Below are 72089 nucleotides of genomic sequence, written 5' to 3' on the forward strand. Positions count from 1 at the left end.
GTTTTGTTCCGCTATTCAATAAACACCTTTCTAGGGCAAGATCATAAATTACAGAAATATGAGGAGACCGTCAAATAGGGGCCGTGGCCTGGGTCGTGGTGCTGCTGGTAGAGCTCCTGTTGCAAGGAGAGGACGTGGTCGATCTGTGCCAGCTACACGCACAAGTGAAACACCTTCCACAAGTGTGAGTAGGTGACAGAACTTGCAGCAGTATTTGGTAGGGCATAATGCGCCTCTAGACGTGATGAGGCCTGAAGAAGTACAGGCGATAGTAGATTGGGTTGCTGACAGTGCCTCCAGTTCCTTCACATTGTCTCCCACCCAGTCTACTGCAGAAAGGTCAGAGTTGGCACCTGCAGCCAATGTCCAACCGTCTTTCACCTCACCCCCTTGGAAATCAGGCAAGCAGTCTGAGCCCCAATCCATACAGCAGTCTCTTGTACTTTTTGAGGACTCTGTCAGCAGGGTTTCCCAGGGCCATCCACCTAGCCCTGCCCCAGAAGTTGAAGAGATTGAGTGCAGCGATGCCCAACCACTTATTTCTCAAGATGAGTACATGCAAGGACCATCGCAGCACGTCTCCGATGATGACGAAACGCAGGTGCCAACTGCTGCAGCGTTCAGCATTGTGGAGACCGACAAGGAGGGCAGGGGTGAAGACTGGGTGGAAGATGATGTGGAGGACGATGAGGTCCTCGACCCCACATGGAATGAACGTCATGCAGGTGACCTTAGTAGTTTGGAGGAAGAGGCAGTGGTCGCACAGAGCCACCAGCACAGCAGAAGAGGGAGCAGGGTGCAGAAGCGGAGCGGCCGTGCCCTAGACACTACGCCCGCTACTGCCCAACGCAGCAAGGGAACGAGCACACCAAAGTCAGCTCAAAGGAGTTCTCTAGCGTGGAAGTTCTTTAGAAAATGTGCTGATGACAGGACACGAGTGGTTTGCACCCTGTGCAATCAGAGCCTGAAGCGAGGCATAAACCTTCTCAACCTGAGCACAACCTGCATGATCAGGCATCTAAGTGCAAAGCACGAGCTGCAGTGGAGTAGACACCTTCAAAACCAAGAAACGTCTCTGGCTCATCCTGCTTCCTCTTCTGCTGCAGTCTCGGCCGCTCCAGCCACATCTGTAGTGATACCGGCACCTGCCACCCCGCAAACAGAGGATCTGTCAGCAACACCACCACCTGGGTCACCAACAACCATCTCCACAATGTCCCGTGGAAGCGTTCAGCTTTCCATCTCCCAAACACTTGAGAGGAAGAGGAAGTACCCCCCTACCCACCCGCGATCCCTGGCCCTGAATGCCAGCATTTCAAAATTCTTGGCATTTGAAATGCTGTCATTCCGTCTGGTGGAGACGCACAGTTTTAAAAACCTTATGTCGGTGGCTGTCCCACAGTACGTCGTGCCCAGCCGCCACTACTTTTCCAGGCAAGCCATCCCTTCCCTGCACAACCAAGTGGGGGAAAAAATCAGGTGTGCACTGCGCAACTCCATCTCTGGCAAGGTCCACCTAACTACCGATATGTGGACCAGTAAGCACGGTCAGGGGCGTTATATCTCCCTAACGGCACACTGGGTAAATGCAGTGGCGGATGGGCCTGAGGCGGATAGCAATTTGGCGCATGTCCTTCCACCACCGAGGATTGCAGGGCGCTTCAGTTTGCCTCCTGTTCCTAACTCCTCCTACTCCGCTTCCTCATCCTCTACCGCCTCCTCATCCGGACAGCGTAACACCTTCACCACCAACTTCAGCACGGCCAGGGGTAAACGACAGCAGGCAGTTTTAAAACTTGCCTGTTTGGGGGACAAACCACACACCGCGCAGGAGTTGTGGAGGAGCATGGAACAGCAGACAAATGAGTGGTTGCTGCCAGCGAGCCTCAAGCCCGGCCTGGTGGTGTGCGATAACGGGCGAAATCTCATAGCAGCTCTGGGCCTAGCCGGTTTGACGCACATCCCTTGCCTGGCGCATGTGCTGAATTTGGTGGTGCAGAGGTTCCTTAAAAACTACCCCGATATGTCAGAGCTGCTGCAGAAAGTGCGGGCCGTCTGTGCACACTTTCGGCGTTCTCACCCTGCTGCTGCTCGCCTGTCAGCGCTGCAGCGTAACTTCGGCCTTCCCGCTCACCGCCTCATATGTGACGTGCCCACAAGGTGAAACTCCACCTTGCACATGCTGCAAAGACTGTGCGAGCAGCAGCAGGCCATAGTGGAGTTTCAGCTGCAGCACTCACGCGTGAGTCGCTCTGCGGAACAGCACCACTTCACCACCAATAACTGGGCCTCCATGCGAGACCTGTGTGCCTTGTTGCGCTGTCTTGAGTACTCCACCAACATGGCCAGTGCCGATGACGCCGTTCTCAGCTTAACTATCCCACTTCTATGCCTCCTTGAAAAAACAATTCGGGCGATGATGGAAGAGGATTTGGCACAGGATGAGGAGGAGGAGGAGGAGGAGGATGAAGAGGTAACATTTCCAAGGCTTTCAGGGCAGTCATTCGCAAGGGGCTCCGAGGGTGGGTTCCTGCACACACAAACGCCAGGGACACAATTGTCCAGCAGGGGCACAGTTCTGGAGGATGAGGAGGATGAGGAGGAGGAGCTGGAGGAGGAGATGGAAGCATGTTCACAGCAGGGTGGCACCCAGGCCAGCTCATGGCCATTACTGGTGCGTGGCTGGGGGGATACAGAGGACACGGACGATACACCTCCCACAGAGGACAGCCTTTCGTTGCCTCTGGGCAGCCTGGCACACATGAGCGATTACATGCTGCAGTGTCTCCACAACGACCGCCGTGTTGCCCACATTCTAACTTGTGCTGATTACTGGGTGGCCACGCTGCTGGATCCCCGTTACAAGGACAACGTACCGTCCTTAATTCACTCACTGGAGCGCAATCGCAAGATGCGCGAGTACAAGCGCACGCTGGTAGACGCCATGCTGCTGGCATTCCCACCTGACAGCGGGGCCACAGTGGAAGCAGAGGAGGAGGAGGAGGAGGAAGAGGTCGCCAACGCAACCAGGGCACCGCCAGCACCTCAGAAGGCAGGGTTAGCATGGCCGAAATGTGGAAAAGCTTTGTCAGCACGCCACAACAAACAGCAGCACCAGCAGCTCATATGGAACGTCTTAGCAGGAGGCAGCATTTCACCAACATGGTGGAGCAGTATGTGTGCACACGCCTAGACGTACTGAATGAGGGGTCTGCCCCCTTCAACTTCTGGGTCTCCAAGTTGGGCACATGGCCTGAGCTTGCCCTTTACGCCTTGGAGGTGCTGGCGTGCCCTGCAGCCAGTGTATTATCTGAACGGGTATTTAGCACTGCTGGGGGGCGTTATCACAGACAAGCGCAGCCGCCTGTCCAGAGACAATGTGGACAAGATCACGTTCATTAAAATGAACGAGGCATGGATCCCACGGGACTTTTCCGTACCTTGTGCAGAATAGCGATGGATACCGACCTTACCCAGCCATTGTTCCATTTTTGCTCTTTCTCACTCTTTTGGGGTGCACCCTCATTTAAAATTTGTGAAAAGAAGCAGTGTTGGCTACCTCGTCCTCCTCAGGGCCAGATTAACGTAGGGGCTATTGGAGCTGCAGCTCCAGGCCCCTACCTTTATATAGGCCCCGGGTTGGCCATATTCACTGTTACCGCTCTTCTGTCACTTGTAAACACAGAAGTCTGGCTTCTATGCTCGCTTCCCCAGGCAGCTCCCTCAGAACCTCCCCACACAGCACGAAGGCCGGACAAGGATGGACAGTTGCCGATGCATGGATGTGTTTATGGGCTTCAGAGACAGCATCCCATGTGGAATTAGGCATGCATGGCTGCACCCTTCCTCCTCTGGCCCTTAAGGCCCTTCAAAATCCTCAGCACCAAGCCCATGATGCTCTTAATCCGGCCCTGGTACTCCTCCACCGCTGCTTCCACCTACACCGCCCATAGGTGTGCGCAGCCTATTGCATTAGGGTGTGCACCCCAAAGTTTAAATACACATGCACGTGTTTGCCTACATGTACATGGCCCCGATACATTACTCTCCCTGCTGGCAAAGTGAAATAGAGCAGAGCAGGTCCGAGGGAGATCTTTCCCATCTCCTCACTGGCAAACAGAGCAATAATGCTATGTGCCCTAGGTGATTAGGGTGTGCCCAGGTACACCCGGAACACCCTGTGCGCACGCCTATGACACCGCCACATCCACCACCACCTCAACCTCCCTCCTACTCCATATGGGCCTCGTCCTTCAGAGATGAAGAACATTGTTTTATTTTTCTGTTTTTTTTTGTTGTTTTAAGTTATTTCCCTATCCACATTTGTTTGCAGAGCACTTGCCATGCTCTTAACTACGTTTTGCTGCCATTTGCAGCAGTCTAGCCCTTTCCATTGGTGTTTTAGAGCCATTTTAGTGCCTGAAAGTTCGGGTCCCCATTGACTTCAATGGGGTTCGGTGTCCGGGAAAAGTTCGGCAAAAGTCCGGGACACGGACCCGGACTTTTTTTTAAAGTTTGGCCGAACCCGCCGAACACGGACATCCAGGTGTCCGCTCAACTCTAGTTAAGATCCAAGACAGTTTGCAAATGGTTTTTTGCTTGCACAGAGCTCTTCAGGTATTTCATTCCAATAACAGTTCATTTACAGTAAGCAAATTATCTTCATAACAGCACACCTAATCATTCCGGAAGAGAAACCTTCCTTGGAAAACAAAATTAAATTAAGTGCCATCCTATTTGGGTCAATATTTACATTTAATAACGTTTAGTGCCCTGTACTGCAAATCCACACCTTATTCTGCAATGCAGGTAGGAATACAGGTTATCCCAGTGTTCTTGCTAATAGTAAATGCTAAGTAGGGATGCCTGCCTACAATATTCACACAAACAATCTCATGGATGTGATAAAAAAATATTGTAAACAGGAAAAAATAATCAAAATTAGGTGTGGAGTCACCTCATCCCAAATAGGGATGATCGAACTTTTGAAAAGTTCGGTTCGACCACAACACCCGAACTTCCCGAAAGTTCGGCCCGGATTTCAGAACCCCATTGAAATCAATGGGACCCGAACTTCGGTAATCAAAAAACACAATTTTGAAGCCCTAAAACCCAACAAATGCCCCTAAAAAGTGCCTAGGGTTCTGGGTCATGCCCCAGGGACTATTAATCACACAAAAAAAGTTCTTAAAAATTGTCGTTTTTGATAGAGAGCCAATTATTGAAAAAATTATTGAAAAAAAAAATATAGATTTCTTTGGATTTAGTATCTGGGGGGTCTAAAAATGTACCTGTGAAGTTTCAGCTCTGTAGCATGTCCAGAACCAGAAAAAAAAGATTGTTTGCATTAGAATTGCAGTAGAGCAGGATAGTGGCTTCGCTATTTTCACACCCGGCCGTTTTTGTTGCAGGCGTTTATAGGGCTTTTTTGTGGATGTCTTTGGAGGCAGGCATGACATCTGAACTTCTGTATAGGGGTATATATACACACACACATATATGTATTTTACACATACACACATATAGGTGTGAATGTAGCGGAGCACTATGCCTGCGCTAATGAAATTATTTGCAGGCATAGGGCTCCGCTCCTATCACACCTATATGTGTGTATGTGTATAAATACATATATGTGTGTGTGTATATATACCCCTATACAGAAGTTCAGATGTTATGCCTGCCTCCAAAGATGCCCAAAAAATGCCCAAAAAAAAACCACCTGCAACAACACACCTGGGTCTCCCGTCCCAGCCGGCACATCCGGATGGAGTCCCGATCATAGCCGGAAGCGGCTCCAATCAGGTCTCCGATGATGTAACCCGGAGGCAGCATCCATGACGTCACATCAGGGTTACTCTGCTGCTAAAGGCGGCAGATTCAAAAAGTGACAGTATTCAAAAATTCAGTTTTCTGCGTTTTGCATACATGGAAGTGCAGTGGAGGGGTTTGGGGTCTTTTAGACCCTCGATCCCTCCATAAAGAGTACCTGTCACTGCATTTTACTGTCACAAGGGATGTTTACATTGCTTGTGACAGCAATAAAAGTGATCAGATTTTTTTTTTTTTTTTTTAAAACCTGTGATAAAGTTAAAAAAAAAAAAAATAAATAAATAGAAAAAAATAATAATTTTAGCCGCCCCACGTCGCTGTTAGCTCGCGCATGAAAGAAAACGTATATGGAAGTCGAGCCGCGAATGAAATCGCTGTTCAAACCACACATGTGAGGTATCGCCACGATCGCCAGAGCGTGAGCAATAATTTAAAAAAAAAGAGCTACACTCTAACTCTAAACTGGTAACCGTTAAAATTTTTTAAAGCCTTGCCTATTGAGATTTCTATTAACCGTAATTTGTCCCCATCCCACGGGTGTGCGCAATTTTAAACCATAACATGTTGGGTATCTATTTACTCTGTGTGACATCATCTTTCACAACATAGAAAAAAATGGGCTAACTTTACTGTATAGTTTTTTTTAAATGCAGTGAAATGTGATTTTTCGAAAAAAAATTAAAAAAAATGGCGTTTTAAAGACCGCTGCGCAAATACCGCGTGACAAAAAATATTGCAATGACCGCCATTTTATTCTCCAGAGTCTTTGCTAAAAAATATATATATATATAATGTTTGGGGGTTCTAAGTAGTTTTCTAGGAAAGAAATATTGATTTTAACTTTAACAAAAAGTGTCTGAAATAGGCCTGGGGCTTAAGTGGTTAAAAAAAAAATAACAAACGCATTATACTTACCTGCTCTGTGCAGTGTTTTTGCACAGAGCAACCCTGATCTTCCCTTTTTTGGGACCCCCCCCCCACTGGTGCTCCTTACCCCTCTCTCCTGGCAAGTGCTCCGAGGGCAAACAGCTTGCTGTGTGGGCACCCGAGCAGAGCAGTGGCCATTCAGACACAGAGCCGTGGCTCACCCTACCCCTCTCCCTTCTTATTGGCTCACTGGCTATGTTAACAATGGCTCCTGCTGCTGTCTCAGCCAATATGCTAGGAAAGTCTCAGGAGAGCCTAGGCTCTCATGCGCATTGCTGGATCACGATAGGGCTCAGGTAGCTATTAGGGGGGAGCTTCACACAGAAGGTTTTTTTTTTAGCTTTATGCATATAATGCATATAGGTAAAAACCTTAAGCTTTTAGAACCACTTTAACATATTGATATATATATATATACTGTATATATATATATATACATACCCCTCATTACCAAAAGTATTGGGATGCCTGCCTTTAACCACCTAGGCGGTAATCCCGAGCGTGACTCGGGGTGGATTTTTCATTGCAGGATCGGTAACCCCGTGTCACGCTCGGGGTGGATGTGCAGAGAGCGCAGCGGTGTTCTCTTACCTTCTCCTGGCGATCCAGCGATGATCTCTCATTGCTGAGATCGCCAGCCGAGAGTCCCGCCGCTCCTCCGTCCTCCGTCGGTGTGATCACTTCCTAGTTCCGTTCCCTGCAGCAGCAATGCTGCATGGGAGCGGAACTAGGGAGGGAAATTCAAAAAAAAAAAAAACCTTGCACAAAACACATTTATATATATATATATATATATATATATATATATATATATATATATATATATATATATATATATATATATATATATATATATATACATATATATATATACACACACTTCCGGTATGGCTGAAGATGGTAATGCACACAGAACTGTTTTGGGACCTTTGAAGTACTTTTATCAATCACCATTGTTTTCCTGTTTTTTGATAGGATCGGGATGTACCGACAGGTCCGGTTTGAGCTAGTGTATGCCTGTTCTCCCTTTCCATTCCAGGTGGACTCGGGCGCAAAGCAGAGGTAGGATGTTTCTGATAAACATCCGGTCCTCTCCCAGCAATGGGAATCAGTTGCGCCGTACCCGATGGCTGCATTACCATCTTCAGCCATACCGGAAGTGGCGCACTTGCATAGCGCCCGCGCCGGAAGTGACGTCGGGACGCTTCTGGCGTCGCACTTCCGGCGGGACCTCTTCCTGCTCATAAGCCCACGAGGCAGAGACGCCGATGGCTGCGGTACTCGGTACCGCGGACACAGGCGTCCAGTACCTCTACACAGTGCTGATTCCATGGCAAGGTAGGCTCTTTTATCTGAATGGAGCCCTCAATTATGGGCTTATATACTTTACCTCCAAGCAGATTGTTATTTGTTTGGTGGGCTATAATCATTTATTATTATCCTTATTTTTTGTCCTCTTTTTTGTGCTCTCTTTCCCTTCTATCATGGAAACACTACAGAGTTGTTCTGGGCTTTTATTTTATCAATCCCCTGCCTCCAACATCGTATCGTTGCTGAGTACCCCATGGTGACAACATAGAGGTTACTCATTGGCATATACTATCGGATGTATTCATCCCCTTGGGAAACTTGGAAGAGGTTCGGTCCACCTACCCTCATAAAGGAGTTCTTTGGAGCCCTATTTGAGGATCTATTGGAGAGGGCTATTTGCATCCTGGCCTCACTGGATAACTAGGGATATCTCGAATCCTATCCATGTTAACTCCATTGTGAACTAGGTGAGCAAGTTGACCAATAATGTACAGTTGTTTTGTATTCCACCCAATAGGAGTTTGATATGTTATGTATCAACTATGCTTCAATGGTATAACATGAAGGTTATTTATGAATGTTTATGTCTTTTTTCTTCTCCTTTCTGTATATGTCTAATGTTAGAGGCCCTGTCTAGCCTCTAACAATTGGTTCCTGAAGAAGCCGATTACTTTTTTCTGGCGAAACGCGTCGAACCATCATCAAGAAAAAACCTTCAATGTTTCAACATGGTTGAGTTGTCTATGGACTAATTCTATGTCTTCATGTTTAAACTATGTTGCTAGCTACCATATGTGAAGTAATCATGCTGATCTCTGTTTTTACCAATATATTTCAATAAATTTATATATTTTTACTCCCTTGTTTGCTCACCTATTACTATACCAGCCCTTTAAAGTCCACCTTTTGGGAATTCCAATGGGTTTTTCTTGGTCCCCACCCTATGGATACACCATAATCCCATTCAATACCTCTCTCTCTGATATATATATATATATATATATATACACACACACACACACATATATCTATATATAATAAATAATGCATGAATTATAATCGAATCAATAATATAATTTTATTATATATATTAAATAATAAAATAATATTATTGATTAGATTATAATTCATGCGTTTGTGTTTCAAATTTATCACATCTGGGATGTCTACTAGAGTCTTGTTTTGGTCAGGTTTAAGTCAGTAATTACTAAGAATTGTAGGCCTATAATACATAACGCCAAATTTCCATGAAAACAATTGTACCACTTTTGGTATGTAATTCCTGACATAATCATACCGCCAGGGAGGTTAACACTCCCGTTGACTTTAATGGACTATAATGCACCACTTTACATTACACAGCCCCCCTGCATACTACACAGCCCCCTGCATATCACACAGCCCCCCCCCTACATATTACACAGCCCCCCTACATATTACGCAGCTCCCCCTACACACACCCCCTGCATATTACACAGCCCCCCTGCATATTATGCAGCCCCCCTATACACGCCTCCTGCATATTACGCAGCCCCCACACCCCGCAGCTCTGCCCTTTTCTACCTTGTGCCATGCAGAGAGGGAGACAGAGAAGGGCAGGGCAGGGAGCAGGAAGTTGAATGAGTACATTTTTCATATTAACAAGCTGGTGATTGGTTGCTAGGACCACCTAGCAACCAATCAATGTAAAAGTTAACTCCAGAAGCTCCCACTGTCTTATCAGCACTGTTGTGTGTCTCCCCAGTGTTCTCATTCAGCTTCCTGCTCCCTGCTCTGCTCTTACTTATAATGCCCGCAGGCCGGGTGCACGTGAACTCATCATGTGCACTGATGGGCCAGACATTTAGCGGTGGCGGGCCAGGTGCCCCCTGCCCTAGATGGACCTAAATTCGTCTTGTCGAGTCCTCTGCACGCTTCTCTACTCCTCCCCAGTGCTCTCCCAGGCCCAAGTGACGTCACCCTTCGTTCGGTTACGTCACATGGGCCCGGGAGAGCACAGGGAGGAGTAGAGAAGCGTGTGGACGACTTGACGAGAAGAGCAGTGTGGAGCGTCCACGGAAAGCCGGGGGAACTGTAGCAACATGACATCGAATTGAGCGTGTATGCCAGGAGTCCCTCTTTGTACACCACCATTGCCTTAGGAGAGACTGGATTATTAACCACAAGCCTTAAATAATTGGGATCTGGTAAGAAGCCCCTTTATACATAGGTGTGGGAATCATCACTCCTCTTGGTTTGTCACAGAGGTTCTCCTTTGGATTGATTTCTGCCTTATATGCCCTTTATAACATACTTTCTGGTAAGAAGCAAACCTGTGAGGTGGTGGGAAACTGTCACATCCCAGTTGAATCACTGCTGTTTTTCTTCAACACCAGTTCACCATTTATTCACGTGAAAAAAGTGGGTTATATTGCGCTCAGCACTTAAAACACAACAAAAGGTGCTTGTGTGCATAAATATATAAATATATAAATAAATAAATAAATATTCCTTATGTGAAAAAGTCCTTTGTAAAATGAATATATATCAATAGTCCTTAAAGTGCCCAGTGCAATACGGATCTCTCAGCAATGGCTGAATAACACTCTATCTTCAAGTGAGGGACCTCCACCATAAAAGACTTTCTCCACCCAGTGCTCGGGGTAAATACTTCTTACCAAAGCTGGTGGACCCCTTAATTACAGGGGGTCTAAAGCAGCATAAATGGTCCACAAATGCCTCCAAGCTTTCTTTCAGGTCCCTTTAAATGTGGCTCAGCTCGCATAAGGAACTCCAGGTATCTCAAGGGTGTTACAGGGAAAACCAATTTGTTATTCACCATTTATTCACGTCTAAACATTCAACACCATTGGATTTTGAGTTGGATATTTTTGGGACTCACTGCACCATTCACATTTGGACTTTGATTTTGTTTTCTTTGTGAATTTTGCACCATTCCCTTAAGACCCCGTTCACACTGGGGCGACCTGTCAGGCGAACTGGTCGCCTGACAGGTCGCCGTAGGTTCGCCTGCCATAGAGTAGCTGTGGACCCGTTCTAATAGGAGCGACACAAGTCGATCCGACTTAGAAAAAGGGTCCGGAGCTTCTTTGGGGCGACCTGGAGCGACCTACATTGACTTCAATGATATGAAGTCCGTGCCGGCCGCTCCGAGATCGCGGTGCGAGCTGCGCACCGCGACTTCACAGGTCGCCCCGGCCGGGTCGCCCCAGTGTGAACGGGGTCTCAGGGAAATATTTAATTCACTTCTATTTTATTTATGTTTTTTCAGCCATCAGTATATATATAAAGGTATGTTTTTTGTCACATGCACCTGTTTATGATGGAACACTTTTAGCGCACCGGACTTTTTTCATGAATACAAAAATATTAGCCCAGGGAGTGCCAAACATAAGCACCAAGATAATATCCTAATAGAAGGTGCTAAGAGATTGTGCATGGAAAAAGGTGCATACCATAGAAGTAGGAAAGAAAGAAAAGAGTGTACTAGAAAAGTGAAAATAGAGAAATAAAGACACCCCCACATGCGTAAGGGAAAGAAAGAGAGAGGTAGGGGACGTGGTGAGGATCAGGTAAAAAATTAGTCTATTACAGTGCTTGGTGGGAGTGAATAAATAGGTAAAAGGAATAAAGGAATAAAAATAATTGAAACATTTCCAAAACATAAGTAAAGTATTAGTGAGAGTGAGGATCAATCCAATCCAAGCTAGATGCCCCAATGCGTGTGAGTGAGTCCACGCCAACCAGTGGCGTATTTAGATTTTGTGCTGCCCTAGGCCTGACTAAACTTGTGCACCCCCTAATTTTAATATGACCCACCCCTTCCTGTAACGGCCACACCCCTTCCTGTTTAAGACCACAACCACAGTCTATCAGTGCAGCCTCATCAGTTCCCATAAGTTCAGCCTCATTAGTGCCCATCAGTGAAGCGTCATCAGTGCCCATCAGTGCAGCATATCAGTGCTGCCTTATCAATGCAGCCTCATTAGTGCAGTTTATCAGAACCCACCATGGCCACCTCATCAGTGACCATCAGAGCAGCATATCAGTGCCCATCAGTACAGCCTATTAGCACCCATCAGTGCAGCATATGAGTGCCCATCAGTGCCTGGGGGCAGAGGAGAGTAGGCGGAGCAGTTGGCTGCAGTGCCACACTTATTAGCATTGGCGGCCGTCGGGCCAGTTGTATTAAGTGTGGTCGGCGGCCTGCGGCCTGTCCGAATGTCCTGACCGGCCGTTATTATCATACTGGTAGGTAGCAGTGTGACCGCTTTATGGGGGTACCAGACTGATTTGCCTCCTGCACCCTGCCCTCCGGCCCAATTCACCACATAAGACTGGCACTATACAAAAAGTGTAGTGCAAGCCAGCAGGGACTCTTTTCGTGACGGGAGGAGGCTGGGTTTTTTTTCGTGCAGGGTGCAGCTTTTTGCTGCCCCCCCTGCAAAGTGCCGCCCTAGGCCTGGGCCTTGTTGGCCTAGGCCAAGATACAGCACTGATGCCAACGCCATGCAGGTGTCAGTATATAGGGACGGGAGCTGCTCCTCCCACATCCAGTCATCAAGACCGAAAGTGGGTGGGAGCAAGACGCCACTGTCGTAGATGGAAATGAAAGGCAGCCCTGGCACCATGACGCCAGGAACGGCGCCACGCTCCATGCACCATGCACACCCAGCATGGCCCCGATGGAGGGCGTGACACCCCGCCCCCAGCCCGGATGCATCAGCAGAGACAGGCGAGCGGGAAAGGCGGCAGGCCAGCCATCTCAGCCCCGGATCAGGAGACCCAGACCATCTCATAAATATTTACACTACACATTGGATGGTGGGAAAGCCTGATGGTACATAAAATGGTATAAAAATACAAGAAGTATAATAGGGTAAATGGTACTAAATAATGGTAAATAAATGAAAATCTGAGATGTGGCAGAACGAGGAAAAACAGGCGACTTCCACCCTAATATGTAAAAATAAACTATGTTCTGCCACCTGAAATGTCTAGCTGTCTCCATCCCTAAATATATGCAAAAACAAAAACCAAAGTATGGGACTTTAAATGAGATCATCTATACATATAAAGTTTTATTTAATGGATACATATATGAAAACAATAAAAACAATTGAAAACAATAAAACATGGTTACAAACAAATTATCTTGGTGATTGTGTTTGGCACTCCCTGGGCTAATATTTTTGTATTATTCATACTTTTTACATACATACATATTAATTTTCATATTGAGTTTTTTATCATCCTAATGATCATATATTATTATATTTATACTTTTAGATCTTATTGGCTCCAGTGTGCCTCCATCTTTCTTCTTTGGAGTGTTGCCTTTACATTCTTGATTCCTACCTTAATTGTGACTTCTTCCTCTCCGTTTCCCCTTTTTGTGTTGGATGTTGGCCATGCCTCAGCCCCGGGTCAGGCGTTCCCCGGATCACCTCTTTTCTCTCCTCCTAGTTCTGGATCGGTTTTGGAATTTGACGTAAGGTAGTGGTTTTTCCACACACCTTTTTTAGATTCTAATTTTTTTCTATAATATATATTTCAATACAATCTATATTCCCAATTTCAGATATTAATTTTATTCAAGCTCCTGATGAATGGACAGAGGTCCATGAAACGCGTCGAGCCTACAATAACTGTTTTTACCCAATTTTGTTATATTTAGAGACAGTGAGTCTACAGAGACATGATGTCATATTGAATTTGCTATACCCCTTGGAGATCCTTGTTGTATTTACTTATATTCAATATGTATTATATAATTTGCTATGTCATCTCTCTGTTTGTGTCCATGTTTTATTGCTTTCATATACGTATCCATTTAATAAAACTTTATATGTCTATTTGATCTCATTTAAAGTCCCATACTTTAGTTTTTGTTTTTGCATATATTTTGGGATGGAGACAGCCAGACATTTCAGGTGGCAGAACATAGTTTTGTTTTTTTTTGCCTCTGTGCATGTTGGGATACTGTATAAAAGCCAGGATCACATGTGCTCGAGGTCTTTCATTGGGGAGTGGAGTCCCGGAGGGAGGGGACGCTGCCTCCTCCTCCGTAGAGATGCCATGCAGTCTCAGGGGGTCATCCTGAGGGCCTGAAGAGTAGCAGAGGTGCAGAGAAGCTGACTGAGAGGGGAGACACTGGAGGATCTGTCTCTGAAGTACAGTGAATACAGAAACTCGTGCCAAGGGGCCTGACCTGAGGGGGACCACCCCTGCTTCTAGGATAGTCAGTGGACGGGTGTCAGCGGGAAGAGGATGCTAGTGAGAGTGTCCTGAAGATAGTTTATCATCTATCAAGTCATCTTGTTTTAGAGGAAAGAGAGCAAGAGACTTAATCTTATCCACACTAGTGGCAGTGTGGATTAACAGCCTGGCTGTTCCATATCTTTCCAAGCAGAGGTTTGAAGATAGAAGTCCTCGAACAATATGAATAGTTCAATTGGAATATCCCACTATTCCCTTCTCCTATCCCAAATTATCAATAAACAACATAGTTACATAGTTACATAGTTAGTGAGGTTGAAAAAAGACATCAGTCCATCCAGTTCAGCCTATGATGTGTGTGTGTGTTTGCTTTTAACCGTACATTGTATACCCCTGTATGTTGTGGTCTTTAAGGTGTCCATCCAATAGTTTTTTGAAACTATCAATGCTCCCCGCTCTTACAGTGAAGAACCCCTTACGCACTTTAAGGTTAAACCGCCTTTCCTCAAGTTTTAGTGAGTGGCCACGTGTCTTATTGTATCTCCTTTCTCTGAATAGTTTGTTCCTTATGCTAGGGTCACCAGTACAGTATTTGTACATTGATATCATATCCCCCCTCAATCGTCTCTTCTCCAGAGAGAATAGGTTCAGTGCTTGTAGTCTTTCCTCATAGCTGATGTCCTCCATTCCCCTAATTATTTTTGTTGCCCTTCTCTGGACTCTCTCCAGTTCCAGCACATCCTTCCTGAGGACCGGTGCCCAGAACTGGACAGCATACTCCAGATGTGGCCGGACCAGAGTCTTGTAGAGTGGGACAACAAAGCAAACAACACCCCTAGACTGTTCATTCATGTGACGAGCCATTGGGAACAAGGAGGGATTCAGAGACTTGTTCAAGTAAATATGTGTTGGTAACCAGGGGAGCCCGCAAAGACAATATCCAGCAGATTTTGCGGGGGCAGTGCTACATTTGTGAACACTGTGTGGCTCTAGGCAGGGCCACACAGGGTGTAAGCATGGATTAGTACCCCTTTAACGGAAACCCTACCCCTGGGCCTGTATTATTGGTTGGGCTTGTTTATTTTCTTGACCTGAGTCGAAAGCATGGGAAGAGACATTGATGGGAAGAGATAGCCTACAAGACATCACTCTGTAGGTTATAGTTCAAGTGGAAGTATGTTCTTCGGGGCTGACCCAGTATAGGCCCCCTTCAGAACAACCCATCCAAGGGAACCTACAACTGAGGAGTATGGAAATGCTGGTTGGCATCCAGGTGCTACATTTGCATTCAGACTGTACAGTTATATTTTTATTGTACTTTTATACTTTTATCGGGTGGGAGGAGAATACGTACTTATGTACGGAATATAAAGTGAGCAATGTTCCAGTTAAAGTACAACTGCAGGCAATTTTTTTTCATTTTGGATAGAATGGGTAAGTAAGTAAGGGTTATAATCCCTGCCAGATTTTTTTTCTACCTTCTGCCTCCCATTGCAGAGATTTCCCTTCACTTATGGCACTTTTCCACTGCAAGTACCGGCTCGTACCGGGTCGGCTCTACTCGGCCCTGCTTGGCCCGGTTTGCTTTTCCACTGCTGGTACCGCATGGTATAGTGTCGGAGCGGTTCGGTACGGTACGGTATAGGTTTGCTTTTCCACTAAAGTAGTACTAAGTTAAGTGGGTGGGATAACAACGGGGTGGGTGGGATTCTCTGACCAATCAGTGGCTAGTAGTGACTGCATGCAAAGGATTGTGGGATATGGTACCAGTTTGGTACCTGTTGGAACCACAATCGAGTAGGTAATGTTTTTTCAGAGCCGTACCGTACCGTTCGGTTCGATGCAGTGGAAAAGCAAACCTATACCGTACCGTACCGAACCGTTCCGACACTATACCATGCGGTACCAGCAGTGGAAAAGCACAAAAGCGTGCCGAACCGGTACGGTTCCATGCAGTGGAAAAGAGCCTTTTCTGTCCCATTGGCCAAACAGGAAGTGAGAGGAAATCCCAGCAAACTAAGGGAATCCCCTGGGGATCCCATTGTCCCCATTGGAAGATTTCCCCTCTATTACTTTTCTAAGAACCCACAATGTGGGATGTTCTTTACTTTCACTTTCAATGACAATGGTAAACAGGAACAATAGCGAGGGTAAATCACCTTAATGGGGGGGAACGAACAGAAATAAAAACAGGCTGAGGTTTTAATCCACTCCCACTCTATCCAAAACTAATACAAAAGTTTTGCCTTTAGTTCTACTTTAAAGTGATTGTAAAGTCTTGTTTTTTTTTTTAAATAACAAATATGTTATACTTACTTCCTCTGTGCAGTTCGTTTTGCACAGAGCAGCCCAGATCCTCCTCTTCTCAGGTCCCTCTTTGCTGCATCTGGCCCCTCCCTCCTGTCAAGTGCCCCCACAGCAAGCAGCTTGCTATGGGGGCACCCGAGCCGAGCTGCAGCTCCCTGTGTCCATTCAGACATGGAGCTACAGTTCGTCCCCGCCCCCTCTATATCCTGGTTGGCTAACTGACTTTGACAGCCATGGGAGCCATTGGCACAATAGCTGTGTCTCAGCCAATCAGGAGAGAGAGTCCCGAATGCCTGAGGGACATGTGGACATGGCTGGACAGAGACGGGGCTCTGGTAAGTATTAGGGGTGCTGGGGAGGCTGCTGCACACCAAAGGCTTTTTATCTTAATGCATAGAATGAACCTTCTGCTTTTACAACTCTTTTAAGGCTGATCGTGTGGACATTCCTTGATTTCTGGGGTTGGTCCTCCCATTGATTGCATGTTAGTAACTAAGATGGCGGAGTTCCAATATAATTCAGGTGTTTGGTACCCCCATCTCATTCCTGTTGAGGGAGGATGGTGGGAGGGATCCTCGGCCAGCATACCCATTAAGAAACGTAGAAACATCGAAAAGTGACAGAAGAAAAAGACTGAGTAGTCCATCAAGTCTGCCCATTCCACCCCAGAGTAGTCCATCAAGTCTGCCCATTCCACCCCAGAGTAGTCCATCAAGTCTGCCCATTCCACCCCAGAGTAGTCCATCAAGTCTGCCCATTCCACCCCAGAGTAGTCCATCAAGTCTGCCCATTCCACCCCAGAGTAGTCCATCAAGTCTGCCCCATTTGCCCAGAGGTCTTACTAACTCTGCTGGAAGTTTATTCCAAGCATCAACTTCTCTTTTAGTAAAATATTACTTTCTAAGATTAGTTTTGAACTTTCCTCCAGTTAGTTTGAAGTCATGCCCCCGTGTTCTTGATTTTGGGTTCATATTAAAAAAAAACTGCCCTCCTGAATCTTATTTACCCCCATTGATGTATTTAAAGGTCTCAACCATGTCTCCCCTTTCCCTTCTTTCCTCCAGACTGTACAACTTTAGGTTCCTAAAATCGCTCTTGATAAGTTTTATCCCCCAGACCTTTACCTATTTTTGTTACCCATCTCTGGACTCGTTATATTTTATCAAAATATTTCTGTAAGGGAAGTCTCCAGAACTGGACACAGTATTCTATGTGAGGTCTCACTAAAGATCTACTGTATAGAGGGGAATCAAAACCTGCTTCCTCCTGCTGGTTATCCCTTTAGTGATATAAAGGTCTAGATAGAGGAATCAGGAGGTCCTTCCTCCTGCTGGTGACCCCTTTAATGATATAAATATCTTTATAGAGGAATCAGGACCTCCTTCCTCCAGCTGGTGACCCCTCTAGTGATATAAAGATCTATATAGATGAATCAGGACCTCCTTCCTCCAGCTGGTGACCCCTCTAGTAATATAAAGATCTATACATAGGAACCAGGACCTCCTTCCTCCTGCTGGTGACCCCATTTGTGATATAAAGATCTATATAGATGAATCAGGACCTCCTTCCTCCTGCTGGTGACCCCTCTAGTGATATGAAGATCTATATAGAGGAATCAGGACCTCCTTCCTCCTGCTGGTGACCCCTCTAGTGATATGAAGATCTATATAGAGGAATCAGGACCTCCTTTCTCCTGCTGGTGACCCCTCTAGTGATATGAAGATCTATATAGAGGAATCAGGACCTCCTTCCTCCTGCTGGTGACCCCTCTGGTGATATAAAGATCTATATAGAGGAATCAGGACCTCCTTCCTCCTGCTGGTGACCCCTCTAGTGATATGAAGATCTATATAGAGGAATCAGGGCCTCCTTCTTCCTGCTGGTGACCCCTCTAGTGATATAAAGATCTATATAGAGGAATCAGGACCTCCTTCCTCCTGCTGGTGACCCCATTTGTGATATAAAGATCTATATAGATGAATCAGGACCTCCTTCCTCCTGCTGGTGACCCCTCTAGTGATATAAAGATCTATATAGAGGAATCATGACCTCCTTCCTCCTGCTGGTGACCCCTCTAGTGATATGAAGATCTATATAGAGGAATCAGGGCCTCCTTCCTCCTGCTGGTGACCCCTCTAGTGATGCATCCTAGAATTATACTCACTTTTCCCACTGCCTGGGCACAGTTTGCTCATTTTGCAATCATTTGAAATGAGTACCCCCAAATCTTTTTCTTCTGTAGTGCTGGCCAACACTGCCCCCAATGATGTACTCTCTCAGGGTATTCTTTTTCCCTAGGTGCAATATTTTACATTTAGAAACATTGAACTGCAGTCTCCACTGCTTTGACCAATCTCCCAGCAATGTCAAACCATGTTCCATGTTACAGATACCTCCAGGGATATCAACCCTATTACATTCCTTTGTGTCATCAGCAAAAAGACAAACCTTACCCAACAAAACTTTACTTATATCACTCACATATAGATTAAATAGGACAGGACCAAGTACAGAGCCTTGTGGTAAACCACCAACAGTTAAGTCCTAGCTTGTAAATATATTTTTATTAGATCATTATGTCATTATGTGGAATTATATCAAATGCCTTGTTGAAATCAAGATATGCCATGTCTACAGCACCACCCTGGTCCAAATCATTGGTAATAAAGTCAAACAATTTAATCAGATTCGTCTGACATGGTTTGCCCTCAGTAAAGTCATGCTGTTTTGGGTCCAGCAAGTTGTGTATTTTTAAGTGATCAATGATCCTTCTTTTCAGGAGCGATTCCATTAACTTGACTACAACTGATGTTAAACTCATTGTCTTGTAATTGCCAGCTTCTACCTTGCTGCCCTTCTTGTGGATAGTTGACATATTACGGAAGTTGGTCTTGAGTGTCACATTAATATTTACTTTTGGATAGGTACAATATTAGCTGTCAGCCAGTCGTGGGGAACTTCCCCTGTTAGAAGTGATTGATTAACCACTTGCCGACGGCCGCATGACTATATACGGCGGCAATCAGCCCCTCACAGGCAAAGTGACGTATAGGTACGTCACTAGCCCGTGAGGGCCCCCCCCTCCCGGCGCATGTGAGCGGTTGACCCGATGTCCGCCGCTCACTCGCGATCGTCGGTTACACCGGAAGAAAGGCAGGCGGCTAATGTAAACAAAGCCGCCTGTCATTCTCCCCTGTGTAACAGCAGAGATCATACGGTCCTGCTATGTAGGACCGTAGATCTCTGCTGGTAGATCACTAGCCACATCCAATCACAGTAAGACGCACGCCCCTAGGGACACACTTAACCCCTCCTTCTCAAATAAAGTTAACCCCTTCCCTGCCAGTGTCATTTTTACAGTAACAGAGCATATGTATAGCACTGATTACTGTAGTAATGTCACTGGTAACCCCAAAAGTGTAAAAAATGTCAGTCAGGGGTCCGATCTGTCCGCCGCAATGTCGCAGTCCCGCAAAAAAAAAAATCGCAGATCGACGCCATTACTCGTTATAAAAAAAACAATAAAAATGACAAAAATCTTTCCCTAAGTTAGTAAACGCAATAACTTTTGCGCAAACCAATCAAAATACGCTTTTTGCAGTTTTTTTTACCAAACATATGTAGCAGAAATCAAATTGGCCTAAAATGTTAAAGTTTGATTTTTACATTTTTTTGGGGGGGAATTTCATATAAAAAAAATTTGAAAAATATTGTTATTTTTGCAAAATTGTCGCTCTTTTTTTGTTTATAGCGCATGATCAAAAAATCGCACAGGTGATCAAATACCACCAAAAGAAAGCTCTGTTTGTGGGAAAAAAAGGACGTCAAATTCGTTTGGGTACAGCGTCGCAGGACCCGTAAAATCTTCCGGGGCTTAAGTGGTTAAAAAGATCTGTTAATCATCCAACAAAAATATCTCAAAGTTCTCTTAGAACTCTGGGATGAATACCATCAGGGCCCATTGCTTTATTAAGTGTTAACTCTGCCAGTTTCTCTGCTCCCTCTGTCTCCAGAAATCCCAAAAATGAACCATCATTAGTAGAACCAATATGATTCCCCAACTTGTTATTGTTAGTGAAATTTATTTCTAAGAAGAATGAACAGAAGTCATCGTTTAAATGGTTTGGTACATCCAGGTCTCCCTCAGCATATGGGGTGTGCCCAGTTTTAATTTTAGGGATTCCATTTTTTAGTGATCCCATTATCCTCTTCATGTCACAACCTCTCTGGAGCCCCTCAACCCGTCTGGTTGAGAACTTTGGGTGAAAACCTCTTTCTAGACCCTGGCAGGGCAACGCTCTGCCATAACTGATAATGTATTTGGCCTCCTTTAATCCTGAAAACATTTTATTGAAATTAAAATTAGAGTTGTTTCCATACAGGAGTTAGCCATGTATCAATTACAATGTGGAAAGAGAAACAAAAAAGAAAAAAGAAAATAACAGGTCGTATCTGTAGGCACATTGAAGACCTACATCATTCAGTGTACAATTTACAAAAGTTCTGTTAATCATCCAACAACAGTATCTCAAAGTTCTCTTAGAACTCTGGGATGAATAACATCAGGGCCCATTGCTTTATTAACCACTTAAGCCCCGGAGGATTTTCCTGCTAAAAGACCAGGGGGTATTTTGCGATTCGGCACTGCGTGACTTTAACGGACAATTGCGCGGTCGTGTGACGCTGTACCTAAACGAATTTGACGTCCTTTTTTTCCCACAAACAGAGCTTTCTTTTGGTGGTATTTGATCACCTGTGCGATTTTTTGATCACGCGCTATAAACAAAAAAAGAGCGACAATTTTGCAAAAATAGCAATATTTTTCACATTTTTTTATATGAAATTAACCAAAAAAAAAATGTAAAAATCAAAATTTTTTAACATTTTCGGCCAATTTGTTTTATGCTACCTATGTTTGGTAAAAAAAAAAAAATCGCAAAAAGCGTATTTTTATTGGTTTGCGCAAAAGTTATCGCGTTTACGAACAAAGGGAAAGATTTTTGTCATTTTTGTTGTTTTTTTTTTTTTAACGCGTAATGGCGGCGATCTGCGATTTTTTTTGCGGTACTGCGACATTGCGGCGGACAGATCCGACCCTTGACTGACATTTTTGACACTTTTGGGGTTACCAGTGACATTTCTACAGTAATCAGTGCTATACATATGCACTGTTACTGTAAAAATACACTGGTAGTGAAGGGGTTAACTTTATTTGGGAGGGAGGGGCTGTGTGTGTCCCTAGGGGCGTGCTTTCTACTGTGATTGGCTGTGGCTTGAGCTGTAAGGACACTGATCAACGGATCTACATAGTAGATCCGTGTGATCAGTGTCTTTACACCGAGGAGAATGACAGGTGGCTTGTTTACACAAGCTGCCTGACATTCTCCCTCTCCCCCGACGATCGCCGAGTGACCGGCGGACATCGGGTCCGCTGGTCACACGCGCGGGGGGGTCCGTGACCGCGCGGGAGCGGAAGCGCGCCTCCGCGGGCGCGCGCTCGCTCCCCAGACCCTCCCAGGCTAGTGACGTTAACCGGCAAGCGGTTAAGTGTTAAGTCTGCCAGTTTCTCTGCTCCCTCTGTCTCCAGAAATCCTAAAAATGAACCATCATTAGTAGAACCAATATGATTCCCCAACTTGTTATTGTTAGTGAAATTAATTTCTGAGAAGACTGAACAGAAGTCATCGTTTAAATGGTTTGCTACATCCAATGTACAATTTACAGCAGGATTTTAAAGCTTGCAGTTTGATACGGTTATCATTGCAAACATATTAAAACAAATAAGAGTAAGTGAGTAATCCGGCATCTAACGTTTGATGCATCGTAATGTGACTGACACTTCTGGCTAGTCTGATGAAGATTTCTTGGCCAGCTGCCTCTGAAGAAAAGCTGGGCTTTACAGAAATGATCTTGCATGCCCTGATAGCACGGAGACCCATCTGGGCAATCTGATGAAAGCTCTTTGGCCCGCTGCTTTTGAGGTAGTGCTACCCTTTAACCACTTCTGGACCGGAAGGATTTGCCTCCTTAACCACTTTACCACCGGAGGATTTTGCTGTTTTACGTCTGGGCCACTTTTTGCGATTCGGCACTGTGCGACTTTAACTGACAATTGCGCGGTCGTGCGACGCTGTACCCAAACGAAAATTACGTCCTTTTTTTCTCCACAAACAGAGCTTTCTTTTGGTGGTATTTGATCACCTGTGCGATTTTTACTTTTTGCGCTATAAACAAAAAAAGAGCGACAATTTTGAAAAAATAACAATATTTTTCACATTTTTTTACATGAAATTCCCCCCACAAAAAAAATGTAAAAATCTTAAATTTTTTATCATTTTAGGCCAATTTGTTTTCTGCTACATATTTTTGGTAAAAAAAATCACAATAAGCGTATTTTGATTGGTTTGAGCAAAAGTTATTGCATTTACTAACTAAGGGAAAGATTTCTGTCGTTTTTTTTGTTTTTTTATTTTTTAACGAGTAATGGCGGCAATCTGCAATTTTTTTTGCGTGACTGCGACATTGCGGCAGAAGGATCGGACCCTTGACTGACATTTTTGGGGGTACCAGTGACATTACTACAGTAATCAGTGCTATAAATATGCACTGTTACTGTAAAAATGACACTGGCAGGGAAGGGGTTAATTTTATTGGCGAGGGAGGGGTTAATGTATGCCTGGTGCTTACTGACGTGTGTGGGGGGAGGGGACTGAGTGACACAGGGACAGATCGCAGGTTGAGCTATGCTGAACCCTGCAATTTGTCCCTGTCTGTCACTTAGGAGATCCGCCCACTCTGTTTACACAAGCAGGCGGATCTCCAGACTCGATTCCCCGACGATCGGGGAAGAGCGGCGGTGATCAACGCCGCTCCTCCCCTGGCCCGACTCCCGCTGTGACTGAATACAACGGGAGCGAGCCTCCGGCGGCACGCGCGCCGCCGAGAAGGGGGAGTGTCTGGCGATGTAGGTCTACGTCGCTAGACGATATCGAGCCACTTTGCCGCAGTAGAGCTCTAGTGAGCAGCGGTAAAGTGGTTAATGACCAGGCCATTTTTTGTCATTCGGCACTGTGATACTTTAACGGACAATTGTGCTGTCGTGCGACGCTGTACCAAAATAAAACTGATGTCCTTTTTTCCCACAAACAGAGCTTTCTTTTGGTGGTATTTGATCACCTGTGCGATTTTTATTTCTTGCGATATAAACAAAAAAAGAGCGACAATTCTGAAAAAAAACAAAAAAAACCCAATATTTTTCACATTTTGCTATATAACATTCAAAAAAAAAAATCTAATTTTTTCATCCTTTTAGGCCAGTTTGTATTCTGCTACATATTTTTTGTAAAAAGAATCGCAATAAGCGTATTTTGATTGGTTTGCGCAAAAATTATCGCATCTACAAACTAGGGGAAAGATTTATCATTTTTATTTTATTTTTTACTAGTAATGGCGGCGATCTGTGATCTTTAGTGGGACTGCGACATTGCGGCGGACAGATTGGACCCCTAACTGACATTTTTGACACTTTTGGGAGAAGAGATCCACTTTCAGCTGCTGGAGGAATATTTCTGTAAATGTTGTTCATCACGAATCCCCCTCCCTGTGTGCTCGATCCCCCTACAAGAGGACCTGTGGTGCCCCCTATTAGTGGCCCTGCGTACCTGTGCAGCACACATCCCTGACTGGCTGTAAGGGTGATGGGAGAAGCTCTATTCCTGAACAGGTGGCCACCAATACACCTCCAGGCAGCCGCCGGGGGCTCCCGGTCGCTACTCCTGTGAGCCAGAAGTTATCCCAATATCATTCCTGCTGCTCCCTGTCAACCGCAAGTCTTCTGGGCGCCATCCCCACCCACACATCCATCTGGAGAGGGCAGCCTGCAGTAGAGTCATAGGAAGTAGACAAGGAGCCATCTTGGAAGGGGGCAGCCGTCCCAACAACAATGCCAGCATTTTGCAAGGTAAACAAAACATAGCGCCATACTAACCAAATACTGTAGTGTGTGGGGCCACAACTAATCAGGGAGGAGAGACTTGATCAGTCCCAACAAACAACAAAGCAGAACTGTTTTATCTGTATCCAGGGTAGGGTTGCCACCTCATTCCTTTATTCCAGGACACATATTTATTACACCGGTTCTGAGGCTGATATAATGCAAGGTACATAAATACATGGATGAGCGAGTTTAGGGTGGAGAAGCCTGACTAGCATGCATTGACCTCAACCTAATAAAACACCTTTGGGATGAATTAGAGTGAAGACTGCGAGCCAGGCCTTCTCATCCAACATCAGTGCCTGCCCTCACAAATGCGCTTCTGGAAGAATGGGGAAACATTCCCATAGACACACTCCTAAACCTTGTGGACAGCCTTCCCAGAAGAGTTGAAGCTGTTATAGCTGCAAAGGGTGAGCCAACTCAATATTGGACCCTACAGACTAAGACTGGGATGCCATTAAAGTTCATGTGAGTGCAAAGGCAGGTGTCCCAATACTTTTGACTATATAGTGTAGTTATATACAGGTTAAAAAAAAAAAAAAAAAGAGTACAATGGACCATTTGTACATTGCTTCCTCACCACAGACAGATAGGGCGATGGTAAACATTAAAGAGATTATGCAGATTACAGACAACATATGACAGATGTGATATGTTATAAAGGAACGTTGGAGGTTTATTATTGCACAGGATATCAACCCTAGAGGAAATATGATATCACAACTTTTTCTTTTGTCTGTAGATCTATCGTGGGCACATAGCATGACGGCCCCCATCCACGGGCATTGTCACTCCAGTGATAAAAGATGCTGCATCCGATGCCAGGAAAGCGATTGTCCGGGCCACTTCCTCCACTTTGCCAGGCCGCCCTAGGGCATGCGATTCCTTTGTGCGCTTCAGGAACTGGAAGGAGAGAGATAGAACTGAGAGATCAATGCCACAATGAAAAAAAAAGAAGACAATTAGAGATCAATGGCAAGACACAAGGAGAGAAAGAGCGGAGTAATCAATGCCAAGGCATGGGGGAAGAAGAAACGGAGAAATCAAGGCAAAGACACAAAGGAGAGAATGAGCCAGGAGATCAATGCCAATACACACAAAGAGAAAGATCTAGAAGATCAATGCCAATACACATAGAGACAAAGAGCTGAGCGATCAATGCCAAGACACACAAAGAGAAAGACCTGAGAGATCAATGCTGAGACATGAAAGGAGAAGTGGAGAGTTGAATGCCTAAAGAGAAGGAGCAGAGAGATCAATGCCTAAAGAGGAAGAGATAAGGAGCTTAGAAATCAATGCTAAGAGGTGAGGAGAGAAGGAGATGAGAGATCAATGCTAGAAGGCGAGGAGAGAAGGAGATGAGAGATCAATGCTAGAAGGCGAGGAGAGAAGGAGCTGAGAGATCAATGTTAGAAGGTGAGGAGAGAAGGAGCTGAGAGATCAATGCTAGAAGGTGAGGAGAGAAGGAGCTGAGAGATCAATGCTAGAAGGTGAGGAGAGAAGGTGAGGAGAGAAGGAGCTGAGAGATCAATGCTAGAAGGTGAGGAGAGAAGGAGCTGAGAGATCAATGCTAGAAGGTGAGGAGAGAAGGAGATGAGAGATCAATGCTGGGAGGTGAGGAGAGAAGGAGCTTAGAAATCAATGCTAAGAGGTGAGGAGAGAAGGAGATGAGAGATCAATGCTAGAAGGCGAGGAGAGAAGGAGATGAGAGATCAATGCTAGAAGGCGAGGAGAGAAGGAGCTGAGAGATCAATGTTAGAAGGTGAGGAGAGAAGGAGCTGAGAGATCAATGCTAGAAGGTGAGGAGAGAAGGAGCTGAGAGATCAATGCTAGAAGGTGAGGAGAGAAGGAGCTGAGAGATCAATGCTAGAAGGTGAGGAGGGAAGGAGCTGAGATATCAATGCTAGAAGATGAGGAGAGAAGGAGCTGAGAGATCAATGCTAGAAGGTGAGGAGAGAAGGAGCTGAGAGATCAATGCTGGGAGGTGAGGAGAGAAGGCGCTGAGAGATCAATGCTGGGAGGTAAGGAGAGAAGGAGCTGAGAGATCAATGCTGGGAGGTGAGGAGAGAAGGAGCTGAGAGATCAATGCTAGAAGGTGAGGAGAGAAGGAGCTGAGAGATCAATGCTAGAAGGTGAGGAGGGAAGGAGCTGAGAGATCAATGCTAGAAGGTGAGGAGAGAAGGAGCTGAGAGATCAATGCTGGGAGGTAAGGAGAGAAGGAGCTGAGAGATCAATGCTAGAAGGTGAGGAGAGAAGGAGCTGAGATATCAATGCTAGAAGGTGAGGAGAGAAGGAGCTGAGAGATCAATGCTGGGAGGTGAGGAGAGAAGGAGATGAGAGATCAATGCTAGAAGGTGAGGAGAGAAGGAGCTGAGAGATCAATGCTAGAAGGTGAGGAGAGAAGGAGATGAGAGATCAATGCTAGAAGGTGAGGAGAGAAGGAGCTGAGAGATCAATGCTAGAAGGTGAGGAGAGGAGCTGAGAGATCAATGCTAGAAGGTGAGGAGAGAAGGAGCTGAGAGATCAATGCTAGAAGGTGAGGAGAGAAGACGCTGAGAGATCAATGCTAGAAGGTGAGGAGAGAAGGAGCTGAGAGATCAATGCTAGAAGGTGAGGAGAGAAGGAGCTGAGAGATCAATGCTAGAAGGTGAGGAGAGAAGGAGCTGAGAGATCAATGCTAGAAGGTGAGGAGAGAAGGAGCTGAGAGATCAATGCTAGAAGGTGAGGAGAGAAGGCGCTGAGAGATCAATGCTAGAAGGTGAGGAGAGAAGGCGCTGAGAGATCAATGCTAGAAGGTGAGGAGAGAAGGAGCTGAGAGATCAATGCTAGAAGGTGAGGAGAGAAGGAGCTGAGAGATCAATGCTGGGAGGTGAGGAGAGAAGGAGCTGAGAGATCAATGCTAGAAGGTGAGGAGAGAAGGAGCTGAGAGATCAATGCTAGAAGGTGAGGAGAGAAGGAGCTGAGAGATCAATGCTGGGAGGTGAGGAGAGAAGGAGCTGAGAGATCAATGCTGGGAGGTGAGGAGAGAAGGAGCTGAGAGATCAATGCTAGAAGGTGAGGAGAGAAGGAGATGAGAGATCAATGCTAGAAGGTGAGGAGAGAAGGAGCTGAGAGATCAATGCTAGAAGGTGAGGAGAGAAGGAGCTGAGAGATCAATGCTAGAAGGTGAGGAGAGAAGGAGCTGAGAGATCAATGCTGGGAGGTGAGGAGAGAAGGAGCTGAGAGATCAATGCTAGAAGGTGAGGAGAGAAGGAGCTGAGAGATCAATGCTGGGAGGTGAGGAGAGAAGGAGCTGAGAGATCAATGCTGGGAGGTGAGGAGAGAAGGCGCTGAGAGATCAATGCTGGGAGGTGAGGAGAGAAGGCGCTGAGAGATCAATGCTGGGAGGTGAGGAGAGAAGGAGCTGAGAGATCAATGCTAGAAGGTGAGGAGAGAAGGAGATGAGAGATCAATGCTGGGAGGTGAGGAGAGAAGGAGCTGAGAGATCAATGCTAGAAGGTGAGGAGAGAAGGAGCTGAGAGATCAATGCTGGGAGGTGAGGAGAGAAGGAGCTGAGAGATCAATGCTGGGAGGTGAGGAGAGAAGGCGCTGAGAGATCAATGCTAGAAGGTGAGGAGAGAAGGAGATGAGAGATCAATGCTGGGAGGTGAGGAGAGAAGGAGCTGAGAGATCAATGCTAGAAGGTGAGGAGAGAAGGAGCTGAGAGATCAATGCTGGGAGGTGAGGAGAGAAGGCGCTGAGAGATCAATGCTGGGAGGTGAGGAGAGAAGGCGCTGAGAGATCAATGCTAGAAGGTGAGGAGAGAAGGCGCTGAGAGATCAATGCTAGAAGGTGAGGAGAGAAGGCGCTGAGAGATCAATGCTAGAAGGTGAGGAGAGAAGGCGCTGAGAGATCAATGCTGGGAGGTGAGGAGAGAAGGAGCAGAGAGATCAATGCTAGAAGGTGAGGAGAGAAGGAGATGAGAGATCAATGCTGGGAGGTGAGGAGAGAAGGAGCTGAGAGATCAATGCTAGAAGGTGAGGAGAGAAGAAGGAGATGAGAGATCAATGCTAGAAGGTGAGGAGAGAAGGAGATGAGAGATCAATGCTAGAAGGTTAGGAGAGAAGAAGGAGATGAGAGATCAATGCTAGAAGGTGAGGAGAGAAGGAGCTGAGAGATCAATGCTAGAAGGTGAGGAGAGAAGGAGCTGAGAGATCAATGCTGGGAGGTGAGGAGAGAAGGAGCTGAGAGATCAATGCTAGAAGGTGAGGAGAGAAGGAGATGAGAGATCAATGCTAGAAGGTGAGGAGAGAAGGAGCTGAGAGATCAATGCTAGAAGGTGAGGAGAGAAGGAGCTGAGAGATCAATGCTGGGAGGTGAGGAGAGAAGGAGCTGAGAGATCAATGCTAGAAGGTGAGGAGAGAAGGCGCTGAGAGATCAATGCTAGAAGGTGAGGAGAGAAGGAGATGAGAGATCAATGCTGGGAGGTGAGGAGAGAAGGAGCTGAGATATCAATGCTAGAAGGTGAGGAGAGAAGGAGATGAGAGATCAATGCTGGGAGGTGAGGAGAGAAGGAGCTGAGAGATCAATGCTAGAAGGTGAGGAGAGAAGAAGGAGATGAGAGATCAATGCTAGAAGGTGAGGAGAGAAGGAGATGAGAGATCAATGCTGGGAGGTGAGGAGAGAAGGCGCTGAGAGATCAATGCCAAGTGACAAGGAGAGAAGGAGCCGAGAGATGAGTCTGAAGACATGAGGAGAGAAGGAGCAGAGAGATCAAGACATGAAGGAAGGAAGCTGCCGACAAATCAATGCCAAGACACAAGGTGGGAGAACTGAGAGATGAAGGATAAGACAACAGGAGAGATGAAACATGAAATCTTCCAATAGGGACACAAACTTTGTTGACAACTTATTTTCAATCACTTTGGAGAGATTCTCTACTCTAATCAAAAACAAACAAGGATGAGTTTACACAACTTCACTTACAGATCTCGTCCCTCCCTTAGCCAATGAAAGGCAGAGGGGCAGAAGATAGAAGAACTCATCTCACTGCCCTCACCATGTCCTTTATAAGCCCACAAGCACTGCAATACAACTGACTGAGTCCCTATGCTACAAGATGCCGATACCGGGTCAAATCCAGAGTGTTATACTACATGTAAAAAAGTAATGTATAAATGATTGAAGAGTTACATTAATTTGTATCTCTTATATTAATTTGTATCTCTTATATCTGTCCGGAGTTCCGCTAAGTTTCTTTAACCACTTTACCAGCGGAGGATTTTACTGTTTTACGTCCAGGCCACTTTTTGCAACTCGGCACTGCACAACTTTAACTGACAATTGCGCGGTCATGCAACGCCGTACCCAAATGAAATTTACGTCCCTTTTTCCCCACAAACAGAGTTTCCTTTTGGTGGTATTTGATCACCTCTGCGCTTTTCATTTTTTGCAATATTAATAAAAAAACATCGAAAATTTTGCGAAAAAATTGACATTTTCTACTTTGACAGTTAAAAAATATCCAATATATTGAATTGTTGTCATATATTTAGGCCAAAATGTATTTAGCTACATGTCTTTGACAAAAAATTTCTCAATGAGCGTATTTTTAACCGCTTTTTACAACAAACCTGACCAGGCTATATTTTTCGATTTGGCACTGCGATACTTTAAAAACGGACAATTGCGCGGTCGTGCGACGCTGTACCCAAATTAAATTTATGTCCTTTTTTCCCCACAAATAGAGCTTTCTTTTGGTTATATTTGATCACCTGTGCAATTTTTAATTTTTGAAAAGAAGAGCGACAATTTTGAAAAAAAAAAATATTTTTTACATTCTGATATATAACATTCCCCAAAAAAAATAATTTAAAAATCAAAATTTTTTAACATTTTCGGCCAATTTGTTTTATGCTACATATGTTTGGTAAAAAAAAAAAAAAAAATTGCAAAAAGCGTATTTTGATTGGTTTGCGCAAAAGTTATCGCGTTTACTAACAAAGGGAAAGATTTTTGTCATTTTTGGTGTTTTTTATTTTAACGAGTAATGGCGGCGATCTGCAATTTTTTTTTTTTTATGTGGGACTGCGACATTGCGGCGGACAGATCGGACCCTTGTCTGACATTTTGACACTATTGGGGGGACCAGTGACATTACTACAGTAATCAGTGCTATACATATTCATTGTTACTGTAATAATTACACTGGCAGGGAAGGGGTTAACTTTATTGGAGAAGGAGGGGTTAAGTGTGTCCCTAGGGGCGTGTTTCTAACTGTTAAGGGATGTGGCTTTTCATGTAACAGCAGGGATCTACGACACTGACAGGGAAGGGGTTAACTTTATTGGTGATCAAGGGGTTAAATGTATGCCTCATGCTTACTGACGTGTGTGGGGGGAGGGGGTTGTGTGACACAGACACAGATCGCAGGTTCAGCTATGCTGAATCCTGTAATCTGTCCCTGTCTGTCACATAGGAGATCCGCCCGCTTTGTTTACACACGCGGGCGGATCTCCTCACTCGATCCCCGATGATCGGGGAAGATCGGCGGTGACCACCTCTCCTCCCCTGGCCCGACTCCCGCTGTGTCTGAATACAGCTGGAGCGAGCCTCCAGCGGCGCGCACGCGCCGCCAAGAGGGGGCGGGATCCAGCGACGTAGGTCTACATCGCTGGACGATAACGAGACACTTTGCCGCAGTACCAGCTCGGTGAGCGGTCGGCAAGTGGTTAAACACAAAGGATGGTGGATCTGCCATATTCAATCGTCATTATCAACTTTCTAACTGTTCGTTTTTTTCTTTTTGTTCACTACAATCAGCAGGGATAGTGCCCACCCGATTCAAAGTTTTATAACCTATATGTTCGTTCCAGGTCCTAAAAAATGGGATAATAGATCTGGGTCCCATTTTTAATGACAGTTCCCATATTCCTGTTCTCCAACTTTCCTTTAAATTTAGGGGCTTAAATGTCCTTTAACCACTTCCGTACCACTGGGCATCATATGATGTCCTGGGCTTTAAGTGGAGATATCTGGATGATGGGTGCGCCCGCTTGCAGGCATTATTCAGAGATCTTTTATTTTTTTCTGCCGGCGATTGCCTGCAATGCAAAAACAATCATAGCGGCTGTTCAGCTGCTTGATTGTTTTTACAGGCGGTGGGAGTGGATGCCCCCACTCCAGTCACCCTCTGGTGCTTCTACCGGCTCGCCTGTGTGATCAGCGACCTGGAGATTGAATCCGCTGGAGGCGGCTGCTTACCATAGAGAATACCGTAGACCAGATAATCCGTGGTCATCTTTATGACCTTTGGAGGCCAGGCACGACGTTGTGACGTCACTTCCTGTGCTGGCAGATGTGAACACTGCCGTTTTTATGGCTGGGAAGCCAAAATCATTTTTTTTTTTTTATCTTAGGCTTTCCAGCCTAGAGGAGAGATCTGGGGACTTATAGAACCTCACATCTTCTATACACAGGCAGAGTGGCGGTCTATCAGTAACAGAAGGCATGGATCCTATGTTCCTGTAGAGCAGAAACACTGATCCATGCCTTCCCCTAGTAAAAGCACCTCCCCCCCCACTACACTGAAACACCAGCATAGGCACACAGTTAACCCTTAAATTCCCCCTGATGTTAACCCCTTTCCACCCAGTGTCATTAGTACAGTGACAGTGCTTTTTTTTTAGCACTGATCACTGTATTAGTGTCACCGGTTCCCAAAAAAGTGTCACTTAGGTGTCCGATTGTCCGCCACAATGTTGCAGTCTAATGTATAATCAGTCAGTATAATTTGCTGATTGCTAGTCCAAAAAAATTAAAAATAAAATAAAAAATTCCACAAATTTACCCCATAGTTTTGTATAGTTTTTGTGCAAACCAATCAATATACGCCTATTGGGATTTCTGTACTAAAAATATGTGGCAGAATACATATTGGCCTAAATTGATGAAGAAATTTGATTTTTACATTTTTGTATTGGATATGATTTATAGCAAAAAGTAAAAAAATATTGCTTTTTTTTTTTTTTTTTTCAAAATTGTCGGTCGTTTTTTGTTTTTAATGAAAAAAAAAAAAAAAAAAAAAACACAGAAGTGATCAAATACCGCCAAAAGAAAGCTCTATTTGTGAGGAAAAAAATTACATAAATTTTCATGACGTATGCATCGCATGACCGTGCAATTGTCAGTTAAAGCAACGCAGTGCTTTGCAAAAATTTCCAATAAAAAGAATTAAAAAAAATAAAAAAAAAGCAACGCAGTGCTGTATCACAAAAAATAACCGGATCATGAAGGGGGATAAACCTTCCAGAGCTGAAGTGGATAATCAGAGTAAGTCTGGTCGAAAAAAAGACAAATCTAACTAGTTCAGCCAATAAGATGGAAACAAAAAAAAAAAAAAATCTTGCAATTCTATACCCACAGTTGATCCAGAGGAAGGCAAAAAAAACCCCCAGCAAAGCATGAATCCATTTCCAAAAATGGAAGGATTCTTAACCACTTGCCGACCAGCTGCCGTACTTATACTGCGGCAGGTCGGCATGTCCCGCAAAACAACGTACAGGTGCGTCGTTTCGCGGAGCAGCTAGTCGGGGCGTGCGCACGCACTGCTTGGCCACAAGGGGAGCCAATTGCCAGGTCTAACGGCCGCAACGTCCGCTGACCACCCGCGATCGCTCCCCATGGAGACAGAACAGTTCTGTCAGTAATGAACACAGGGATCCTCCTATTTAGGAACACAGGTCTCGGTGTTCATCCAGTTTGCCCATCCCCCCAAAAGTTAGAAATCACCCCCTAGGGACGCATGTAACCCTTTGATCGCCCCTGGTGTTCACCCCTTTCCTACCAGGGTCATTAGTACAGTGATGAGCATATTTTTTAGCACTGATTACTGTAGTAATGTAACTGGTCCCCCCAAAAGTGTCAGTTAGGTGTTTGATCTGTCCGCTGCAATGTTGCAGTTCCGCTAAAAAGAAAAAAAAAAAAAATGCTGATCGCCGCCATTACTAGTAAAAATAGAAAATAATGACCTAAATCTTTACTCTAGTTTGTAGGTGCGATAACATTTGCGCAAACCAATCAATATACTCTTATTGGGATTTTTTTTTTTTTTTTTACCAAATATATGTAGTAGAATACAAATTAGCCTAAAATGTTAAAACATTTTGTTTTTTAAATTTTTTGGGGGGGAATGTTATATAGCATAAAGTGAAAAAGATTGTTTTTTTTTTTTTAATTTCGATTATTTTTTTTTTTTTATTGGGAAGGTTATATAGCAGAAAGTTTTTTTTTTTTTAAATTTTGATTACTTTTTTTATTTTTATTGGGAAAGTTATATAGCAGAAAGTAAAAAATATTGTTTTTTTTTTTTAATTTTGATTATTTTTTTTTTATTTTTATTGGGAAGGTTATATAGCAGAAAGTGAAAAAGATTGTTTGTTTTTTTTAATTTTGATTATTTTATTTTTTTATTGGGAAGGTTATATAGCAGAAAGTAAAAAAGATTTTTTTTTTTATTTTGATTACTTTTTTTATTTTTATTGGGAAAGTTATATAGCAGAAAGTAAAAAATATTGTGTTTTTTTTTTTTTTTTTTTAATTTTGATCATTTTTTTTTCTTTTTATTGGGAAGGTTATATAGCAGAAAGTAAAAAAAAAATATTGGGTTTTTTTTTTGTTTTTGTTTTTTAGAATTGTCACTTTTTTGTTTAGAAGGCAAAAAAAATAAAAAAATAAATTGCACAGGGGATCAAATATCACCAAAATAAATCTCTGTGTGAAAAAAAAAAAAATGTATTTGGGTACAGCGCCGCACGACCGCGCAATTTTAAGATAAAATAACGCAGTGCCGAATCGCAAAAAATGGCCTGGTCATTAGGGGCGTGAAACCTTTCATTCCTTGAATGGTTAGTAATCATATGACGCTTTTCCACTGCATGGAACCGAACGGTTCGGCTCGCTTTTGTGCTTTTCCACTGCTACGGTATGGTGTAGGAACGGTTCGGTACGGTACGGTACGGTACGGCAACGCTTTTCCACTACATGGAACCGAACGGTACGGCTCTCAAAAACAGTACCACCTCGATTGTGGTTCCAAGAGGTACCATATCCCACAATCCTTTGCATGCAGTCACTACTAGCCACTGATTGGTCAGAGAATCGGTGTTATCCCACCCACTTAATCCCACCCACTTAACTTTAGTACTACTTTAGTGGAAAAGCAAACCATACCGAACCGTACCGAACCGTTCCAACACCGTACCATGCGGTACCAGCAGTGGAAAAGCTAACCGGGCAAAGCAGGGCCGAGTAGAGCCGAGACGGTACTTGCAGTGGAAAAGTGCCAATACATAGGGGAAAGGTCCTCCATCAACGTACCTCCTGGTACTGCTCTTCACTCATTCCGGCCCGCTTGTGAACTTCGGTTACAATCACCCCCGGACTGGAAGAGAAGAAGAGACATTGTCAGCTGGAGCATGCAAGAGAAGAACAATCCAGAAGCTTTCATGATCAAAACAAAGGACTGAGGCAATAAGGAACTCCAACTAATATATCCCAGTCACCCAGCCTTCAGGAAGAGATAAAATTATAAAATAACATATAAATTCCATTCACATAAAACGTATATAGGTAAACGATGCAGCTGCTGCCTTATAAATGAAAAATGAACAGTGATGCATATAACTCCTCATGTAAAAGTCACCAAGCAGTCAGACGCATAAGCAGCGCTATAACATTCTGTTTTCCCCCGAAGGGGGTACAAGCCAGTAAGTCCACAGTTTTTTAATCGCAATGTCCTCAGTGTGAGATGGCCAATCACCACGAAGTGTAGAAAAGGAACCTAGGTGCCTCCACCATACCACGTGACCCCACCCTAGGTATTGCGCACTCACCAGCTGTTGTTATAAATAATGCTTTCAAGTGTCACTCCATACTTAAGCTTCTCAGTCTAGTATATAGATCCTACGGTAGAAGTCAGTTGGTGACGAAACGCGTCAGGCGTGAGCACGCGGACACCCTGACAGCTTCCCAGTCTAGTATATAGATCCTACACGGCAATTCTTAATGCTGGGTGGTAGCTATTCCAAGACCAATATGCACTGTAATCAAATGGCTTAAACTCACGCTGAAGATGGAGGCCAGCGTGTGTGGGGGGAAAGAACAGAAGGCTCATAGGGCAATGCATTTAACACTCTTTATTGCGCTAAAAAACCCTTTCCCCATCACACTGCACTCACAATTGGACAGCAAAACAAGGACATCAAGTAATCCAATGAAAACAAGAGCAGCCGCAAGCGCCGGCTGGGATGCCAGAGGCTCACCATACTGTTTCGGTATACTGGAAAGTCCCAAAGTCTCACGTAACCACTCGGCGTGCTGGCTGTCAGGGTGTCCGCGTGCTCACACCTGACGCGTTTCGTCATCAACTGACTTCTACCGTAGGATCTATATACTAGACTGGGAAGCTTAAGTATGGAGTGACACTTGGAAGCATTATTTATAACAACAGCTGGTGAGTGCGCAATACCTAGGGTGGGGTCACGTGGTATGGTGGAGGCACCATAGGTTCCTTTTATACACTTCGTGGTGATTGGCCATCTCACACTGGGGACATTGCAATTAAAAAACTGTGGACTTACTGGCTTGTACCCCTTCGGGGGAAAACAGAATGTTATAGCACTGCTTATGCGTCTGACTGCTTGGTGACTTTTACATGAGGAGTTATATGCATCACTGTTCATTACGTTTTCATGATGACTTTCTTCTATGGCCGACCTTCTGATATACGGTGTCCCGGGCAATATTGCAGCCAACATAAAGCAAATATTACTCACCGATTGAAAAATATATTTAATTAATTTTAAAATACATATGGTACACATACAATATAAGATATTTTCCAAGGCATGTATCCTCTTTTGGACACTTTTATTCTATGCTGATGCTGTAGATCAGGCTCCTTATCGTGTTACTTAAACCCACAACAGTACAATCAGTCTGTATATGCAGTAAAGCATGCTTGTTCTACTCACTGTGGAACCTAAGGGGTTAATCCTCTGCATTGTGCAAAAAAAATGGCTGTTTGATCCTGTCTTTTCTGATCCTCCCCTTCTTCCACTGACTCCAACCCATCTCGTGATCGAACAGAGCATTAGGAGTCAGGCTGCACATGCTCAGTTTGGTGTGTATTGCTAGAGTGTTTTTTTTTTCTTCTTTCTTGGGAGAGTGCATGTGATCAGTACAGGGCCAATAAGCACTGTCCAGACAGAGGGTCCGGGGTCATGTATTCTGATAGGACAGTCAGAGGAAAAGGAAAACTCTGCCTACAAGCTATAACCAGACACTGATAGAAGTCACAAGACTGCTATAACTGCTGGTGACAAAAAGGTATTTAGCAGTTTATATTTACTAAAATATTTGTATTTTCGTTTTCTGTGTACTCTGGGAGATCAGATATAGTGAATGCAGAGTCCTGGGGGATCATATATAGTGAATGCAGAGTCCTGGGGAGATCAGATATAGTGAATGCAGAGTCCTGGGGAGATCAGATATAGTAAATGCAGAGTCCCGGGGGGATCAGATATAGTGACTGCAGAGTCCTGGGGGGATCAGATATAGTGAATGCAGAGTCCTGGGGAGATCAGATATAGTGAATGCAGAGTCCTGGGGAGATCAGATACCGTGAATGCAGAGTCCTGGGGGATCAGATATAGTGAATGCAGAGTCCTGGGGAGATCAGATATAGTGAATGCAGAGTCCTGGGGAGATCAGATATAGTGAATGCAGAGTCCTGGGGAGATCAGATATAGTGAATGTAGGCTCTTACACATTTACACATTTATGCAAAATACCTTAAAAAAAAAAAATTATAATATATATATATATATATATATATATATATATATATATATATATTCTATATTGCGTAGCAAAGGGTTTGTGGTTTTTTTTGTTTCAGCCCTTGTTATATTTGTTTTATCATAAGGTGAGAAAAACTAAAATACACAAAAAATATTTTGCTTTTAAAAAATAGAGGCAATGACCTTTTGGCTCTTGAAATAGAGACAATGGCCATTGTGAATGGATCCAGCGACCTTTCTGTTTTGTGATCATTCTGTCAGGTAGAGACAATCCCACAAGACAAATGTTTCTCTACATACATGAATGGAGATCTTTGAAGAAGAATGAATACCATTTTGTGGTCAACATCCACCTATACTATATATAACAGGACTTCTATTCCCCCCCCCCCCCCCCTTGGGGATCCTTTATCTTTCCTTGCTTTCTTAATCTTGCTTTCCTTTTGTTTTCCCTTTGCCAAAAATCTGCCCATGGGTTGACATGTGTGAAATGTGTTCACCTAAAGTGGAGCTCCATCCAAAAGGGGAAGCTCTGCTTGTTTGCTTTCTCCCCCCACATTTGCCACCCTTGGGGGGGGGGGGGGGAGCAGATACCTGTCAAAACCTGTACTCCCACCAGTGGCGGCTGATGCTCCACGTAACGGGGAGTGGGAGGGCATCAGACGGACCACCCTGTACCCCCCCCCCCCTCCCCGGACCACACACCCTACCTTACTGCCTTAGGTTCTTGTTATCCCCCAATTTTTTGAAAAAAAAAGTCCCAGTAGCCCCCCCCCCCCCGTTTCCGGCTCACTCATCGAAGGGCAGGCAGGCAGCAGCGGCGGCTTCTTTTCACTCTCCTCAGCAGCTTCTTTTCACTCTCCTCGGCAGCTTCTTTTCACTCTCCTCGGCGGCGGCAGCTTCTTTTTACTCTCCTTGGCAGCAGCAGCTTCTTTTCACTCTCCTCGACAGCTTTTTTTTCACTCTCCTCGGCAGCTTCTTTTCACTCTCCTCGGCAGCTTCTTTTCACTCTCCTCGGCAGCTTCTTTTCACTCTCCTCGGCAGCGGCAGCTTCTTTTCACTCTCCTTGGCAGCGGCAGCTTCTTTTCACTCTCCTTGGCAGCGGCAGCTTCTTTTCACTCTCCTCTGCAGCTTTTTTTCACTCTCCTCGGCAGCTTATCTTCAGCTCTCTTCAGTGGCGGCAGCTTCTTTTCATTCTGGTAGCACTACGGCCCTCCTTTTCCATTACTTGTGCTTAGTTACTAATTCTCATATTGCCCCGGGGTGCAGCATTCAGCATATGACCTAGAACTCCTCCTTTGTATCATCTCATTTGGTTTATTTACCTTTTTGAAATTGCCGCCGGTTCCACCCCCCTGCGTCGCAACGCTCACAGGGAAGGGAACCGGAAGGCAAGTGCCTGCATCGGCCGAGCACAAAGCGGGAGGATGGCTGGAGGACGGCGGGGGAGGATGGCTGGAGGACAGCAGAAGGATGGCTGGGGGACGGCGGGGGATCGCAGGGGAAGGGGAGTTTTAAAATATAAAACAGATTTCCATGCAAAACAATGTACCACTTTTAGCACAGAAATCTGACATAATCAGACCGCCAGGGAGGTTAAGCTTGGGATCTTCTTTGGCTTTGTGATACCATACTATATTATATATATATATATACACACACACACACATATATACACATGCATACACACACACACACACACACACACATACATACATACATACACACAGTGCCTTGCGAAAGTATTCGACCCCCTTGAACTTTGCAACCTTTTGCCACATTTCAGGCTTCAAACATAAAGATATAAAACTGTAATTTTTTGTGAAGAATCAACAACAAGTGGGACACAATCATGAAGTGGAATGAAATTTATTGGATATTTCAAACTTTTTTAACAAATAAAAAACTGAAAAATTGGGCGTGCAAAATTATTTAGCCCCCTTCGGTTAATACTTTGTAGCGTCACCTTTTGCTGTGATTACAGCTGTAAAATCGCTTGGGGTATGTCTCTATCAGTTTTGCACATCGAGAGACTGAAATTTTTGCCCATTCCTCCTTGCAAAATAGCTGGAGCTCAGTGAGGTTGGATGGAGAGCGTTTGTGAACAGCAGTTTTCAGTTCTTTCCACAGATTCTTGATTGGATTCAGGTCTGGACTTTGACTTGGCCATTCTAACACCTGGATATGTTTATTTGTGAACCATTCCATTGTAGATTTTGCTTTATGTTTTGGATCATTGTCTTGTTGGAAGACAAATCTCTGTCCCAGTCTCAGGTCTTTTGCAGACTCCATCAGGTTTTCTTCCAGAATGGTCCTGTATTTGGCTCCATCCATCTTCCCATCAATTTTAACCATCTTCCCTGTCCCTGCTGAAGAAAATCAGGCCCAATCCATGATGCTGCCACCACCATGTTTGACAGTGGGGATGGTGTGTTCAGGGTGATGAGCTGTGTTGCTTTTACGCCAAACATAACGTTTTGCATTGTTGCCAAAAAGTTCGATTTTGGTTTCATCTGACCAGAGCCCCTTCTTCCACATGTTTGGTGTCTCCCAGGTGGCTTGTGGCAAACTTTAAACAACACTTTTTATGGATATCTTTAAGAAATGGCTTTCTTCTTGCCACTCTTCCATAAAGGCCAGATTTGTGCAGTATACGACTGATTGTTGTCCTATGGACAGAGTCTCCCATCTCAGCTGTAGATCTCTGCAGTTCATCCAGAGTGATCATGGGCCTCTTGGCTGCATCTCTGATCAGTCTTCTCCTTGTATGAGCTGAAAGTTTAGAGGGACGGCCAGGTCTTCGTAGATTTGCAGCGGTCTGATACTCCTTCCATTTCAATATTATCGCTTGCACAGTGCTCCTTGGGATGTTTAAAGCTTGAGAAATCTTTTTGTACCCAAATCCAGCTTTAAACTTCTCCACAACAGTATCTCGGACCTGCCTGGTGTGTTCCTTGTTCTTCATGATGCTCTCTGTGCTTTAAACGGACCTCTGAGACTATCACAGTGCAGGTGCATTTATACGGAGACTTGATTACACACAGGTGGATTCTATTTATCATCATTAGTCATTTAGGTCAACATTGGATCATTCAGAGATCCTCACTGAACTTCTGGAGAGAGTTTGCTGCACTGAAAGTAAAGGGGCTGAATAATTTTGCACGCCCAATTTTTCAGTTTTTTATTTGTTAACAAAGTTTGAAATATCCAATACATTTCATTCCACTTCATGATTGTGTCCCACTTGTTGTTGATTCTTCACAAAAAATTACAGTTTTATATCTTTAAGTTTCAAGCCTGAAATGTGGCAAAAGGTTGCAAAGTGCAAGGGAGCTGAATACTTTTGCAAGGCACTATATATATATATATTATATATACACACACACATACACACACACACACACACACTGTATATGTGTGTGTCTCCAAGCACTTTTTATCTGGAAGTTTGGATGAAGAATAAAATAATGACATAATGCACTAAGGGACCTGTGTTGAGGCACTAAGGGACCTTTGTTGAGGCTTGATGAAGATGCATGGTTGTGCCAGGAAGGTAGAGAGAGGTGTAGATAGAGGGACAGGGGATGAAGCTGGGATAAGATGGAAAATGTGTTGCTCTTGAAATTTTGAGGCGTCTGCTTGAAAAATACTAGGTGCGTTATAAGGAACTTCAATACATGGTTTTCGAGATGGCCACCATTGGCTAGAGTTTCTTTATGTGTATAGAACATCTCGTGACATAAAAATAATTTGCGAGGTTTTAGTAATTCTACTCACCAAACGGCATTGACTCGGACCTGCTTACTGGCCAATTCTAGAATAAAAGGAAAACACAGTGAATGTGATAGTAATGGAAGACTTCTATTATTTGTATATACACCCATAACCACTTTTCTCACTGTACACAATTTTCGTAAGCTTTTTAATTTTTGTATTGTTTTGTAAAGTTTGTAACCTGGAGATGCTTTCAGTTACAGTACATTTTATTACATATATGCAAACTAAACCCTTGTTTTTAACGTATACTTTTAGGCAGGATAATTAAATTGTTTGCAGGCTGGTCGGTAAGTTGAGCTGGGAACAGAGGGGTAACTAGAACCTTCAGGGCCCCGGTGCAAGAAACCATGAAGGGCCCCCCAGACCCCTGGCCAGGACCCTTCCCTTCAAGCCTGGGGCTCTTGGCACTGATCCTGGGGCCTTTTACTCTCATTGTGGGGCCCTCTATTATGGTCCTGCAGCGGGACCCTTTCACAAGTTCTGCAGTGGGCCCCCTTCCTGCCATCTTGGGGCCTCCCCACGGCGGTGAAATGCCATGGCCCGGTTGCAAGTGTGACCTTTGCGATCCTGGAAGTTCACCCACTGGTGTCAGTAGTTTTTCTTTTTCGGTATTTTAATTGTAATATTTTTTTATCATTTTATTTTATTTTTTTACAATGTCACTGACTATGACTCTGTCCATTCAGAAAAGGAAGGAGCTGGTAAATTACATATTTACTGACCCCTTCCTGGTTCTCTATTGTGACACATCCCCTGCAGCAGCCGGCAGGAGAGGGGAGGGAGCACAGTGTGTGTGTGTGTGGGGGGGGGGAGGGGGGGTGGCAGCACAGTGGGGGAGGGGGGGGGTCCAGGGGATAGTGTATTCAGAGGATTATCTGCTCTGAGCAGAACATACCTAAAGTTGCACACAGTTCCAAAGCAAAAGCAAATTAATTCTGAATATCTACCATTTGTATCTTTGGGGAATTTTCAGGCACAGTCTGCACACTACTAGCCACAAGCTTAGCTCATATTTGGGATTATCTCCTTGACCGAGAATTAATTGGTCGGTATTTAAATGTAGATTGTCTCCTACTCACCGAGAGCGGCACATCTGGTCATATGATCCACCGCCGACTTGGACATGCAGTAAGCCAGGACGCCCGGAAACTGGAAACAAAAAAAAAATGGGGAGATTTGAAAAGGCCGCCATGTGGCTTATCATTCTTCTGTTAAAATGTAAATTTTTGACTTCATCTCACATAGGCACACCAACTGTAAAAGGAAGAAGGCTTACACATGGATATTCAAATACCAGTTTAGATAATTATTGTTTTGTCATCTCTGTATCAGTTTGTAGTGTTCTTCATGGATTTACTGGTTTGGAATTCCAGTCAAACTCTGAGCCAAAACCTATTCCCAGTGGCGTACCTAGAGCATTTGGCACCTGGGGCGGATCCTATATCTGGCACCCCCCCCCCCCCCAAGCTTTTAAATGTAAACACCCACAACAATTTGTAATGTTTTCAAGAATATTTATTGCACACATTTCACATCCCCCATCACAGTGCCCCTTGCGGTCTGCCCTCGGCTCTCTAATCACAGTGCCCCCTTTTACTCTCTCTGCCTCCCCTGCACAGTCCTACCTTCGGCATAAACAGATAGCTAATACTATTAGCAATGTGTTTAAGTAAGAGATTCGAGACTACAGGAGATAGTCAGAGACTGCAGACATGCTACAGGAGATAATCAGAAACTGCAGACATGATACAGGAGAAAGTCAGAGACTGAGGACATGATACAAGAGATGGTCAGAGACTGCAGACATAATACAAGAGATGGTGAGAGACTGCAGACATGATACAGGAGGAGATAGTCAGAGACTGCAGGCATGAAGTTAGAAGAGCACTAGTGGGGCCGGAGAGCACAGGGGAAGCAGAGAGCACTGGAGGAGCTAAAGGGCAGGGGGGGTGCTGGAGAGATTTGGGGGGGGGGGGGGTTTGGAAAGCATTGCAGGCGGATTGGAGAGCTCAGGGGAGAGGCTGGGAAAACCAGGGGGGCGGAGAGCATGGGGGGGAAGGGGGACAGAGAGCATGAGGGGGGACTGGAGAGCACTGGGAGGGGGGACTGGAGAGCACAAGGGGATGGAGAGCACTGGGGGAGCTAGAGAGCATGGGGGGAGCTGGAAAGCACTGTGGGAGCTAAAGAGCACAGGAGGGGGGGGGCTAAAGAGCACTGGAGGGGGGCTAAAGAGCACTGGAGGGGCTGAACAGCCACTGAATGCCTGCAGAAGGGAGAAGAGGAGAATTAAGCATTCAGTGCCTGCAGGAGGAATATGGAAAGATCAATTCCTTTAAATGCAACTGCCCTTGCTGGTCCTCCTATCCAGGCACACAGGCTGCTCGGGCACTCACCTTCTCCCCCCACCCCCCGTGAGCAGCGCAGACTGAAGGAGCAGCTACTGCAGCGGCCTTCACATGGAGATGCGGGCCAGCCCGGCAGCGCCGATGTGCACCCCTGAGCCTACTCCAACCCCCATTGTATGACTATTCTAACTACCTGTGAAAGGAAAGAGGTCTAAAATTACTTATTCTGAGGGTGCTCTGGTCCGGTCACATGAGTGGATTCAAGCGCCGACTTCGGTGTAGAGCATGGGTCTCCCAACTTTCTAAACAAAGGGCCATTTTACTTCAAACTTTAGGGGGGTGTGACTATGGTTAGTGAGATGTAGTCAGATGCTGGCTAACTTTGCCTGTGTCATCATGGGGCATTCTGTAACACCAGCTGCCATGAGCCTGTTTCCCTCTAGTGCTCAGCCTGGACGCTGTGTCATCATCTCTTGAATGCAGAGCAAGCAGAGACCACAGCTGAGAGCAATGGATCATGGGATATGTGGTCCAATGAGCAAAGATTTGCATTGGAGCCAGCCTGCTGCAGACTACAAATTGCAGCCAGCTGACAGAGAGAGAAGAATGCTGGGTGAAGACATAAATAGGCTGGTCTGGGGAGGAGTCTGTCTATTGGAACCATGGCCTTCAGTTGAGAGCAGAGACCATGACTTAAAAGCAAACTTTCACTGATCACTGTAGAGCAGACATTACTTTTTTCACTGACACTCCAGCACTTTAATTGAAAAGACATTTTTTTTCCTAGGTAGATGTCTGTTGGTTGCCAATAGCAACCGTTGCCGTGACCATGACTTAGCAGCACACTTTTACTGGTCGCTGTAGAACAGACATTACTTTCTCCGCTAACACTCCAGTACTTTGCTTGAGAAGACCTAGCGTTACTTGGGCAAATACTTGGCCAATGACGGTAGCAACTGCTGCTGTAACTCAGAGGAAATCCCGGACGATGCCCCTAAATGTAGCACTGTTCCTTTAGGGCTTGCTGCAAGATGACTTGTTGGGCCTTACCAGCACTAAGTCACTTAGGGAACAGTTCACACGTCTCTCTATACTCCCGATGGCTCGTCACACAATTAACAGTCCAGGGGTATTTGTTTTTAGTGTTTATTTTGGAACTTGGATGGGAGAAGGGAAAAGTGGGATACTCCAACTGTAACTATTCACAATGGATAAGGACAGCTCTCACTTGGTCTCACCAGATTGCTTGTGGAAGCAGCTGCACTGCTTAATCCCTACAGCCACATGTATAGAAAGGGTTAAGTCTCCTTGCTCTTTTCTCTCCAGCAATAGACTTGGCTAATCTACAATATCTTCGAGGCATCTTAATTAATGGCATCAGTTTGGTGTGTTGGATTAAGTGGATATGGGAAGGATTAACGTGGATCGATTTCTAATCCGGATAAATGTAATCCTGAAAAGCTTGACATGACCCTCTGGCAGTCTTTGATATAATGGTGCTTTGTAAATTGTAGAAGTTTTACTTTCTACCAAGTGTTCTTCTGTCAGTACTCCTTTCCTTGTGTTCTCCCCAGCAGTACTCCTTTCCCTGTCTTCTCCCCAGCAGTACTCCTTTCCCTGTCTTCTCCCCAGCAGCACTCCTTTCCCTGTCTTCTCCCCAGCAGCACTCCTTTCCCTGTCTTCTCCCCAGCAGTACTCCTTTCCCTGTCTTCTCCCCAGCAGTACTCCTTTCCCTGTCTTCTCCCCAGCAGTACTCCTTTCCCTGTCTTCTCCCCAGCAGTACTCCTTTCCCTGTCTTCTCCCCAGCAGTACTCCTTTCCCTGTCTTCTCCCCAGCAGTACTCCTTTACCCGTCTTCTCCCCAGCAGTACTCCTTTACCCGTCTTCTCCCCAGCAGTACTCCTTTCCCCGTCTTCTCCCCAGCAGCAGTCCTTTCCCCGTCTTCTCCCCAGCAGCAGTCCTTTCCCCGTCTTCTCCCCAGCAGCAGTCCTTTCCCCGTCTTCTCCCCAGCAGCAGTCCTTTCCCTGTCTTCTCCCCAGCAGCAGTCCTTTCCCTGTCTTCTCCCCAGCAGTACTCCTTTCCCTGTCATACAAGGTAAACTTTCCAAACTGCATGGCTGTAAGGAATGAAAATAGACTGCTCAAACAAATTAAAGGAACACTTTTTATTCAGAGTACAGCATCAAGCCAGTTAAATTCCTGGGATATTGATCTGGTCAGTTAAGTAGCAGAGAGGGTTGTTAATCAGTTTCAGCTGCTTTGGTGTTAATGAAATTACCAACAGGTGCACTAGATGGGCAACAATGAGACGACCCCAGGAAAGGTTTTACAGGTGGTGGCCACTGACTTTTTTTCCTATTCATCTTTTCTGACTGTTTTTCACTAGTTTTGCAGTTGGCTAGGGTCAGTGTCACTTCTAGTAGCATGAGGAAATATCTGGACCCTATAGAGGTTGCACAGGCAGTCCAACTCCACCAGGATGATACATCAATACGTGCCATTGCCAGGAGGCAGAGGCGTAACTAGAACCTTCAGGGCCCCGGTGCAAGAATACATAAAGGGCCCCCGGACCCCTGGCCTGGGCCCTTCCCACTGATCCTGGGGCCCTTTACTTTCATTGCGGGCCCTTTATTACGGTCCCGCAGTGAGATCCTTTCACAAGTTCTGCAGTGGGCCCCCTTCCTGCCATCTTGGGACCTCCCCACGGTGGTGGAATGCCAGGGCCCGGTGTTCCGTGAGAATTACCTACCCGTGAGAAAAACCTACCCCTCGTCACTTCCGGTACTCCGCACTGTATGTAATGCAGCGGGTACATTAAAACAGCTGTGCTGACATACGAGTGATCTCCGCTCCTGTCCCGGTCACTTCCCTGCTCTCGGATAGGAAATATAAAAGCGGCGGCGGCTGTATGAAAACATAAATCACTGAGCCGAAAGCCGCTTTTATATTTACTTGCCGAGAGCAGGGAAGTGACCGGGACAGGTGCGGGGATGACTCGTATGTCAGCACAGCTGTTTTAGGTAAGCGCCGCGTCGGTAGGTTTTTTTCACGGTACACCGTGATCGGTTTATACTAGTGCGCATGCGCACTAGTAAGCTCCTCTGTTCTGCCATTAGGTATCCGGCGCTCTGAGCATGCGCACTGCTGCGCTGCTCAGATGCTTCTGGCCGGAAGTGACGAGGGGTAGGTAATTCTCACAGGGTAGGTAATTCTCACGGAACACCGGTCGCAAGCGTGACCTTTGCGATCCGGGAAGTTCACCCCTGGTGTCAGTAGTTTTTATTTTTTGGTAGATTAATTTTATTATAATTTTATTTTATTTTTTTACAATGTCACTGACTATGACTCTGTCCATTCAGAAAAGGAAGGAGCTGGTAAATTACATATTTCCCAACCCCTTCCTGGTTCTCTCTTGTTACACAACCCCTGCAGCAACCGACAGGAGAGGGGAGGGAGCACAGTGGGGGGGGGGGGGGGGGGGTGACCAGGGGAGAACACAGGGGCCCAGAGACAACAGAACACAAGTGAACTGGATAGGAAGAGTAAACTGGATAGGAGGAGTGAACTGGATAGGAGGACTGTATGTTGATGTTTCTGTGCCATGTTTTGATTATTTCAATAAAAAAAAAAAAAGGAGGAGTGGCGGGGGCAGCATACAGAGGAACCAATCTCCTCCATTTTCCTCCTGGAGGACAGTGATTTCTCTACATGCTGCCCCCGCCACCCCTCCTATCCAGGTATACAGGGGAGCTGCAGAGGCCCCCTGGAGCATGGGGCCTGGTTGCAATTGCAACCCCTGTAGTTATGCCCCTGCCAGGAGGTTTGCTGTGTCTCCCAGCACAGTCTCAAGAGCATGGAGGAGATCCCAGGAAACAGGCAGTTACTCTAGGAGAGCTGGACAGGGCCGAAGCCGGTAGCAACTGTTGTTGTAACCCATCAGCAGGACCGGTATCTGCTCCTTTGTGCAAGGAGGAACAGGATGAGCACTGCCAGAGCCCTACAAAATGACCTCCAGCAGGACACTGGTGCGAATGTCTCTGACCAAACAATCAGAAACAGACTTCATGAGGGTGGCCTGAGGGCCCGACGTCCTCACTGCCTGGCACTGTGGAGCTTGATTGTAATTTGCCATTGAACACCAGAATTGGACGATCTGCCACTGGCGCCCTGTGCTTTTCACAGATGAGAGCAGGTTCACCCTGAGCAAATGTAACAGATGTGAAGGGTCTGGAGAAGCCATGGAGAACGTTATGCTGCCTGTAACATCGTTCAGCATGACTGGTTTGGTGGTGGGTCAGTGATGGTCTGGGGAGGCGTATCTGTGGAGGGACGCACAGACCTCTACAGGCTAGACAATGGCACCCTGACTGCCATTAGGAATTGGGATGAAATCCTTGGACCCATTGTCAGAACCTACTCTGGTGCAGTGAGTCCTGGGCTCCTCCTGGTGCCCGACAATGCCCGGCCTCATGTGGCGAGAGTATGCTGCCAGTTCCTGGAGGATGAAGGAATTGATATCACTGACCCAAATCCAATAGAACACCTCTGGGACATTATGTTTTGGTCCACCCAACTCCACCAGGTTGCAGTCTGCTCAGGAGCTTGGTGATGCCCAGTCCAGATCTGGGAGGAAATACCCCAGGACACCATCCATCGTCTCATTAGGAGCTTCCACCGACATTGTCAGACATGAATACAAGCACATGGAGGCCAAACAAACTACTGAGGACCATTCTGAGTTGCTGCAATGAAATTTCAGCAAAATGGACTCGCCTGCTGCATCATTTTTAAACTTTGATTTTCAGGGTGTCTTTAATTCATCCCTCTGTAGGGTGATCATTTTCATTTCCATCAAAAGATGCGGCATCCTTTCCTTCCTAACACATTATCCAGTCCATAGCAGTATAGATCCTAACACATTACCCAGTCCATACCAGTATAGATCCTAACACATTACCCAGTCTATACCAGTATAGATCCTAACACATTACCCAGTCCATACCAGTATAGATCCTAACACATTACCCAGTCTATACCAGTATAGATCCTAACACATTACCCAGTCTATACCAGTATAGATCCTAACACATTACCCAGTCCATACCAGTATAGATCCTAACACATTACCCAGTCCATACCAGTATAGATCCTAACACATTACCCAGTCTATACCAGTATAGATCCTAACACATTACCCAGTCTATACCAGTATAGATCCTAACACATTACCCAGTCCATATCAGTATAGATCCTAACACATTACCCAGTCCATACCAGTATAGATCCTAACACATTTCCCAGTCCATACCAATATAGATCCTAACACATTTCCCAGTCCATACCAATATAGATCCTAACACACTACCCAGTCCATACCAATATAGATATCCAGCATAAGATTTTTCTCCATTGAGATCTGATGTGTTTTCAAAGTGTTCCTTTCATTTTTTTTTTAACAGTGTACTTACCATTCCTGCCACTGATCAGAATCCCCCAGCTGAAGTCTGGGAAGAAACCCACACTTTTAGAAGTGTCAAACTAAAGCGGGAGTCTTCAAGCTTTTGAGTACGATGACCACATTATATTTTCCAAAAAAAAAATCGGTTTTATAAATTAATGAGAAATAACCTTACATCAGAAGCCCCCTTCTAAGATTACAGTCCCCCCTTCACATCAGAAGCTCCATTCTTAGATCAGAGCACCCCCCTTTATATCAGAAGCCCCCTTCACATCAGAAGCACCCCCCCCACACATACACACATCAGAGCTTCAATTTTAGGCCCTCCCATTACAACTTTCCCCATGGTGGCAGCAAGGCGATGAGCAGGAGGTGAAGCAGGGGAGAAGACAGGGAAAGGCGTGCTGCCGGGGAGAAGACAGGGAAAGGCGTGCTGCCGGGGAGAAGACAGGGAAAGGCGTGCTGCCGGGGAGGAGACAGGGAAAGGCGTGCTGCCGGGGAGGAGACAGGGAAAGGCGTGCTGCCGGGGAGGAGACAGGGAAAGGCGTGCTGCCGGGGAGAAGACAGGGAAAGGCGTGCTGCCGGGGAGGAGACAGGGAAAGGCGTGCTGCCGGGGAGGAGACAGGGAAAGGCGTGCTGCCGGGGAGGAGACAGGGAAAGGCGTGCTGCCGGGGAGGAGACAGGGAAAGGCGTGCTGCCGGGGAGGAGACAGGGAAAGGCGTGCTGCCGGGGAGGAGACAGGGAAAGGCGTGCTGCAGGGTGCCTTTAGCCAATCCTGGCTCAGGGCTAAGTCCATGCCCCACACTATACAAGGCTGCTGCTTAAACGGCAGCCGTGTATAGGGTGTGACAATAGAGATTAGACAGGTAGTTAGTGGATAGTGAGTTCAATCATTTTAGTGCAGTCAGTGTAGTGTACAGGCGTACTCCACTTTAAAAATGTAAGGATATTTTTTCATCCTGGGTCCCCTTTCGGTGCTCCCCAACCTTGGTGTCCCTGTCACTTATGGTTCGGGAGCAGTGCCATGTCAAGCTGACCAATATTTCCCATAGACGCAATTGTTAAAGACAGGGGAGTAGTGCCATGTCAAGCTGTCCATTATTTCCCACAGATGACAATGAGCAATGAAAGCTGACAATTGGTCTGGGCAGGAAGGGGGGGGGGGGGGGAAGTGCCCTGTATTTAAGTGGGTAAAGTGGACCCTATGACAGAATTAAAAAAAAACAAAAAAAAAAAAAGAAAACGTGTGGGGTCCCTCCCAAAATCTATACCAGACACTTATCCAAGCATGCAGCCTGCTCATGCACCCCCCTCCCCCTCCTGAACCATACCAGGCCGCTTGCCCTAAGCATGTTGATGGGGACAAGGGCCTCCTCCCGACAACCCTGGGCTGTAGTTGTGGGGGTCTGCGGGTGGGGGGGGCTTATCGGAATCTGGAAGCCCCCTTTAGTCTCCCATTTGCCAGACAAAAAGGATCGGGCATGCGGCGTGTAGCCTCTTAGGAGACAAAGCCTTTTTTTAAAAATTGTATTTTTTTGGGTCGGCGAGTGTCGTGATTGATGATAGATTTACATTGAGGGACACTATTATTCTTTTTTTCTGTGGTTTTTACTTTTGCTAAAGGGGGCTTCCAGATTCCAATAAGCCCCCCCCCCACCCCCAGACCCAGGCAACCACAGCCCAGGGTTGTCAGGAAGAGGCCCTTGTCCCCATCAACATGTCGACAAGGTGCTTTGGGGTGGGGGGGGCAGAGCCCCCCATTTTGAGGGCATGTGGCCTGGTATGGTTCAGGAGGGGGGGCACTCGCTTGACCCCCCTCTTTCCTGACCTACCGAGCTGCATGCTCAGATAAGGGTCTGATATTGCTTTTGGGGGGGGCCCATGCTAGGGTTTTTTATTTTTTTATTTTGGTGAAGGGCCTGGTATGAACTGGGGGGGGGGGGGCTTATGTCTTTTTTTATCTATATTGCTGAGAGCTGGCAATACATTACAGCCGCAAGCAAGTTTAAATGACACTTTTTTCCTTTAGAAATGTCAGTATTGCTGCAGCCGGCTCCATACATCGTACAGATGCGCCACTTTACAGGCACATCAAAGGGGGAAGGAATTTTTCCTGTTTATTATTTCATTTTCTGCATCAATAAAATCACTGCTCCTGTAAAAATTATTGTTTTAAAAAAAATCTTTGCATTGATGCATGTCCCCCAGGCCAGTGCCCGGGTCCCTATACTCTTTTTATGGAAATAACTAGCATATAAGCCTTTAAAATGAGGACTTTTGATTTTTCATGTTCGTGTCCCATAGACTTTAATAGAGTTTGCATGTTTGCTAGAACTTTTTCCCTGTTCGAGATGTTCTGGTGTGAACTGAACAGGGGGGTGTTCGACCCATCACTACTGGTCACTCGCTGTGTTAATTCATAACTGAAGCATAGTAAACCGTGTTTATTTGTGGGAGCAGGGGGCCTGTCAGGTTGGCCTTATGGGACCCCGTGGTTTCTAACAGCAGCATAGATCCCCACTGCGGGAGTTTTTTCAAAGTTTCCCCAGAGTTGAGCTTTAATTCAAGGCACACCATCACCCACCATATGACACTGCCCTGCCAATAGATCACATCATGCTGTGGTATGCAGACAGGGGTGTGTACCTCACTGCCATGGAAGACAGAACCTTCAATAGAAGGTATAGTGTGAGTGACATGCAACAGCTTTAAATTTACAAGTAATATATATATATATATATATATATATTTTTTTTTTTAAGCTGTAATAAAGAATGAGGCATCACCCATGGGAGCTATGCAATAAAGCTGGGGTGTGTGAATCAAGAAAAAAGCCAACATAAATAAATATTTTAGAAGGTAAATGATAAAAAGCAGCACGTAAGAACACTTCTTTGGTATGCAGTATCTCACTCTGAAGATAAATAAAGGAATATTCTGCATCCCCTATCTACTGTATTTCTCATAGAGGAGCAAGAAAACCCTCACCGATCTCTGGCCTGTGACGCTGGATACGTTGACGATGTTTCCTTTGGTCTTGATGAGATGAGGAACTGCCAGCTGAGTGAGATAAAAAAGCGACCTAGAAAAGTTCAGAGATGAAGGGATTATTTTACAATATACACTCGCTTCCTGTTTTGTATAACCTATAAAGATACAAAAAAAAAAAAAAAAAAGGGAGATAGAAAGCATAATAAACCCAATCAGCTGGTTTAAGGAAATAATAAATGCCCAGAGAGATTAATATATTTTACACCCTTACAAGTTAGAAAACTGTAAATGTAAAGTAAATGAGAACAACCACACTATTCTGGAACAGAAAGGGTCAAATTAACAACCTCTTTTAGGATGTGACTGTGCCATCTAGTGGTGACATGAGGTAATGGCAGAGAATATTGTCAGTCTATAAACTGCTTATCTCAAACGATTATTGAACCCATATGGATTCTGGAGGAAATTTAACTCAGGACATTAATATGCAAGCTCCATTGGGATGTGACTGTCCTCTAGTGGTGACATGAGGTAATGGCATAAAATAATGACAGGGCTTGTTTGGATACATTGCCCATAAACTGCTTATCACAAATAATTCTGGAACCAGTGTGGATTCTGGTGGAAACTGAACTTAGTACATGAATATACAACCTCTTAGTGGTCCCAATCTAGTGCTGTTAACGGAATTACATTTTTACAACACATTACATTATACCAGAAAATCTTTTTCTGTGTGGTTCCTGATTGTGTATTTACATGGTCAGTCTTCCCAAACATTAAGGCTTACTTATAGGCAGAGAATGGTGAGCGGAGTCACCTACAGCAGTGCTCCCCAACCTTTTTATCGCCGCGGACCAGTCAATGTTTGATAATTTCTCTGTGGCCCGCTGGGGGGGGGGGGTCGTCAATTCAGAGTGCCCACAGCGTGCCCCCAATCAATGCACAGTGCCCACAGCATGCCCCCAATCAATGCACAGTGGCCACAGCATGCCCCCAATCAATGCACAGTGCCCACTGCTTGCCCCCAATCAATGCACAGTGCCCACAGCATGCCCCCAATCAATACACAGTGCCCACAGCATGCCCCCAATCAATGCAGAGATGCCAGCGTTTCCCCCGAGACCAGCGCACTTACCTCACCGCAGCTTCTCTTCAGTCCCCGGGTGTCCTCGAGTACTCAGTCCTCCCGCCTCCTCCTCAGCCAATGGTATGGGTTTTGCCTTTTGACCAATCAGGAAGCGGGAGGACCCGCTCCCTGATTGTCTAGGAGGAGGATCGGTGTGAAAATAGCAAATTTCATTCGCTATTGTCACACAATGGGCGGGCTCGGGCGCAGAGTGCTCTGCGCCCCGGCCGCCCGCCACAGTAAAATAGTTTAAACTTCCTCAGGCGGCCCGGTACCGTTTGCTCCACGGACCGGTACCGGTCCGCGGCCCGGGTGTTGGGGAACACTGAGAAAATCTCTCAGTGAGTTCAGTGCTAAGCTTTACCTGCCAGAGTTCCTGGCTATGTTCTGGCCCACCTTGGGGTGTTCCAACTCCTGCTGCATTATTCAAAACATAAAAAAAAAGGAGCATGGGTGAGAACACCTCATAATGGGCACAGCAGGTGTGCAGACCCAGGAATTCAGCACAGAGATAGTGGGCACCCTTCGTGAATGAAACAGCAGGTATAAAGTCTCAGGAACCCTCCATGAGGTCCCTCTTGGGTCTCACATCCTCTGGCTCTTCTAAAGGGGTCCCTTTCCAATTTTTGTGCCTGTGTAGAGCGTCCCTTTTGGCTCTTTCACCCTCTTAAGCAAATCTCTTAACCTCTGCAGGCCCCCTCTGAGAGGTCCCACTTCGTTTTGTGTCCCTTGTAGGGTCTGTCTTGGCTTGTATGTGCTTTGAGGGAACTCCTCAGCTATGCGACTCTCCATGGGACTCTATTGGCTTTATATTGACCTGTGTGTAGCCTGACTTTGGCCCTTTGGCCCTCCATGAATCCCATCTCTGCTCTCGATCCTCTGTTGCATGCCTTATGTTTCTCTCTTCAGTTCTGGGGAATTAGTAAATATTTGAAACCACAGATATGCATTGTTTTCTATCACAAAGACAGTACCCATATCACATACCACCCCTCCACTATACTGGGAGAGTCATTCTCCTCACCGCACATTGGTGTTCATCACACGGTCATAGTCCTCCAGTGTGGTGTTCTCCACTGTCCCCATAGCCAGGATCCCCCCGCTGTTCACCAGCACATCCAGCTGTCCAAAGTGACCGACTGTCTCCTCTACAATACGCTGGAGTATCTTCTCATCTGTCAGATCTCCAGGGACTAGGAGGGGCTGTGGGGGAAAAAAATGTCTGATAACCAGATAACTGATGGTGACATAAGAGGATGGTAATGAGGGACATTAATGAATGTGACACAGAGGGAGTCAAGAGGACACTAATCAATGTGACACACAGAGTGAATAGATGAGGAAACCAATGAAGGACACACATGGTAAGCACACAGAGTACATATGACATATCACCCCACCTTCAGGCCACAGATCTCCTCACAGTGTTGGGCCGTCTCCTGTAGCTTCTCCTGGTTTCTTCCATTTAGGGCCAGTCGAGCCCCCAGACCAGCGAAGAGGATGGCAGTTCCAGCACCAATTCCAGAGCTGGCTCCAGTTACCAGGCACACCTTCCCCTGTAGGGACACCACCTGAGGAAGGTCACAGAAAGGAGGATTAACCCATCAGGAAATGCTACAAACAATAACTCCATGTGTGAACATATTGGGGGGGGAAGCTTTTTTTACAACTGGCTGCAAATATGAGTGTGATTCACTGTTCCCTGAGCATACAGTTCGGGCCCCTAACCTCAAGGGCCCATAGACAGTTGCCCCACCCACTGTAGCTTCTGTCCCCACCTCTGGACTTGCTGCTGCCCAATAGATGGGGAGATTCTTATTTTAGTTTACAAAACACCGACACCTATTGTGTCCTCTCCACCCTTCTCACACTTAGCAATTGTTATTTATTACAAAGGTTACATTGTATCCAACAGGAGCCCTTCACATCACACAGAGTAACAGTTTACATTTCTAATGATACTTTGCACCTGCACTTTGAAAACACAATATAATGTGTGTAAAAAAGGATACTTTCCCCACAGAGCCAATACAAGCCCCACAAAGAACCACAGAGTATGCATGGGCACCATGGAAGGCTGTAGAGTGGAGAGGGACCCCACAGTGGTGAAGAGCCAAGTAGAACCCAATGGAGGGTTCTGGAGCTGAGAGGGATCCCAGTGAGCCCTTAACACCCCACAAAGGATCAGAAAGTGGAGAAGAACCCCTCAGACAACCATGAAAGGATCCCAGAGGGGGCGGAGGAGCCAAGAGGTACCCCAGAGAGGGCCAGAAATGAGAGGGACCCCTCAGACAACCAAGAAGGATCCCAAAGTGGGCTGGAGAGCCAAAAGGGACCAAAGAAAGGGTCACAAAGTAGAGAGGAACACCTCAGAGAAAACAAGAGGGATTCCATAGACTGCTGAAGAATAAAGAGAGACCTCACAGAGAGCCAAAAAATGCAGCATTGGTGGGAAACTAAGTTTGTGAAACGCCAACACCTGGAGTGTCCTGCTCCTACCCAACAATTGTTATTTATTACAAATGTTCCAATGTAGCCAACAGGAGCCCCTCACGTCACAGACAGGCTGGGTTCAAACTTGTGCCATGACAGACATTGCATGTGATTCGCACCACACTGCTGTGCAGGTCACATGCAATGTCAGCCATACAAACTGTATGGCTGAAATTGCATTGCATCAAAATGGTGCAGGACCCTGTTTTTTTTGGTCTGCACCAGAATCAGATCGCATGGGTGTTCACACCTATGCGATACAATTCCTGCACCATTTCACAGTTCATACTGTGATCTACAAACCGATCTGGGGATGTCATTACCTTTACATCGACACCCCCAGCGGTTCGCAAATCTCAGTGTGAACCAGTGTGCGATTTATGTGCAATGCAGGAACCAAAACTAAATCGCAGGGTTTCCCGCATCGAAGTAGTGTGAACCGGGACACAGAGTTACATTTGTGTAATGATAGTATACATCTGCACTCTGTAGACAACATAGTGGGATTGATTTACTAAAACCAGAGTGCAAAATCTGGTGTAGCTGTGACTGGTAGCCAATCAGTTTCTTACTTCAGCTTGCTCAAGTAAGCTTTGCCGAAAAAAAAAAAAAAAAACTGGAAGTGGATTGGTTTCTATACAGAGCTGCATCAGATTTTGCACTCTCCAGTGAACCCTAATGTGTGTAAAAAAAAAAACAACCCTCTCCATAGTGCCAAGATGGGCCCCAAAAAGGGCCACAGAGCAAGAATGGGCTCCATGGAAGACTGTAGAGTGGCTAGGGACTTCACAGAGGGTGTAGAGCCAATAAAAGGGTTCTAGAGCTGAGAGGGGTCCCAGTGAGAGCCTAAGAGCTAAGTGGGGCCCCACAAAGCACCAGAAAATATAGAAAGACACTTCAGACAACCAAGAAGGATCCTCGAGTGCAGTGGTGGATGGTGCTAAAACATTTTTTTTTTTTTGGGGGGGGGGGGGGGGGAGCAAACAGAAAAATGACTGACCGGCAAGCCCCCATCAATGCAGAGTGACCCCAGTATGCCCCCATCAATGCAGAGTGCCCCCCATCAATGCACAGTGCCACAGCGTGCCCCCCATCAATGCACAGTGCCACAGCGTGCCCCCCATCAATGCACAGTGCCACAGCGTGCTCCCCATCAATGCACAGTGCCACAGCGTGCAGAGAGATCAGCACTTACCTGATCCGGCGGCGGCTTCTCCTCAGTCCTGTGCATCTCCTGAGTCCTCCTCCTCCTCGGCCAATGGAAACGGGTCTTGGACTCCATGCGTCCGGCGAACTGCATGTAGATTAGGGGGCCGGACGCATGGATAGGGGGGGCAGCGCCCCTGCGCCCCTAACACACCGGCCGCCACTGCTAGAGCGGGTTGGAACGTCAAGAGGAACCTCAGAGAGGGCCAGAAAGAAGAGAGGGGCTCCAGAACCAGGAGAGACCCACAGAGGGCTGGAGAGTCAAGAGGGACCCCAGAGGGAGGCAAATAATGCAGCATTGGTGGAGAACTATGGCAGCTTGTAAAACGCTGACACCTGTTGTGTCCTCTTTGTCCCAAAATTATTATGTATTACATAGGTTATATTGTAGCCAACAGGTGCCCCTCACATCATGCATACAGTTACAACCTACATTAATAATAATGCTTTCCACCTTCACTTTGTAAAAAACAACAAAATGTTTGTTAACCTCTTCCAACCAAGTAATGCATATATACATTCTATTACCAAAAGTATTGGGACGCCTGCCTTTACACACACATGATCTTTAATGGCATCCCAGTCTTAGTCCGTAGGGTTCAATATTGAGTTGGCCCACCCTTTGCAGCTATAACAGCTTCAACTCTTCTGGGAAGGCTGTCCACAAGGTTTAGGAGTGTCTATGGGAATGTTTCACCATTCTTCCAGGAGCGCATTTCTGAGGTCAGGCACTGATGTGGATGAGTTATTTATTAGAGTTTTAATACATGCCTACATAAGATTGTATTTTTTTTAATGTATATTATTAATATTATTATTTGATTTTTAACACAAGCCTACACATAGTGTATTATATATATATATAATTTTTTAGTATTCAGTTTTAGGAGGAACATGTCAGACTAGGATCATGCTATCATCCTCACCCTTACTACCGCACTTAGCGACCCCCCATCCCATCTGCCTCCCCCCCCCAGCCAGGAACAAGCATCTACATATCAGATTTCAGGACTCGTCTGTAATGGCTGCATGCTTGTTCCATATTAGTGACTCATTAGGTAACAAATCTCAGACTGACATCAGCAGAGCCTTGAAATATGAGACAGCAATGGGAAGTGTCCTGATGGGACCCCTTTAAGAATAAGAAGTCGGTGCTGAATAGAGTCATTGGTGACACATTACACACGGGGACACACACTACACGCTGCTCACATGTTCCTGCTGTGCAGCCATGTCTGCTCCAATCCAGGTCAGGAGATCTTTTTTTTTTTTTTTTTTTTAAAGGAACTTTATTAACACTCAGCACTGACCAGCTGTGACTTCAACTCTTTCCCTGCTGGCAGAATGCAAGAGCTCAGGAATGTAAAATGCTTTGTAAAATGCTTTGTCATGATAAGATGCGTTATACATACACACACACACATATATATATAATGTTTTGTTTTACTTTCTAACACATGTCTATATAGTATTGGTTTTTTTTTTTCTCTTGTAATTTGAGTTGTAATACATGCCTACATAGTATTGTATTTCTTTTTTTTTTTTTTAATTATTATTATTTGAGTTTTAACATATGCCTACATAGTATGTTTTTTTATTATTATTTTTATTATTATTAGAGTTTTTTTTTTTTTGTATTATTGTTGTTGTTGTTGTTGTTGTTGTTGTTGTTGTTAATATTATTGTTTGAGTTTTAACACATGCCTACATAGTATTGTTTTTTTTTTTTTTCTCTTCTCTTTTATTTGAGTTGTAATACATGCCACCATAGTATTGTATTTTTTTTTTTTTAATTATTATTATTTGGGTTTTTTAACATATGCCTACATAGTATGTTTTTATTATTATTATTATTATTATTATTAGAGTTTTTTTTTTGTATTATTATTATTGTTGTTGTTTTTAATATTATTGTTTGAGTTTTAACACATGTCTACATAGTATTATTTTTTTTTTTTCTTCTTCTCTTTTATTTGAGTTGTAATACATGCCACCATAGTATTGTATTTTTTTATTATTATTATTATTATTTTTGGGTTTTAACATATGCCTATATATTATGTTTTTTGTTTATTATTATTATTATTATTAGAGTTTTAATACATGCCTACATAGTGTTATATATATTTTTGTATTATTATTGTTGTTGATGTCAATATTATTGTTTGAGTTTTAACACATGCCTACAAAGTATTGTATTTTTATTATTATTATTATTATTATTATTATTATTATTATTATAATTATAATTATTATAATTTGAGTTTTAACATATGCCTACATAGTATTGTATTTCTTTTTTTTTTTTTTTAATTATTATTATTTGAGTTTTAACATATGCCTACATAGAAGGTTTTTTTATTATTATTTTTATTATTATTAGAGTTTTTTTTTTATTTTTTATTATTGTTGTTGTTGTTGTTGTTGTTAATATTATTGTTTGAGTTTTAACACATGCCTACATAGTATTGTTTTTTTTTTTTTTTCTCTTCTCTTTTATTTGAGTTGTAATACATGCCACCATAGTATTGTATTTTTTTTTTTAATTATTATTATTTGGGTTTTTTAACATATGCCTACATAGTATGTTTTTTTTATTATTATTTTTATTATTATTAGAGTTTTTTTTTTGTATTATTATTGTTGTTGTTTTTAATATTATTGTTTGAGTTTTAACACATGTCTACATAGTATTGTTTTTTTTTTTTTTTCTTCTTCTCTTTTATTTGAGTTGTAATACATGCCACCATAGTATTGTATTTTTTTTTATTATTATTATTATTATTTTTGGGTTTTAACATATGCCTATATATTATGTTTTTTGTTTATTATTATTATTATTATTATTATTAGAGTTTTAATACATGCCTACATAGTGTTATATATATTTTTGTATTATTATTGTTGTTGATGTCAATATTATTGTTTGAGTTTTAACACATGCCTACAAAGTATTGTATTTTTATTATTATTATTATTATTATTATTATAATTATTATAATTTGAGTTTTAACATATGCCTACATAGTATTGTTTTTTTTTTTTTTTTTTTTTTTATTTTGAGTTGTAATACATGCCTACATAGTACAGGCATACCCCACTTTTAGGTACACAATGGGACCAGAGCATGTATGTAAAATGAAAATTTACTTAAAGTGAAGCAATATCTTTTTTCACTTCTCAATACATGTAAATACACTATCTCTATAGGAAATCTTGGTAAGCTTGACACAGCACTGCTCCCAAACCATAAGTGACAAGGACACCAAACTTGAGGAGCATGTTTATTGGACCCAGGACTATGACATGGCAGATTACCTAGGCAAGCTGACTGGCCACAAAATAGGATATGTTGTAGTCCTGGGTCCCCTCTCGGTGCTCCCCAAGTTTGGTATCCCCGTCACTTATGGTTTGGGAGCAGTGCCATGTCAAGCTGGCCAAGATTTCCTCTAGACGCCAATGTAAAAAACCGAGAGTAGTGCCGTGCCAAGCTGACCAAGCTGTGTCCGTACTCGCAAGTGTACGTAAAGTGAGTGTATGTAAAACGGGGTATGCCTGTATTGTATTTTTAACAAACCCATTTGTATTTATAAACCCACTTTAAAGACTTTTACCTATAGGTAAGCCTATATTAAGGCTTACCTATAGGTGCTATAAATATCTCCTAGACTTGCACCGTTTAGGAGATATTTACAGTGCATGCAGCCGATGACGTCATTGGCGCATGCGCTCTGCAGGAATGGCCACCCGTGCCGTTCCTTCAGAGCCCTGTGCCATGACCGGCGGCTCCCGTGTGAATGCGAGGGAGTGATGTAATCGCGCCTCCGGCCAATCAGATGGCCGGAGGAGGCGAACAAGAAGGCAGGACGGCCTGGACATGTCGGCCGCCCATGTTGCTGAGCAGGCGGCACTGCGGGGGCTTCGTTTTAAGGTAAGTATTTCATAATGAGCTAGTATGTGATGCACACCGGCTCATTATGCCTTTGTCTTTACAGGTTTTTTTTTTTTTTTTCTTGTTTTTTTTATGAGGGTTTACATCCTCTTTAATTATTGTTATTTAATTTTTAACACATGCCTACATAGTATGTTTATTATTATTAGAGTTTTAATACATGCCTACATAGTGTTGTATTTTTTATTTATTTTTTGTATTATTATAATTATTACAAATATTATTGTTAATATTATTATTTGCGTTTGAACACATGTCCACATAGTATTTTTTTTTTTTTTTTATTAATTTGAGTTTGAACACATGCCTACATATTATTGTATTGTAACAGGAAGTTGCAGTTCAGTTTTAAGAAGAACATGTCAGACTAGGATCATTCTATGGGATCCTGAGCCGTCATCCTCATCCTTACTACAGCACTTAGTGACCCCCCCCCATTCCATCTGCCGCCCCCCCCCCCCCCCCCCCCAGCCCGGAACAAGCATCTACATATTATATTTCAGGACTCTGTAATGGCTGCATGCTTGTTACATATTAGTGACATTATTATTATTAGTAGTATTATTATTATTTTAATACATGCTTACATAGTGTTGTTTTTTTGTATTATTGTTGTTGTTGTTGTTAATATTATTATTAGAGTTTTAATACATGCCTATAAAGTATTTTTTTTTTTTTATTATTATTATTATTTTGTTGATGTTAGTGAGTTTGAACACATGCCTGCATATTATTGTATTGTAACAGGAAGTTGGAGTTCAGTTTTAGGAGGAACACATCAGACTAGGATCATGCTATTGGATCCTGAGCCGTCATCCTCATCCTTACTACAGCACTTAGTGACCCCCCCCCATCCCATCCCATCCGCCGCCCCCACCCCCCCAGCCCGGAACAAGCATCTACATATTATATTTCAGGACTCTTTAATGTCCGCATGCTTGTTTCATATTAGTGACATTATTATTATTATTATTATTATTATTATTATTATTATTATTATTATTATTATTATTAGATTTTTAATACATGCTTACATAGTGTTGTTTTTTTTTTTGTATTATTATTGTTGTTGTTGTTAATATTATTATTAGAGTTTTAATACATGCCTACAAAGTATTTTATTTTTTTGTATTATTATTCATTCATTATTATTATTATTATTATTATTATTATTATTATTATTAGATTTTTTATACATGCTTACATAGTGTTGTATTTTTTTTTTGTATTATTATTATTGTTGTTGTTGTTAATATTATTATTAGAGTTTTAATACATGCCTACAAAGTATTTTATTTTTTTGTATTATTATTCATTCATTATTATTATTATTATTAGATTTTTTATACATGCTTACATAGTGTTGTATTTTCTTTTTGTATTATTATTGTTGTTGTTGTTAATATTATTATTATTATTATTAGAGTTTTAATACATGCCTATAAAGTATTTTTTTTTTTTTTATTATTATTATTTTGTTGATGTTAGTAAGGTTACCACATGCTTGCATATTATTGTATTGTAACAGGAAGTTGGAGTTCAGTTTTAGGAGGAACATGTCAGACTAGGATCATTCTATGGGATCCTGAGCCGTCATCCCCATCCGTACTACATCACTTAGTGACCCCCCCCCATTCCATCTGCCGCCCCCCACCCCAGCCCGGAACAAGCATCTACATATTATATTTCAGGACTCTGTAATGGCTGCATGCTTGTTACATATTAGTGACATTATTATTATTATTATTATTATTATTATTATTATTATTATTATTATTATTATTATTATTATTATTATTATTAATATTATTATTATTTTAATACATGCTTACATAGTGTTGTTTTTTTGTATTATTGTTGTTGTTGTTGTTAATATTATTATTAGAGTTTTTTAATACATGCCTTCAAAGTATTTTTTTTTTTATTATTATTATTTTGTTGATGTTAGTGAGTTTGAACACATGCCTGCATATTATTGTATTGTAACAGGATGTTGGAGTTCAGTTTTAGAAGGAACATGTCAGACTAGGATCATTCTATGGGATCCTGAGCCGTCATCCTCATCCTTACTACAACACTTAGTGACCCCCCCCCATCCCATCCGCCGCCCCCACCCCCCCCCCCCAGCCCGGAACAAGCATCTGCATATTATATTTCAGGACTCTTTAATGTCCGCATGCTTGTTTCATATTAGTGACATTATTATTATTATTATTATTATTATTATTAGATTTTTAATACATGGTTACATAGTGTTGTTTTTTTTTTTGTATTATTATTGTTGTTGTTGTTAATATTATTATTAGAGTTTTAATACATGCCTACAAAGTATTTTATTTTTTTGTATTATTATTCATTCATTATTATTATTATTATTATTATTATTAGATTTTTTATACATGGTTACATAGTGTTGTATTTTTTTTTTTGTATTATTATTGTTGTTGTTGTTGTTAATATTATTATCATTAGAGTTTTAATACATGCCTACAAAGTATTTTTTTTTTTTTTATTATTATTATTATTTTGTTGATGTTAGTGAGGTTACCACATGCCTGCATATTATTGTATTGTAACAGGATGTTGGAGTTCAGTTTTAGGAGGAACATGTCAGACTAGGATCATTCTATGGGATCCTGAGCCGTCATCCTCATCCTTACTACAACACTTAGTGACCCCCCCCCCATCCCATCCGCCGCCCCCACTCCCCCAGCCCGGAACAAGCATCTGCATATTATATTTCAGGACTCTGTAATGGCTGCATACTTGTTACATATTAGTGACATTATTATTATTATTATTATTAGAGTTTTAATACATGCCTACAAAGTATTTTATTTTTTTGTATTATTATTATTTTGTTGATGTTAGTGAGTTTACCACATGCCTGCATATTATTGTATTGTAACAGGAAGTTGGATTTCAGTTTTAGGAGGAACATGTCAGACTAGGATCATGCTATGGGATCCTGAGTCGTCATCCTCATCCATACTACAACACTTAGTGACCCCCAGTGCCCCCCCCCCCCCCCCGTGTATTTACATATCAGATTTTAGGACTCGTCTGTAATGGCTGCATGCTTGTTCCATATTAGTGACTCATTAGGTAACAAATCTCAGACTGACATCAGCAGAGCCTTGCAATATGAGACAGCAATGGGAAGTGTCCTGATGGGACCCCTTTAAGAATAAGAAGTCAGTGCTGAATAGAGTCATTGGTGACACATTACACACGGGGACACACACACACTACACGCTGCTCACATGTTCCTGCTGTGCAGCCATGTCTGCTCCAATCCAGGTCAGGAGATCTTTCTTTTTTTTTTTTTTTTAATGGAACTTTATGAACACTCAGCACTGACTTCAACTTTTTCCCTGTCGGCGGAAAGCAAAAGTTCAGGAATGTAAAAATGCTTTATCATGCTTCTTGCTGGAAGCTACAAACTCATCCAAATGAACAGAATGTCCGTCACTTCTAAATATATAGAAAACCTGCGCTGGAACGTGTGCAGTAATAGAAGTGATAAAGCAGCCGCTTAGGTAATTGTGACACTAATAGCAAAAAAAAAAAAAAAATACAGGAAAATGGCGCTAAAACATACATGTGGATAAAAACATTCATACAATGGTGAAGAATCCAAAAATTGTGATAAAAACCCAACATTTATGTGAAAAAAATATATATATTCTCTAATTTGCTAATCGAAATAAACTTGTTTGGAAAAAAAAATAAATAAAAAATAGAAATATGGACTAAAACGCTCTATTTTTTTTTTTTTTACATACACTATATTACCAAAAGTATTGGGACGCTGGCCTTTACACACACATGAGCTTTAATGGCCTCCCAGTCTTAGTCCGTAGGGTTCAATATTGAGTTGGCCCACCCTTTGCAGCTATAACAGCTTCAACTTTTCTGGGAAGGCTGTCCAGGAATGTGTCTAAACCCCCCCCCCCCCCCATGGATGGTGTAAACTGTGCCTGAGCAGAAGCCGGTTCCATGCCCCACTGGAGACGCTCCTTCCCTGGCCAGCCCCAAACGAGCTGTCCCAGTTTCCCCCAACTGCCCCCCTGCTGGCCAGATTTAGCAGTTGAGTAGAAAGTACCTGAAGCAGAGCTTCAGCCTGGAATGGGGGTCAGGAGGAGGACGGGAAGAGGTAGAGTAGGAGAGGTGCTGAGTTTTCTGCACCACGGGCCTCTGGTTTGTACTTGCCCCCTGGGCCGAAAGTTGCCAGTCAGCCCCTGGTTCACACTGCCGCGACATTGAATCAGGTATCCCTGCATGACTTTATCGCAGCTTGCATATGACTACTTTAACAGGAGCCAATGCAAGTCGTATTGAAGTGCAGGCAGCCACTCCCAGGCAAATCGCCATAACTCAGGAATATAGGGGGCGTGCGCACGCCGCCGACGGCACGCTCCCGCCCCCGCTCGTCAGCAGGGAAGCCGATGCATGTGTCAGGCGGCTCTGATTGCTGCCTGACACCCGCGACGCTCCCCGTTGAGAGAGAAGGATGGTCGGATGTTGTAAACACAGCTGACTGTTCTTCTCTCTGGAATGATCACAGAGCTCCTGTGATCCTTCTATATAGGATCACATGTCTCTATGGTCATTTCACAAGCCACGCCTCCCCACAGTTAGAATCACTCCCCTAGGGTCACATTTAACCCCTTGATCACCCACAGGGTTAACCCCTTCCCTGCCAGTGTCATTATTACAGTAACAGTGCATATTGTTAGCACTGATTACTGTAGTAATGTCACTGGTCCCCCCAAAAGTGTCAAAAATGTCAGTTAGGGGTCCGATCTGTCCGCCACAATGTCGCAGTCCTGCAAAAAATCGCAGATTGCCACCATTACTAGTAAAAAAAAAAAAACATTAAAAATGACATAAATCTTCCCCATAGTTATTGGACACAATAACTTTTTCGCAAACCAATCAAAATACGCTTATTGTGAATTTTTTTTTAACCAAAAATATGTAGCAGAAAACAAATTGGCCTAAAATGTTAAAAAATTTAGATTTTTACTTTATTTTTTTTTGAGAATGTTATATAGCAGAATGTGAAAAATATATATATTTTTTTTCTTCAAAATTGTCGCTCTTTTTTTGTTTATAGCGCAAAAAATAAAAATTGCACAGGTGATCAAATACCATCAAAAGAAATCTCTGTTTGTGGGGAAAAAAAAGGACATAAATTTAGTTTGGGTACAGCGTCTCACGACCGCGCAATTATCCGTTAATCACTTTGCCACTGAGTACCGTAGCACTACTGCGGCAAAGTGGCTCGTTATCGTCTGACGACGTAGACCTCCCCCCTTGTGGGCGGCGCTCGCGCGCTGCCGGAGGCGCGCTCCCGCTGTATTCAGTCACGGCGGGAGTCGGGCCAGGGGAGGAGCAGCGGCGATTGCCGCTGCTCTGCCCCGATCGTCGGGGATCTAGTGTGGAGATCCGCCCGCCTGTGTAAACACAAGCGGGCGGATCTCCTAAGTGACAGGCAGAGTCAGATTGCAGGGTTCAGCATAGCTGAACCCTGGATCTGTCCCTGTGTCACTCAGTCACCTCCCCCCACACATGTCAGTAAGCACCAGGCATACATTAACCCCTCCCTCTCCAATAAAATTAACCCCTTCCCTGCCAGTGTCATTTTTACAGTAACAGTGCATATGTATAGCACTGATTACTGTAGTAATGTCACTGGTACCCCCAAAAGTGTCAAAAATGTCAGTCAAGGGTCCGATCTGTCGGCCGCAATGTCGCAGTCCCGCAAAAAAAATCGCAGATCGCCGCCATTACGCGTTAAAAAAAAAAACACCAAAAATGACAGAAATCTTTCCCTTTGTTAGTAAACGCAATAACTTTTGCGCAAACCAATCAAAATACGCTTATTGTGAATTTTTTTACCAAACATATGTAGCAGAAAACAAATTGGCCAAAAATTTAAAAAAAATTTGATTTTTACATTTTTTTGGGGGGAATTTCATATAAAAAAATGTGAAAAATATTGTTATTTTTTCAAAATTTACGCTATTTTTTTGTTTATAGCGCAAAAAATAAAAATCGCACAGGTGATCAAATACCATCAAAAGAAAGCTCTGTTTGTGGGGAAAAAAACGGACCTAAATTTTGTTTGGGGTACAGCGTCGCACGACCGCGCAATTGTCCGTTAAAGTAACGCAGTGCCTAATCTCAAAATAGGGCCTGGTCATTAAGGGGGCAAATCTTTCGGTCCAGAACTGGTTAATCACCACTGAGTTTTTTTTTTTTTCTTTGCTTAAAAACAACAAAAAAAAGCCGAAAATTATAAAAAAACAAAACATGTTTTTCTTGATTTTTGTTAACCAGTTTCCTACTTTTGGCATCCTACACACATGCATAAATCCCCCCTTCTTTGTACACAGGGCGTCTCCTGTACTCCTGCAGTTTCTTATCTCCCCTGCTCCCTTCTGTGCACAGCCTGGTGAGATCTGATATCTGTAGAAAGATGAGCTCCCAGGGAACCAGTCAGAAGCCTTCCTCAATGAATTATCACTCTGACAGCCAATCACAGCGAGCATTCAGTTTAAGACGTTTAAATCAAAACAAAAGTAATACAGTAGCAGTCTTATCTCCTGAGTTCCCTGTCAGACAGATCTGTGAGTGAGAGAGGAATGTTCATTGTGTGCACAGGGAGTTAACTCTTAACCACTTAAGCCCCGGAGGATTTGGCTGCTCAAAGACCAGGGCCTATTTTGCGATTTGGCACTGCGTGACTTTAATGGACAATTGCGCAGTCGTGCGACGCTGTACCCAAACAAACATTGACGTCCTTTTTGTCCCCAGAAACAGAGCTTTCTTTTGGTGGTATTTGATCACCTGTACGATTTTTATTTTTTGCGCTATAAACAAAAAAAGAGCGACAAGTTTGAAAAAATAACAATATTTTTCACATTTTTTTTATAAGAAATTCTCAAAAAAAAATGTAAAAATCATTAGGCCAATTTGTTTTCTGCTACATATGTTTGGTAAAAAAAAAAAAAAAAAATGAGCATATTTTTATTGGTTTGCGCAAAAGTTATTGCGTTTGCTAACTACGGGAAAGATTTTTGTCATTTTTATTGTTTTTGTTTTTTAACTAGTAATGGCGGCGATCTACAATTTTTTTTTTGCGGGACTGCGACATTGCGGCGGACAGATCGGACCCCTAACTGACATTTTTGACACTTTTGGGGGTACCAGTGACATTACTACAGTAATCAGTGCTATACATATGCACTGTTATTGTAAAAATTACACTGGCAGGGAAGGGGTTAACATTACTGGTGATCAAGGGGTTAAGTGTGTCCCTAGGGGAGTGATTCTAACTGTCAGGGGGCGTGGCTTGTGAAGTAATCACAAAGACATACGATCCTATATAGCAGGATCACATAGCCTCTGTGAGTACTTCAGTGAGAATGACAGGCAACTGTTTACATCAGCCGTCTGTCTTTCTCCCTCTGCTGCGGGAGATCGTGAGTGGCCGGCGGCCATCGAAGCCGCCTGTCACATGCACTGGTTCCCCAGGAAACGAGCGGGGGCCGGAGTGCGCGCTCGCCCCCTAGAGCCTCCTGAGCGAGCGACGTATTACTACGTCACTTTGCCCAGGAGCAGCTGCCTGCCGCAGTAAAACTGTTAAAAATATGTTTATAAATATGTTTATAACTTTAACATGCTTTGTACCAAAAATTTCATTTTAATGTTGCAGTAAACAGAACAAAATGTATGTTTTCCCCACAGTAAGAGCCGGTTCACACTGGGGCGACTTGTCAGGCGACCCGCCTGCCATAGATTAGCACAGGACCCGTTCTAATAGGAGCGACCGACTTAGTCGCTCCGACTTAGAAAAAGGGTCCTGAGCTACTTTGGGGCGACCTGGAGCGACCTGCATTGACTTCAATGATATGAAGTCCGTACATGCCGCTCCGAGGTCGCGGTGCGAGCTGCGCACCGCGACTTCACAGGTCGCCCCGGCAAGTCGGGACGCGCCTATGTGAACCGGCTCTAATGGTACTTGTGTTCAAAATATAATAATAAAGTTGCTGATCAAACTCGAAAAAATACATTTATTTTTCAGATTGTTACTCTTTTTCCTCTTAAAATCCAAAAAAAAAATTCTTTAGGGTCACAAGAAAGCCCCATTTGTCCCCCCAACAACAATTTATGTATCAATTCTTCATGAGTAATACAAAGTTATAGACTCATGAATAGACAATAGGCAGAAATGTGAAAATATGGCCAGGTCCATAAGGGGTAAACATGTGAGCCGATGTTGTTATCAGTGGCGGCTGGTGCATGATAATTTGGGGGGGGCAGCAAATCCACCACCCCCCAGCAGGATAGACGGCCAGCTGGTCGGCAGGAAAATACACCTTCTCCCCCCACAGCGGGATGGCCAGCCGGATGGCCAGCAAATACACCACCCCCCCCAGCGGGATGGTTGGCTGGCCAGCCAGCATTCTTACCTCCTCCGTCCGTGCGTCTCCTCCCTCTTCCTGGCCAATGGCCAGTAAAATTGCTTCTCTTTACAGCCAATCAGGAAAGGGGTCTCACGACCCGCTTCCAGATTGGCTGGGAGGAGAATCAGTGTGAAAATAGAGAATATTCATTCGGTATTGTCATACAACTGGGTGGGCTCAGGGCGCAGTGCTCTGCTCCCCGAGCCCACCTTTTTTTGAAGCTTATCAGAGCCCCTGGCTCTAATCAGGTGCTTTAAAAAAAAAAAAAAAACCCTATTGGAATCCATGCAACTGGCACCCTGCATGTAGATTAGGGGGCCGGATGCATGGATGGTGGGCCCTCTGCGCCCCCAATGGACGGGCCGCCACTGGTGGTTATACAATTTTGCTATTGTATTTCTTCATAAATTTAGGCCACAATTTATTCTGCTACATTTCATTGGTAAAAAAATAACCCAAATCAGTGTATATTATTTAGTCTGTGTGAAAGTTATAGAGACTACAAACTATGGGATACATATTTGAAAATTGATCAGTCCTGATGTACTGATGGCTTATCTCATTACTTAGAGCCCGAAAATTCCAGCACAGCACAAATAGGGGGGTATTTGACCCCTTTACCTGAGTAGCTACTGAGGAAGCCTTGGGAGGTGTAACGTGTATAGGAACGGAGTCAAGTCAGCACATTTGATGCTACCACTGGGCGGTGTGGAGACCCTGAGGTGCGAAGGTGCTTTACTTTTATACTATGCAGAGAAAATGTCTCTGAGGGTGCATTTGTTTGTGAGTATCCCATTTTAGATTTTTTTAATTTATTTTAAAACATATGGAAAGAACTATTTGTTTTATTCCTTCTGCATGAGCATATGTCACATGGAGAGGGGGAGGTCAAAACAGAAGTTCAAGTCCATGTGTCGGTGCCTGTGATTGTTACTGGGAGCCAGGAGCCAGTTGGAGTATAGCCCTAGAGGGGCAAAAGTGTGCCTTGAATAGTGATTAAGGTCCAGCCCAGGAGGTTAGCTCACTGGCAGCTCTGCATGTGACATGTGGGTGATCTGTTCAAGAGAAGTCAGGTATATCTGGAATTCACTGGTGGTTGGCCACACATACATATTCAAGGTTCACAAAATGTGTAGCACCAAAAATTACATAAGTGACTGTAACGGAATCGCGACCCACACTGTGCTTGAGGTCTTCCATCAGAATACCGCTTCCTCCAGTCTGAACATAGATATCAGATATTACAGCTGCCCCACATACAAAACTAGCCGGGACTTAGCTTGTATAGATCTGGAACAACAACCTTTATTGAATGGACTCACACACAATATGTACCACACAGGGAGGACATTCCTCTCCTGATCATATTACCCCACCAGGTCAGGTGCCTGATTACATTATCATATGCAGATGAAATTGTGTACAGAAATATAATTAACCTGAACTAATTATCTAGCCATCTGGACAGAAATATGTAAATTGGAATGCAGACCCAGACAATGTTATAATTAACATGTTAATTAACTCAGCACTGCAACAAGGCTAAAATAAAATACATTACACATTATCCTAAGTATAAACACAGAACCCACAGTAGACATTAGGTGAGTAAATCAGCACAATCAACAATGTGTGGAAGATTGGTGGTTGAGCTGATATTGATATTAATATTGATATTGTTTATATTGTTATTGAGCATCTGCCATGTTTCTGACTGTGTGAAGCAGTCTCTTATTGGCAAAAGGCAGCTAGGCCTTTAATATGGATCCTAGGCCTAGAGTCACAGAGTCTTCATATATTTCTTGAGATATATTGTTGATAGATATTACTGTCCCATTTGAGTAATCCAAACCATATTCCCAGTGTCCATCAAGTAGTTGTCCATTATTTTCCTTGATCACCCTGTGTCCCTAATAGACACAGGGTGACTTACACATAAGAGGGGCCTGGGGGAGCTGAGAGAGGGATTTCTCTACCTCTCAAAGGTAAGCTGGTTTGCACAGGCCCCCCAACCAAATTGACTCCCACAGTGAAATAAAGTGATAAATGATAAAGCCCAAAAACACATCAACAAAAACTAAATAACAATAGAGTCCTCTCATCAGAACCAAGAAACAGGCTCATGCACAGAATCCCATGAAAGGATAAAAATTGTAAAAAAAAAGTCTAGTGTAAAGGTGTGCCGGAATATCAACTAATATATCTTGAGGTGAAGAAAAATGATCCAATGAAATGCTCCAAGGTCAGCCACCACACCCTAGTGAAATGGACACTCACCATTTCAGCAGCCATTACAGCAGCAAAAACATATTCAGTAAGTATCTGTCATCTGGTTAAATGGGCTGTCAAGCGACACTCCTTATCAGAATGCAGCTAAGATAAATTAAGCTCACCAAGAGCCAGATAGTCCTTATAGTGTAGTGGCTTTATTATGGTTGCAGTGACATTAAAAGCCAGAGTGTAACATAAAATCCTTACATTCAATGCCCCGACGTGTTTCGTCCAGTAGGACGTAATCAAGGGGTCCTTAAAGGTGAGTGTCCATTTCATTGGGGTGTGGTGGCTGATCTTAGAGAATTTCACTGGATCATTTGTCTTCACCTCAAGATATATTAGTTGATGTTTCTGCGCACCATTACACTGGACTTTTTTTTCACAAGTTTTATCCTTTCATGGGATTCTGTGCATGAGCCTGTTTCTTGATTTTGCTGAGAGGACTCTATTTTTAGTTAGTTTTTGTTGATGTGTTTTTGGACTTAATTACTTATCACTTTATTCCACTGTTTGTCACTTTGGTGCTACACATTTTGTAAATATAGTTTATAAGTTAGGCATATT

The 72089-nt window shown here is 44.0% G+C and overlaps 1 protein-coding gene across 1 annotated transcript; it reads right to left on the reverse strand.

The window, feature by feature from the left end:
* Positions 1-25284: 25284 nt before the first annotated feature.
* Positions 25285-58157, reverse strand: LOC309558207 (3-oxoacyl-[acyl-carrier-protein] reductase FabG-like). Its single transcript, XM_082261226.1, has 8 exons — positions 58038-58157; positions 54527-54697; positions 54151-54329; positions 51995-52088; positions 42285-42354; positions 41206-41242; positions 34946-35009; positions 25285-25492 (listed from the first exon to the last, which is right to left on the reverse strand). The coding sequence occupies exons 1-8, from the start codon at positions 58056-58058 to the stop codon at positions 25334-25336; spliced, it is 795 nt and encodes a 264-aa protein (XP_082117352.1). The 5' UTR covers positions 58059-58157; the 3' UTR covers positions 25285-25333.
* Positions 58158-72089: the final 13932 nt, after the last annotated feature.

Source organism: Pelophylax lessonae (genome assembly GCF_965119305.1).
Source record: "Pelophylax lessonae genome assembly, chromosome: 6".
Classification (NCBI taxonomy): domain Eukaryota; kingdom Metazoa; phylum Chordata; class Amphibia; order Anura; family Ranidae; genus Pelophylax; species Pelophylax lessonae.

Bases quoted from the DNA above. Each gene is read 5' to 3' on its own strand.
- LOC309558207 (XM_082261226.1), bottom strand. From the start codon at position 58,058: ATGGCTGCACAGCAGGAACAT. The intron at 42,355-51,994 runs GTGAGGGTTTTC...TTTTGTTTCCAG, and splicing joins GCGTCACAGGCCAGAGATCG to TTTCCGGGCGTCCTGGCTTA. The intron at 41,243-42,284 runs GTGAGTAGGAGA...CTTTTATTCTAG, and splicing joins GACCAGATGTGCCGCTCTCG to AATTGGCCAGTAAGCAGGTC.